Source organism: Myotis daubentonii, chromosome 1 (assembly GCF_963259705.1).
Source record: "Myotis daubentonii chromosome 1, mMyoDau2.1, whole genome shotgun sequence".
NCBI classification, from domain to species: Eukaryota; Metazoa; Chordata; class Mammalia; order Chiroptera; family Vespertilionidae; genus Myotis; species Myotis daubentonii.
The window spans coordinates 109,132,566-109,193,513 of NC_081840.1; the positions used below are offsets into that span (position 1 = coordinate 109,132,566).

The 60,948-nt window shown below is 46.4% G+C and overlaps 2 protein-coding genes and 2 pseudogenes across 3 annotated transcripts; 1 reads left to right on the plus strand and 3 right to left on the minus strand.

Annotated features, from left to right (window-relative positions):
* Positions 1–20,114: 20,114 nt before the first annotated feature.
* LOC132212044 (small ribosomal subunit protein uS2-like) lies at positions 20,115–21,137 on the minus strand (annotated as a pseudogene).
* A 149-nt stretch (positions 21,138–21,286) lies between these two features.
* On the minus strand, positions 21,287–22,699 carry LOC132212047 (replication protein A 32 kDa subunit-like; annotated as a pseudogene).
* An 11,371-nt stretch (positions 22,700–34,070) lies between these two features.
* On the minus strand, positions 34,071–38,812 carry LOC132226266 (cytochrome P450 1A2). The gene is made up of 6 exons (XM_059681054.1): positions 37,973–38,812; positions 37,345–37,465; positions 36,836–36,925; positions 36,469–36,592; positions 35,549–35,635; positions 34,071–34,402 (listed from the first exon to the last, which is right to left on the minus strand). Exons 1-6 carry the CDS (start codon positions 38,801–38,803, stop codon positions 34,105–34,107), a joined length of 1,551 nt encoding a protein of 516 aa, XP_059537037.1. The 5' UTR covers positions 38,804–38,812; the 3' UTR covers positions 34,071–34,104.
* A 15,061-nt stretch (positions 38,813–53,873) lies between these two features.
* On the plus strand, positions 53,874–60,504 carry LOC132212050 (cytochrome P450 1A1). 2 transcript variants are annotated; one of them, XM_059657106.1, is made up of 7 exons: positions 53,874–54,656; positions 56,554–57,425; positions 58,185–58,311; positions 58,399–58,488; positions 58,581–58,704; positions 58,851–58,937; positions 59,073–60,504. In XM_059657106.1, the coding sequence occupies exons 2-7, from the start codon at positions 56,589–56,591 to the stop codon at positions 59,356–59,358; spliced, it is 1,551 nt and encodes a 516-aa protein (XP_059513089.1). In that variant the 5' UTR covers positions 53,874–54,656; positions 56,554–56,588; the 3' UTR covers positions 59,359–60,504. The 2 variants fall into 2 exon arrangements, with proteins under 2 accessions (XP_059513089.1, XP_059513080.1); XM_059657097.1 differs by having other exon boundaries at positions 53,874–54,669; positions 56,561–57,425; positions 59,073–60,503.
* The last annotated feature ends 444 nt before the right edge of the window (positions 60,505–60,948 follow it).

Consider the following 60,948-nt stretch of genomic DNA (forward strand, 5'->3'; position numbering starts at 1 on the left):
CGGAAGGTCAGATAAAGAGCTTCACAGATAAGAAAAAGCTAAAGGAGTTCATCACCACCAAACCAGTATTATATGAAATGCTGAAAGGTATCCTTTAAGAAAAGGAAGAAGAAGAAAAAGGTAAAGATACAAATTATGAACAACAAACATGCATCTATCAACAAGTGAATCTAAGAATCAAGTGAATAAATAATCTGGTGATCATAATAGAATCAGGGACATAGAAAGGGAATGGACTGACTGTTCTTGGGGGGGAAAGGGGTGTGGGAGATGCGGGAAGAGACTGGACAAAAATCGTGCACCTATGGATGAGGACAGTGGGTGGGGAGTGAGGGCGGAGGGTGGGGCGGGAACTGGGAGGAGGGGAGTTATGGGGGGGAAAAAGAGGAACAAATGTAATAATCTGAACAATAAAGATTTAATTAAAAAAAAGAAAACACAAAATAAAATGATAGAAGTTATTCCAAATATGTCAGTAATAACAATAAATGTAAGTTAATTCCACACCAAAAAAAAAAGAAGAGGAAGAAGAAAAAGGTAAAGATACAAATTATGAACAACAAATACACATCTATCAACAAGTGAATCTGAAAGTCAAGTGAATAAATAATCTGATGAACAGAATAAACTGGTGAATATAATAGAATCAGGGGCATAAAAAGGGAGTGGACTGACTATTTTCGGTGGGGGGAAAGGAGTGTGGGGGGTGCGGGAAGAGACTGGACAAAAATTGTACACCTATGGATGAGGACAGTGGGGGGAGGTGGTTAAGGCAGAGGGTGGCGTGGGAACCGGGTGGAGGGGAGCTATGTGGGGAAAAAAGAGGAACAAATGTAATAATCTGAACAAGAAAGATTTAATTTAAAAAACAACAACAACAACAAAAACAACCAGCAACCTCTTGGTTCATGGGTCAATGCTCAACCACTGAGCTGCATTAGCCAGGCCATTTTTAGAACATTTTTTCTTTTTTATCATTCCACACAGGAACTTTGTACTTATTAAACAATAATTCTGCATTCTACACTCCCTCACCACTCCTGGTAACCTCTATGATGCTTTTTTTCCTCTATGAATTTGCCTATTCTAGGTACTTATACTAGTACTAGAGGCCCAGTGCACAAAAATTTGTGCACTTGGGGGGGTCCCTCAGCCTGGCCTGTGCCCTCTCACAGTCTGGGACCCCTCGGGAGATAACGACCTGCTGGCTTAGGCCCACTCCCTGGTGGCAGAGGGCAAGCCCAATCCTGAGGTGCCTGCCCTGCAGCCCCTGGTCGGGCTCAGAGCAGGGCCGATTGGGGAGTTGGGGCGCCGCCCCCTGTCGTGCACTGAGCAGGGCGGATCAGGAGGTTGCGATGCCACCCTCAGTCATGCTCAGGGTAGGGCCGATAGTGGGTTGGGGCGCAGCCCCCGTCACACTCAAGGCAGGGTCTATGGGGAGGTTGCGGCGCCAACCCCTGTCACGCACAGAGCAGAGTGGATCAGGGGGTTGTGGTGCCACTCCTGTCACATACAGAGCCGGCCAATCAGGGGGTTGGAGCGCTGCCCCCTGTCATGCACAGAGCAGGGCCCATCAAGGGGGTTGGGGCTCCGTACCCTGTCACACACAGAGCAGGGCCGATCAGGGGGTTGGGGAGCTCCCCCCTGTCATGCACAGAGCAGGGCCGATCAGGAGGTTGTGATGCCACCCTCAGTCACACTCAGGGTAGGGCCAATTGGGGGGTTGGGGCGCCGCCCCCTGTCACACTCAAGGCATGGTCGATGGGGAGGTTGGGGTGCCACCCCGTCACACACAGAGCAGAGCCAATCAGGGGGTTGGGGCACTCCCCCCTGTCACACTCAGGGCAGGGCCGATAGGGAGGTTGCGGCTCCACCTTGTCACACACAGAGCAGGGCCGATCAGGGGGTTGGGGAGCTCCCCCCTATCAGGCACAGAGCAGGGCTGATCAGGGGGTTGGGGCGCCTTCCCCTGTCATGAACAGAGCAGGGTGAATAGGGAGATTGTGGCCCCACCCCCTGTCACACACAGAGCCACAGGGCGATCAGGGGGTTTGGGCGCTGCCCCCTGTCACGCTGATCCCGGTGCTGTGAGGCTTATTACCCTTTTACTATATAGGATAGAGGCCTGGTGCACGGGTGGGGCCGGCTGGTTTGCCCTGAAGGGTGTCCTGGATCAGGGTGGGGGTCCCGCTTGGGTGCCTGGCCAGTCTGGGTGAGGGGCTGAGGGCCTTTTTCAGGCTGGCGGGTGCCTGAAACTCCCAACCGCTCCTTTTTTCCTTTTTTTTTTTTTTTTTTTTTTTTATTCTTGGATTTATGGCTGTCACTGGAGCTGAGAGCCGTCTTTAGCTGTGAGACCTCGCTGCTGAAAGCAGGTTTCTGTCTTTGTTTACTTTCTGTATCTGAAACTTTGTTGCAACTCCAGCTCTGAGATCCCAGCTGACTGAAAACAGGTTTCTGGGGTTTTGTTTAGCTTCTATATTTGTAACAATGTTTCTTAGCAGCTCAGAGCCCAACAGCAGCAGGTGGGGAACATTGGAGTCCTCAGTCACTGAAGTAAGCAAGCCTCATGTTAACTTCAAGCTGCCTGGCTGCCGGCCGCCATCTTGGCTGGCAGTTAATTTGCACATCGCCCTGATTAGCCAATGGAAGGGTAGTGGATGTATGGCTAATTACCATGTTTCTCTTTTATTAGATAGGCTAAGTGGAATCATATGATATTTACCCTTCTGCATATGACTTATCTCATTTAGTTTGTTTTTAAGGTTTTTCCTGCTGCACCATGCATCAGAATGTTTCTTTCTGATGGATGAATAATATTTCATTGTGTGCCTATAGCACATTTTGTTATCTGTTGTCGGACATTTGGGTTATTTCTACCTTTTAACTACAGAAAATAATGCTGCTATGAATTTACTGTACAAATTTTTTGTTTGAACACCTGTTTTTAATTCTTTTGGGTACATACCTAGGAGTGGAATTACTGGGTCATATGAATTCTATGTTCAACTTTTTGAGGAACCACCAAACCATGTTCCACAGTGACTGCACCATTTTATGTTCCCATTAACAATACACAAAGGTTACAATTTCTCCCACATCCTCACTAACACATGTTATTTTCCATTTTTTAGTTTAGATATAATTGACATGTAATGTCATATTAGTTTCAGGTATATTACAAATAATTCAATATCTATAATATGCTAATTAGATATGCTAATTAGACGGATGACTTTTTGGATGAGCTTCTGGACGAAGCCAAGGTGGCGGGGGACAAGCCCCTTGCACGAATTTCATGCCTCTAGTTAGTATATATTGTGAAGTGATCACAATAAAGTTAGGTAAAATCCATCATCATATATAGTTACATTTTTTTTCTTTGTGATGAGAACTTTTAGTATCTATTCTCATAGCAACTTTCAAATATACAATATGGTATTATAGTATTATACTGTATTACAGTATTATAGTATTACTAGTGGCCCAGTGCATGAAATTTGTGCGGGGGGGGGGGTGGTGGATGTCCCTCAGCCCGGCCTGCACCCTCTCCAATCTGGGACCCCTCAAAGGATGTCCTACTGCCAGTTTACAGGGATTGGGCCTAAACTGACAGTCAGACATCCCTCTCACAATCCGGGACTGCTGGCTTCTAACCACTCACCTGCCTGCCTGCCTGCCTGTCTGATTGCCCCTAACCACTCTGCCTGCCGGCCTGCTCACCCCCAACTGCCCCCTGCCGCCGGCCTGCTTGCCCCCAAATGCCCGCCTGCCAGCCTACCCCCAACTGCCCCCCTGCCGGCCTGCTCACCCCCACCTCCCCTCCCCGCTGGCCTGCTCGCCCCCAACTGCCCCCCTGCTCACTCCAAATTGCTCCCCATTGCTGTCCTGATCACCTCCTACTGACCCCCACTGATGGCCTGCTTGCCCCCAACTGGCCCCCCTGCTGGTCTGCTTACCCCCAATGGCCCTGCCCCCCATCAGCCTTATTACCCACAACTGCCCTCCCCTCTTGGCTTCTAACTGCCTCTACCTAGGCCCCACCACCATGGCTTTGTCCAGAAGAACGTCTGGAAGGTCTCCCAGTCTAATTAGCATATTACCTTTTTATTAGAATAGATAGAGACCTGGTGCACGGGTGGGGGCTGGCTGGTTTGCCCTGAAGGGTGTCCTGGATCAGGGTGGGGGTCTTGCTGGGGTGCCTGGCCAGCCTGGGTGAGGGGCTGATGGCTGTTTGCAGGCTGGCCAAGCCCCCCAGCGGGGACCTTCACACCATGGGGGTGTGGCCAGCCTGGGTGAGGGGCTGAGGGCTATTTTCAGGCTGGTCAAGCCTCCCAGTGGGAACCCTCACCCCATGGAGGTGTGGCCAGCCTGGGTGAGGGGCTGAGGGCCGTTTTCAGGCTGGCCATACCCCCTTCAGGCTGGGGGTCCCCACTGGGGTGCCTGGCCAGCCTGATGAGGGGCTGAGGGCCGTTTTCAGGCTGGCCACACCCCCTTCAGGCTGGGGGTCCCCACTGGGGTGCCTGGCCAGCCTGGGTGAGGGGCTGAGGGCCGTTTTCAGGCTGGCCACACCCCCTTCAGGCTGGGGGTCCCCACTGGGGTGCCTGGCCAGCCTGAGTGAGGGGCTGAGGCCGTTTTCAGGCTGGCAAAGCCCCCTGGTGACCCAAGCTCCCAGCCTCTCCTTTTTTTGTTTTTGCTTTTGTTTGTTTTTCAGTGCCTCCTCGAGCAGAGGCCAGGGCAGGCTGGAAGCAGGTATCTGGGATTTATTTATCTTCTATAATTGAAATTTTATAGCCTTGAGTGGAGCCCAAGGCCGGCCAGGGCAGGCGGGAAGCTTGGCTTCATCCATCGCTGGGGGCAACCCAAGCCTCCTGCTCGCTCCAGCTCTGTGGCCACCGCCATCTTAGTTGGGTTAATTTGCATACTTGCTCCCGATTGGCTGGTGGGTGTAGCAGAGTGGCAGAGTGATGGTTAATTTGCATGTTTCTCTTTTATTAGTGTAGATTACTATAGTCATTAGGCTCTATATTACATCCCTATGACTAATTTATTTTATAGTGGGACGTTTATTATTTTTAACCTCCTTCACCTATTTCTCCCTCCCCCACTTCCCACCCCCTGCCTCTGGTGATCACCAATCTGTTCTCTGTATCCATGAGCTCCTTTGTTTGAGCTTTTCTTTTTCTTCAATTCCACATATAAGTGAGATCATATGGTATTTTTCTTTCTCTTTGACTTGTTGAATTTAGCATAAAACCCTCAAGGTTCATCCATGTTGGCTCAAATGACAAAACTGCATTATTTTTAATGGCTGAATAGTATTCTATTGTAGATATACTACATTTTTTCCCCTCTTAACATTTTTAAAAAATATATTTTATTGATTTTTTACAGAGAGGAAGGGAGAGGGATAGAGAGTTAGAAACATCAATGAGAGAGAAACATCAATCAGCTGCCTCCTGCACACCCCTATTGGGGATGTGCCTCAACCAAGGTACATGCCCTTGACCGGAATAGAACCTGGGACCCTTGAGTCCACAGGCTGACGCTCTATCCACTGAGCCAAACCGGTTAGGGCTCCTCTTAACATTTTTAAAAATAAAGTTAAACAGTGAAAAAAATCTCACAAGCTGCCTCCCTGTTCATCCCTTCACCTCCTTCCCCTCCCCATAGTCTTCAGCACTGACTCCCTTTCCTTCACCCCACTCACAGACACAGGGCATCCAACTGAGCAAACTAAACTGCTCTAAGTACAAGGAGACATGACGAAAGGAGGAGGTGAATTGTGTCCACATCCAAGGTTAAACTAACAAGTCAGCATTTTATGGGTTCTAGATTGTTTCCTTTTATTAACCAAATTGAAAAAAAGAAATTCCCTGGACAGATACTTCAAAGCTGAATCCCCCAGGACCACCAAAGAATGCCTCGAAGATATTGTTTGCATCAAAATCACCCATGTTCATGCTGTCCTCCTCCTCTAGGTCCCGTCCACTGTCATAGCCAGTCTTTTTCTTGGGATCAGAGAAGATGGTAAAAGCTTCTCCTACTTCTTTGAACTTTTTCTTCTCCTCCTTCTGAACTTCCACAGTGGCTCCACTGTGCCGATGTGGACGGTGCATCAAGGCCCGTTTCCAATAAGCTTTCTTGATCTTATCCTCAGAGGCTTTCTTGTTCACTCCCAGAATCTTGTAGTAATCTTTTTATATATTTAGGGCCTATCCCTAGGGCTTCTGTGTACAGTTCATATGCTAGCTTGTCATTTCCTTTTTTAAAGGCTTTATTACCATCTTCTTTGCTTTCAGTGCTTTGGCATTTGTGCAAGCAACACAGGCCTTTTCATGGTCAGGAGCCATTCTGAGAGCCTGTACAAAAAACTGAACCACCTTCTCAATATAATCTTCATAATAAGGACAAAGACCTCATACACACAGAGCATCCGCATTCGTGGAATCCATTCATAACATGTCACTGGCCACAGATTGTGCTTCTGGATAATGCCCCAGCATTGCTAAACATTCTGCTTTGAGGATTTTTGTTGTTGTTAATTCTTACCCGAGTTCCTCCCCCCCCCCCACACACACTAATTTTTTTGTTTTGTTTTGTTTTTTGTTTTTAAAATATATTTTATTGATTTTTTACAGAGAGGAAGGGAGAGAGATAGAGAGAGTTAGAAACATTGATGAAAGAGAAACATTGATCAGCTGCCTCCTGCACATCTCCTATTGGGGATGTGCCCGCAACCCAGGTACATGCCCTTGACCAGAATCGAACCTGGGACCTTTCAGTCCGCAGGCCGAAGCTCTATCCACTGAGCCAAACCGGTTTCGGCTCCCCCCCACTGATTTTTAGAGAAAGTGGAAGGGAAGGGGGGGAGAGAGGGAGAGAGAGAGAGAGAGAGAGAGAGAAACACTGATATGAGAGAGACACATCCCCTGCATATGCCTCAATAGGGGCAGGGATTGAGCCTGCAACCGAGGTACAAGATACATGCCTTTGACCGGAATTGAACCCCAGACCCTTCAGTCCTCAGGCTGACACTCTACCCACTGAACCAAACTAGCTAAGGACTGCTTTGAGGATATTGAAGTGATGGCAAGCAAATTCTAGGGCATAATCCATGCAGAAAACCACTTTCTGAAAACCCCACTTCTCAAAATCCATTTCTACTGTTCCCTCATATTCTCTGACTGCATTAGCATTCTGGAATGCCTGTTGCGCCTCAGCATTTTTGTGATCTAATTCTAGGGCTCTCTGGAAACTGCAACATGCTGCCATGGAAGTCCCTCACGATAGGTGGCATTTGCCTTCTTGTAGATGTCTCTAGATGAAACTGTCATCCAACCTCACTGACTGCTGTGCATTTCCAAGAGTTTCCTGGAACCTTCTGAGCATTATCAAGGTAGCTGCTTGATTCCCATAATAGCTAGCATTTTTAGGACACATATCTATGGCTTTTGTATAATACTTACAAGCTTCACTGTAATCTTTCTTGGTATAGTATGCATTTCTTTGTTCCTTGAAAGACTCTGCTTCCCTGGAATGACCTCTGAGTAACTTCCACATCACTCAGCACTGGAGGAAGGGGACAAACATTAGTGGAGTAAGGGAGAAATGGGCTCTCAGAGGGACTCTGCATCAGACCACAAGGCACCTAGGCAGCCACTGACCATTGTTTTCCAATATTCTAAAATCTTTCTCGCTTTTCTTCGTCAGGCAGCTCTGGTTTGGTCGCTGCCATTACCACATCACACCCCGGGGCAGCCACCATCTTACGGCCTAGACCAGAGAGTCCACATTTTCTTTATCCATTCATCCATCTATGGACATTTAGGTTGTTTCCATATCTTAGCTATTGTAAATAATGCAATGAATACGGGAGTGTATATGTCTTTTTGAGTCAGTGTTTTCATTTTCTTTGGATAAATATCCAGAAATGGTATTGCTGGATCATATGGTATTTCTATTTTTTTAATTCATTTTTTCCTTTTTATTTTTTTCTTTATTGATTAAGGTATTACAAATGTGTCCTTATTCCCCTATTGTCCCCCACCCCCCAGTCCTGCCCTCACCCTCACCCCCTGTTGTCTGTGTCCATCGCTTATGCTTATATGCATTCATACAAGTCCTTTGGTTGATCTCTCCCCCTTAATCCTACTCTCCCCTACCTTCCCTCTGAGGTTTGAGCATCTGATCGATGTTTCTCTGTCTCTAGATCTGTTTTTGTTCATCAGTTTATGTTGTTCATTATAATCCACAAATGAATGAGGTCATGTGATATTTATCTTTCTCTGACTGACTTATTTCACTTAGCATAATGCTCTCCAGTTCCATCTATGCTGTTGCAAATGGTAGGAGTTCCTTCCTTTTTACAGCAGCATAGTATTCTATTGTGTAGATGTACCACAGTTTTTTAATCCACTCATCTGCTGATGGGCACTTAGGCTGATTCCAAATCTTAGCTATTGTAAATTGTGCTGCTATGGACATAGGGGTGCATATATCCTTTCTGATTGGTGTTTCTAGTTTCTTGGGATATATTCCTAGAAGTGGGATCACTGGGTCAAATGGAAGTTCCATTTTTAGTTTTTTGAGGAAACTCCATACTGTTCTCCACAGTGTCTGCACCAGTCTGCATTCCCACCAGCAGTGTATGAAGGTTCCTTTTTCTCCGCATCCTCCCCTGCACTTGTCATTTGTTGTTGATAGCCATTCTGACAGGTGTGAGATGGTACCGCATTGTACTTTTGATTTGCATCTCTCGGATGATGAGTGACTGTGAGCATGTTTTCATATGTCTGTTGGCCTTCCTTATGTCCTCTTTTGAAAAGTGTCTATTTAGGTCCGTTGCTCATTTTTTGATTGGGTTGTTTATCTTCCTTTTGTTAAGTTGTATGAGTTCCCTGTAAATTTTGGAGATTAAACCCTTATCGGAGATGTCATTGGCAAATATGTTCTCCCATGCAGTGGGTTTTCTTATTGTTTTGTTGATTGTTTCTTTTGCTGTGCAGAAGCTTTTTATCTTGATGTAGTTCTATTTGTTTATTTTCTCTTTAGTTTCCATTGCCCTAGGAGCTGTATTGGTGAAGATAATGCTTCGGCATATATCTGAGATTTTGCTACCTGTGGATTCCTCTAACATTTTTATGGTTTCCTGTCTTATGTTTAAGTCCTTGGTCTATTTTGAGTTTATTTTTGTGTATGGTGTAAGTTGGTGGTCTAGTTTCATTTTTTTGCATGTGTCTGACAAAATTTCCCAGCACCATTTATTGAAGAGACTGTCTTGACTCCATTGTATGTTCCTGCCTCCTTTGTCAAATATGAATTGAGCATAGTGGTTTGGGTTGATTTCTGGGTTCTCTATTCTATTCCATTGGTCTATATGTCTGTTCTTGTGCCAGTACCAGGCAGTTTTGAGAACAGTGGCTTTGTAATACATCTTGATATCTGGTATTGAGATTCTTCCTACTTTGTTCTTCTTTCTCAGGATCGCTGCAGCTATTGGGGGTCTTTTTTTATTCCAGATGAATTTTTGGAGAGTTCTTTCTAGATCTGTGAAATATGCTGCTGGTATTTTAATGGGGAGTGCATTGAATCTATAGATTGTTTTGGGTAGTATGGACATTTTAATGATGTTGATTATACCAATCCATGAACACGGTATGTTATTCCAACTGTTTATGTCCTCCTCTATCCCTTTTTTCAACATCCTGTAGTTTTTTGAATAGACGTCTTTTACCTCCTTAGTTAAGTTAATTCCTAGGTATCTTTATTTTTGCGCAATGGTAAATGGGATTATTTTTTAAATCTCTCCTTCTATAAGTTCACTATTGGTGTATAAAAAATGCCATAGATTTCTTGGCATTAATTTTGTATCCTGCTGTGTTGCCGAATTCATTTATTAAGTCTAATAATTTTTTGATGTCTTTAAGTCTAATAATTTTTCTATGTACAGTATCATGTCATCTGCGAATAATGACAATTTTACTTCTTCTTTTCCAATTTGGATGCCTTTTATTTCTTCTTCTTGTCTGATTGCTTTGGCTAGCACTTCCAGTACTATGTTGAACAGGAGGGGTGAAAGTGGGGATCCCTGTCTCTTGTTCCTGTTCTTAAGGGAAATGGTTTTAGTTTTTGTCCATTGAGTATGATGTTGGCTGTAGGTTTGTCATATAAGGCTTTTATTATGTTGAGGTATGGTCCTTCTATTCCCACTTTGCTGAGCGTTTTTATCAGAAAAGGGTGTTGGACTTTGTCAAATGCCTTTTTTGCATCAATTGATATGATTATGTGATTTTTGTCTCTCAATTTGTTTATGTGATGTATCATGTTTATTGATTTGCAGATATTGTACTAGCCTTGCATCCCCAGAATAAATTTCACTTGGTCATGGTGTATGATCTTTCTAATGTAATGCTGGATTGGTTTGCTAGAATTTTGTTGAGGATTTTAGCATCTATGTTCATCAGGGATATTGGCCTGTAATTCTCTTTCTTTGTAGTGTCTTTATCTGGTTTGGGATTAGGGTAATGCTGGCTTCGTAGAAGAGCTTGGAAGTGTGCCTTCCTCTTGAATTTTTTGGAATAGTCTGAGAGGGATTGGTTTTAGTTCTTTGAATATTCGGTAAAACTCCCCTGTGAAGCCATCTGGTCCAGGGCTTTTGTTTGCTGGAAGTTTTTTGATTACTGTTTCAATTTCATCAGTAGTTATCAGCCTATTTAGATTTTTTGATTCTTCCTGATTGAGTTTTGGAAGCTTGTATTTTTCTAAGAATGTGTCCATTTTGTCGAGGTTGTCCAGTTTGTTGGAGTTGAGTTGTTCATAGTATTTTTTTTATTACCCTTTGTATATCAGTGGGATCAGTTGTTACTTCACCTCTTTCATTTCTGATTTTGTTTATTTGGGTCCTCTCTCTTTGTTTCTTGGTAAGCCTGGCTAGAGATTCATCAATCTTGTTTATCCTTTCAAAGAACCAGCTCTTGGTTTCATTGATCTTTTGTATTGTTTTTTTGTTTGTTTGTTTTTTGTCTCTATGTTGTTTATTTCTGCTCTGATCTTTATTATTTCCTTCCTTCTGAATATTGTGGGCTTTTCTTGTTGCTCTCTTTCTAATTCTTTAAGTTGCAAGGTTAGATAATTTATTACCAGTTTTTATTGTTTTTGGAGGTAGGCCTGTAGAGCTATGAACTTCCTCTCAGGACTGCTTTCACTGTGTGACATAGATTTTGGATTGTTGTGTTTTCATTGTCATTTGTTTCCAGGATGCTTTTTATTTCTTCTTGATCTCTTTGGTAACCCAATCATTGTTTCATAGCATGTTATTTAGCCTCCAAGTGTTTGATTTTTTTTTCATTGTTTTTATTGTAGTTAATTTCTAGTCTTATGACATTGTGATCTGAGAAGATGCTTTTTATGATTTCTATCCTCTTGAATTTGAAGAGACTTTGCCTGTGTCCTAATATGTGGTCTATTTTTGAAAATGTCTCATGTGCACTGGAGGAGAATGTATATTCTGTAGGTTTGGAGTAAAATATTCTGAAAATGTCAATTAAGTCCATCTGATCTAGTGAGTCATTTAGGATTGCTGTTTCTTTGCTGATTTTTTGTTTAGAGGATTTACCCAGTGGTGTCAGTGGGATATTAAAGTCTCCTACTATGACTGTATTGCTATCGATCTCTCCCTTGATATCTTCCAGAAGTTTTTTATGTATTTGGGTGCTCCTGTATTGGATGCATATATGTTTACCTGAGTTATGTCTTCTTGTTGAATTGCTCCCTTTAGTATTATGTATAGGCCTTCTTTATCTCTTCTTATGGCCTTTACTTTGAGGTCTATTTTGTTAGCTATGAGTATTGCAACCCCAGCTTTTTTCTCATTTCCATTTGCCTGAAAAAATTTTTTCCATCCCTTCACTCTCAGTCTGTGTGAATCCTTTGTTCTGAGGCGGGTCTCTTGCAGACAGAAATATATGTGTCATGTTTTCTTATCCATTAAGCTTGATTTCTTATCCATTCATCTATGTCTTTTTTAATTTTTTTTTAAATTAAATCTTTATTGTTCAGATTATTACATTTGTTCCTCTGTTTTCCCCCCATAACTCCCCTCCTCCCAGTTCCCGCCCCACCCTCCGCCCTCACTCCCCACCCACTGTCCTCTTCCATAGGTGCACGATTTTTGTCCAGTCTCTTTCCGCATCTCCCACACCCCTTTCCCCCACAAGAATAGTCAATCCATTCCCTTTCTATGTCCCTGATTCTATTATGTTCACCAGATTATTTATTCACTTGATTCTTAGATTCACTTGTTGATAGATGCATATTTGTTGTTCATAATTTGTATCTTTACCTTTTTCTTCTTCTTCCTCTTCTTAAAGAATACCTTTCAGCATTTCATATAATACTGGTTTGGTGGTGATGAACTCCTTTAGCTTTTCCTTATCTGTGAAGCTCTTTATCTGACCTTCCGTTCTGAATGATAGCTTTGCTGGATAAAGTAATCTTGGTTGTAGGTTCTTGGTATTCAGCACTTTGAATATTTCTTGCCATTCCTGTCTGGCCTGCAAAGTTTCTGTTGAGAAATCAGCTGACAGTCGTATGGGTACTCCCTTGTAGGTCACTGACTGTCTTTCTGTTGCTGCTTTTAAGATTCTCTCTTTGTCTTTTGCTCTTGGCATTTTAATGATGATAAGTCTTGGTGTGGTCCTCTTTGGATTCCTTTTGTTTGGGGTTCTCTGTGCTTCCTGGACCTGTAAGTCTATTTCTTTCACCAGGTGGGGGAAGTTTTCTGTCATTATTTCTTCAAATAGGTTTTCAATATCTTGCTCTCTCTCATCTTCTGGCACCCCTATAATTCTGATGTTGGTACGCTTGAAGCTGTCCCAGAGGCTCCTTACACTATCTTCGTATTTTCGGATTCTTTTTTTCATTTTGCTTTTCTGGTTGGGTGTTTTTTGCTTCTTCGCGTTTTGAATCTTTGACTTGATTCTTGTGCTCCTCTGGTCTGCTGTTGGGTGTCTGTATAATATTCTTTATTTCAGTCAGTGTATGCTTAATTTCTAGTTGGTTCTTTATCACAACATCGAGGGTCTCATTAGATTTCTTGAGGATCTCACTACATTTATCGGCAGTCTCACCAGTCTTTTCGAGGGCCTTACTAAGTTTATCGGCAGCTTCTAGACAGTACTTGAGAGACCTTAAAAGTGTGGTTTTGAGCTCTATATCTTCCATTTCTGACATTTGCGTCCTGTTTCTTTGTCTCCGCATTTTTTTTATCTTTTCTTGGTGCACCCCCTAGTGGTCTTTGTGCGCAGTCTTGTAGTTAAGCCTTGATTGTTGTCGGTAATACCAGGGGTGATTTGACCTCCAGGCTAACTGGCTATGAGAGTCAGCTGTGTCTGCAGTGGGAGAGCTTCTGTGCTGGATCTCTAGGGCGGTGCTAATCTAGCCTTTGCCTGAGGCTATCCGGCAAATGGTTCTGCACAGGGCTTGGGCGGGGCGGGTCCCCGGGGATCTACAGGGCAGGCGGAGCGAGCAGTTATGGCTGCTCTCAGTTCCGTCCCTAGGGGCTCTGCCTCTCAGAGTCCCAGCAACTGCTGCAAACCTCGGAGAGAAAGCTGCCTTCGAGTTCCGACCAATGCCAGACAGTCCCGCTTCTCCCGTTTGAGTCTGGGTCCCCAGAGACTCGCCTGGATCTGGAGCTCAGAGTCTGAAACTCCCTCCCGATTGAAAACAACAACTGCGCCCTCCGCCGCCGGCCCGCTCCGCGTGCACACTCCGCACCTGAGTATTTCACTTCAGCACTGCGCCTCCTCTGAGTCTGGGTATGATATTCTCTTTCCTCCTACTTGTAGAATTTCCACTCAGCCAGCCTTCCTGTGGTTCTGGATGATGTCTGTTCTGTCCTTTAGTTATATCTCTGAAGTGGTCGTTCGAGGCAGCAATCTCCAGCGTTAACCTATGCCGCCATCTTGGTTTCTCCCATCTATGTCTTTTGATTGGAGCATTTAACCTATTTACATTTAATGTTATTATTGATAAGTACTTGTTTGTCATCATTTTTATTCTTAATATTTGTGTTTCTTCTTACCTTTCAGTTTGTTCTTTTTACAGCAGTCCCTTTAGCATTTCTTGCATTGCTGGCTTGGTGGTAATAAACTCTCTTAGCCCTTTTTTTGTCTGTGAAGCTATTGATTCCACCTTAAAATTTGAATGATAGCCTTGCTGGGTAAAGTATTCTTGGATTCAGTCCCTTCTTTGCATCATTTTGTATATTTCATTCCATTCCCTTCTGGCTTGGTGTGTTTCTGTTGAGAAATCAGTTGATATTCTAATAGGAGATCCCTTGTAGGTATCAACTTTCTGTCTCTCTCTGGCAGCTTTTAAAATTCTTACTTTGGTCCAGCTGGTGTGGCTCAACAGTTGAGCATCGACCCAGGAACCAGGAAGTCGCTGGTTCGATTCCTGGTCAGGGCACATGCCTAGGTTGCAGGCTTGATCCCCAGTGTGGGTCCGTGAAGAAAGCAGCCAATCAATGACTTTCTCTCTCATCAATGTTTCTATCTCTCTCTCCCTTTCACTTCTTCTCTAAAAATCACTAAAGATTTTTTTTTAAAAAAAATTCTTACTTTGTCGTTGGTGTTTGCCAATTTAATTATGATGTGTCTTGGTGTCAGTCTTTTGTGGTTCATCTTGTTTGGGACTCTATGTGCTTCTTGGACTTGCGCAGTTTTTTTCTTGCCAATATCAGGAAAGTTTTCTGTCATTATTTCTTCAAAACAGGCTTTCTATACCTTGCGTCTCTTCCTCTCCTTCTGGTACCCCTATTATGCAAATGTTGTTTTGTTTTGTATTGTCCCAAAGCTCCCTTAGGCTCTCCTCTTGCTTTTTAAATTTTCTTTCCAGTTGCTGCTGTGTTTGTGTGTTTTTTCCTACCTTGTCTTCTAATACGCTGATGCAGTCCTCAGCCTCTTCTAGTCTTTTGTTTAAGCCTTCCATCATGTTCTTTATTGCAGCTATGTCGTTCTTCATTTCCTCTTGGTTCCTTTTCATGTTGGTGACATTCTCATTCAGCTCCTTATAATTCTTGTTGAGTTGTGTGTATTTGTCATTGAGTTGTGTGTATTTGTCCTCCAGCTGTTTGAGCATCCTTATAACCATTACTATGAATTCTTTCTCTGACATGTTACTAGTCTCAATTTCATTTAACTCCCTTTCTAATGATTCCTCTTTTTCTTTCCTTTGGGGATTGCTTTTTTGTCTTCCCATGTTTTGCTGTAATGTTTTAATTGTAGATCCGATTGCTTTGTTACCCAGGTTCTTTTGGGGATGGTGCTACTGGTGTGATCTCTCAGGTCTCCTGGGCTTGGTAACCTAGCATAGCTCCCTACTTGAGCTATTTGGGTTCTCTTGATGTAAGCCTGCGAGCTGGAAAGGCACAACTGCAGTGTCTAGAAGTCAGCAGCCATGGAGGGCGGTGTCCCAAGTTTTGCTGCCTTGCACCCTTGGTTGAAATCTTGCATGCCCAGCGGGGACTCACAGTGGCACCCAGAAGCTATCTGTTGGGGTGGTGGAGCTCAGGTGGCCTGCGCTCTAGAGAGGCGTGACTGTGGTGTCCAGAGTTCTGTAACTGTGGGGTGGGGAGACTCAGCTTTTGCTGTTGCTGCTTCCGTGGTTGGATACACGTGCCCCCAGTGGCAGCTCACAGGGGCACCGTGGTGCGTTTGCCATCAGGGTGTACTGATGCACGCTGAAGGGCCCTGGCACAGAAGCCACGTGATCAAGGTGTCTGTGAGCAGGTATCCCGGAAGAGGGTATTCAGAGTTTCTACAGCCCAGTATTGCACCCCTGTTTGTCCAAGATTGCACCTAGCCAGGGGTCACAGAGGCTCCCAAGTGCGACCTGTGGATTGATGGGCACAGGGGGCCTCGGTAGTTCTATAATTAATTTTTTGAGGGGTCTCCATACTGTTTTCCATAGTGGCAGCACCAATTTACATTCCTGCCAACAGTGTGAACAAGAATTCCCTGCTCTTTCCAACACTAGCTATTTCTTATGTTTTTGACAATAGCCATTCTAACAGGTGTAAGGTGATATCTTACTGTGGTTTTGGTTTACATTTTGTTGATGGTTAGTGATGTTGAGCACCATTTCATGTACTTGTTGGCCATGTGTATGTCTTCTTGGGAAAAATGTCTCTACAGATAGTCTGCCCATTTTAAAAATTGGATATTTTTCCTCTTAAGTTGTATAAATTTTATACAACTTAGTAAATTGCTTTTCATTTTGTTGATTAGTTTTCTTTGTTGTGCAGAAGTGTTTCAGTTTAATGTAGTCCCACTTGTTTATTTTTGCTTTTGTTGCTCTTACTTGTGGTGTCAAATACAAAAAATCATTGCCAAGACTGATATCAACAAGCTAACTGCCCATGTTTTCTTGTAGGAATTTTATGGTTGTGGGTCTTATGTTCAAGCCTTTGATCTATTTTGAGTTAACTTTTGTGTATGGTGTAAGAGAGTGGGCCAGATTTATTCTTTTGAATTATTGCTGTTCAGGTTTTCCAACATCATTTATTAAAGAGAATGTCCTTTTCCTATTGTATATTATAAATGAGTTGACCATTTATGTGTGCCTTTAATTCTGTTACATTGATCTATGTGTCTGTTTTTATGCCAATACCATAATGTTTAGATTACTACACCTTTGTGATATAGCTTGAAATCAGAAAGCATGATGTCTCCAGGTTTGTTCTTTTTTTCTCAATATTGCTATGCCTATTCAGGGTCTTTTTTTGATTCTATACAAATTTAGGATTGTTTGTTCTATTTCTGTAAAAAATGGCATTGAAATTTTTATAAGGATTGCATCAAATCTGTAGTTTGTTTTGGGTAGCTAGTATGGACATTTTAACAATATCAATTCTTCCAATCCATGAGCATGCAATACCTTTTATTTATTTGTGCCTTTTTCAATTTCTTTAATCATTGAATAGGATATTAGCTGTGGGCTTGTCATATATGGCTATTATTCAGTTGAGGTATGTTCCTTCTATATACACTTAAGTGTCCATCATATATGAATGCATAAGGATTATATATATATATATATATATATATATATATATATATATATATATATATATAATATCCTAATATATAAAAATCTAGGGTCCATAACGACCAACTGAAGGCTCCACCGAACACCAGAAGTCAATCCTGAAGTCAGTGCTGGGTTGCCGTGGCGACCCAGCACTGACTGCGCTGGTGCAGGTGTGGCAACCCAGCACTGAGTGCTGAGGGGGCTGCGGATCAGGCTCAGAGAGAGGCTCAGAGAGAGAGGCAGGGTCTGATCCGCAGCCTCCATGGCAGCTGTTGATCAGCTGTTGCTTCTCTCTTTCTCCCCGGACTTTTCCAGCAGCTGTGCCTCTGTTTCTCTGGGCCTCTGTCAGGGCTGCTGATCAGCCCCACCTCTCTGATCAGGCCCGGAGATAGGACTAGAGATAATGACTGGCATAGAAACTGACCAATCAGAACCAAATCTGGGTGTATTGTGAGGAGCCAATGGCTGCCTAGGAGGTGGAGCTTTTGACGCTGACTGGCATAGAAACTGACCAATCAGAACTGACTGGCAGGGGAGGGTGGTTGGGGCAAGATCAGGCCTGCAGGGGAGGGCAGTTAGGGGTGATCAGGTAGGCAGAGGCAGTTAGGGGTGATCAGGCAGGCAGGCAGGTGAGCGGTTAGGAGCCAGTGGTCCCAGATTGTGAGAGGGATGTCCGACTGCTGGTTTAGGTCGGGTCCCATCCCCAAGGGGTCCCCAATTGGAGAGGGTGCAGGCTGGGCTGAGGGAACACCTCCATGCACGAATTTTGTGCACCAGGCCACTAGTACTTATATATAAAACTAAGCCATAAAAAAATAATGAAATCTTGCCATTTGTGATAACATGAATGACCTAGAGGATATTATGCTAAGTGAAATAAGTGAGAGAAAGATAAACTTATATGATGCAGCAGAAGCAATTCTAAGATGGAAGTTCATAGCAATAAATGCTCACATCAAGAAACAAGAAAATCTCAAATAAATAACCTAATTTTACAAATACTGTATTATTTCATTTATAGTAGAATTTGAAAAACTAAACAGATGAAAGAACAAAACAAATAGACTCATAGACAAAAACAAACTAATTGTTGCCAGAGGGTTAAGTGGTGAGAGGATGGGTGAAGGGGATTAATAAGTACAAACTCAACAAAATAACAAAGCAACCAACTGAATGGGAGAGGATATTTGCAAACAACAGCTCCCAGATATGTTATTTATTTATTTTTATAAATCTTCATTGTTGAAAGTATTACATATGTCTCCCTTATCCCCCATTCACCCCCTCATGCCCCTCCATCCCCCTAGGCCAGCGGTCGGCAAACTCATTAGTCAACAGAGCCAAATATCAACAGTACAACGATTGAAATTTCTTTTGAGAGCCAAATTTTTTAAACTTAAACTATATAGGTAGGTACATTGTTATTAACTTAATTAGGGTACTCCTAAGCTGGCCTTTGCTAAAAACGTCCTCAATCTGATTGAGGTACGTTCGCTGAGGTCGACCCCTTCCAACTCTCCCATCCACACTTGTCTTGTATACTTGTTTCAGATAGATGAGTGTGGATGGGAGAGTTGGAAGGGGTCGACCTCAGCGAACATACCTCAAAACAATGTACCTCCCTCGGGCTGCATATACCGTGGCCCGCCTGTGCCGTGTCTCCCGTCGCCCGAACGACCGACACACCCCACTTCTTCTAATGCCACTTCTTCAAAATAGACTCGTCCAGGCCGAAAACCGACTTCTGCGCATGGGCCACTAAGTTTCAATCACACTGTACGTGTGCGCCGCACATGGTATTTTGTGGAAGAGCCACTCTCAAGGGGCCAAAGAGCCGCATGTGGCTCTCGAGCCGTGGTTTGCCGACCACTGCCCTTGGCCTTTACCACACTATAGTCTTTGTCCATGGGCCATGCATACATGCATACAAGGTCTTTGGTTGATTAACTCCCACCCACCCACCCTCCCCTGCTTTCCCTCTGAGATTCTCCACTTGTTCCATGCTTCCATTTCTCTGGATACACTTCGTTCATCAGTTTATTTTGTTACATAGATTCTACATATGAATGAGATCATGTGATACTTGTCTTTCTCTGACTGGCTTATTTCACTTAGCATGATACTCTTCAGGTCCCTCAAAGAAGGACTGTCTCAAAGAAGGATCTCTTTTTTACAGCTGCATAGTATTCCACGGAATAAATGTACCACAGTTTTTTTATCCACTCATCTACTGATGGGCACTTGGGCTGTTTCTAGATCATAGCTATTGTAAATTGTGCTGCCATGAACATAGGGGTGCATACATTCTTTCTGATTGGTGTTTTGGTTTTTTAGGATATATTCCTAGAACTGGGATCAGTGGGTCAAATGGCAGTTTCATATTTAATTTTTTGAGGAAACTCCATACTGTTTTCTTTCTTTTTAAAAAAATATTTTTTATTGACTTCAGAGAGGAAGGAGAGGGAGAGATAAAAACATCAATGATGAGAGAGAAGCATTGATTGGCTGCCTCCTGCAAACGCCCTACTGGGGATTGAGCTGCAACCCAAGCATGTGCCCTTGACTGGAATTGAACCTGGGACCCTTTAGTCCACAGGTCAATGCTCTATCCACTGAGCCAAACCAGCTAGGGCCATACTGTTTTTTTGGTTTTAAAAAATATATATTTTATTGATTTTTTACAGAGAGGAAGGGAGAGGGATAGAGAGTTAGAAACATCGATGAGGAAGAAACATCGATCAGCTGCCTCCTGCACACCTCCCTACTGGGGATGTGCCCGCAACCAAGGTACATGCCCTTGACAAGAATCGAACCTGGGACCTTTCAGTCCGCAGGCCGACGCTCTATCCACTGAGCCAAACCGGTTAGGGTGGCCATACTGTTTTTCACATTGGCTGCACCAGTCTGCATTCCCACCAACAGTGTACTGAAGGTTTCCTTTTCTCCACATCCTCACCAGCACTTGTCATTTGTTGATTTGTTGATGGTGGCCATTCTGACGGGTATGAAGTGATACCTCATTGTCATTTTTATTTTTTAGAAACTGTTTATTTTCCATCAACCTTATTTCCGTTCTGTTAAGAATTTGTGGAAGAACAGCTTAGGACCACTCAGTGGTTGTTCCTACCCATTCAGTAGCCTGAGCAGTGGGGGCTGCAGACCAGTCTTCAGTGGCAGGCTGAGCCCTCCAGTCTTCAGTAGGAAACTGCTGAATGGGTACAGAGGGCACCTGCATGCCTTCAGACCAGTCTCTTACCTCAGGCTGAGCAGCAGTGAACTCAGGAGCAGGAGCAGTCCATTCACCCTGAAATTCCTCCTTGGTCACAGCCTTTTCAGCAGCGGCCTGCTCTTCCTTTTCAATCTCTTCAGGATCTCTGTAGAAGTAAAGATCAGGCATGGCTTCCCACGGGTGTTCACGGGAGATAGTGCCACGCATGCGGAGTACTTCCCGGGCCAGCATCCACCACATCAGACCCACTGAGTGAGCCCCCTTGTTGTTGCAAGGGATGGCGATGTCCACATAGCGCAGCGGAGTGTCTGTGTTACACAGAGCAATGGTGGGCAGGTTAACGTAAGACGCCTCTGTGAGAGGCTGTTGGTCAGCCCTGGGGTCAGTAACCACCAGAAGTCTTGGCTCCCGGAAGGCTGCCTGCATCTGGTTGGTGAAGGTTCCAGGAGTGAAGCGGCCGGCAATAGGAGTGGCTCCAGTGGCAGCAGCAAACGTCAGCACAGCTCGCTGGCCAGTATTCCTGGACGATATGACAGACGTCAGCTGGGTTTTCGACGGCAACAATGGCACAAGCCGCCAGCAGAAGCTTCTCCCAGGTTCTCTTCAGATTGATGATGTAGATGCCATCACTTTTCCTTTTGTAGATGTACTGTTCCATTTGGAAGTCAAGGTTGGTGCCACCTAAGTGGGTTCCTCCTGCAAGGAACTTGAGGACATCCTCCTCCTTCATTTGCAGGACATCAAGGGCTCCGGACATTGTGAAAAGTTTCCCTTTAAGTTACGTGGGAACCGAGAACAACGCCGCCGTATGGAGCCCTCCCTGGGTAGTGCGGAAAGCTCATTGTCATTTTAATTTGCATCTCTCTGATGATGAGTGACTTTGAGCATTTTTTCATATGTCTCTTGGCCTTCTGTATGTCCACTTTGAGAAGTGTCTATTTAGGTCCTTTGCCCATTTCTTTTTCTTTCTTTTTTTTTTTTTTTACAATAATAGAACTATTTTATTAAACATATGAATGTACTTATTTTGTACAAAACACGGTGACATTTCTTTCTCTCCTCTGCCACACGAGGCTACCACTCTAGAACTTCCTATTTACCAAAACACTTGGCAGCAGTCATGACGAGTTGAAGAAAAGTGCAATTCTGAAAGTAACACCACATAACCAAAATGGGGAACAAAACCAGGCAGAAGTTAGCAGGTTTCTTGGCTAGCTCTCTGCTGACAGACCCTAATCGTACTCAACAGGTAATATTTTAGGAATAGAGACTCCTGAGTATTTAAGTAATACTGCCCAACTCTATTGGCAGCATCCCTCTTCTACTTCCATCTATCCAGATGGTATTATAACTAATAATTTGTAACTTCTTTTAAGAAATTCCAGTTTGGCTCACACCCCTATGAGTTGCCTATCTCACTTTGAATTTCAAAATAACGGAAGAGCAGTAAGTTTCAAAATGATGTCAATTGAGACATTTTATGGATGAAACCTACTTTCTAGAAGTCAACTGTTCAAAACATGCACAGCTGGACACAACAGACTGAGAAACTAGGTCCTGCTGGAAAATATGTTGGGTACCAATTTGATCCAGTTATTCTGCATCTGTGGATTTAAAATGATCATCATCCACAGTGGAATAGATGTGTCCCTCATTGCTTAAAAAATCCACAGCTTGCTTGATTGAGGCTATAGGCATGTGTTGAAGCTGATTCTTGAGATCGTGAAAGTTCAACCCTTCAGGTCTTGGGCAAGCCTTAATCAAATTCAGCACCTGGTTTTGGGCCACAGTGAGGCCGTTTGCCGGTATGAGGCTATTCCCACCAAAGCTCCCTGCTTCACCCATTCCTGGATTGCTGATAGGCGCTCTCCCGGCTGAGGGCTAGCTGTTAGCTTTGGTCAGCATCATGTGTGCATTCACTACTTCCAGAATATGTGCGGTGAACTCATTCATATCCTCCAGGGGCATGATCTTAAAGGCCACCAGGCTTTTTTTGTTCTGAAAAGATCTCAGATGGCCAGTCACTTTCACATACGTTTCTGGAGGAACCCCAGTGTTTTCACCACTGGCATCATCTGTGTCAACCCACTGGCGAACATCCATGGGTGCAGCTGTCATGTCATCTATTTTGTAAACAATGTTGGTTGGAGCCTCCTCAGCATGTCTGATTATCCCCACAATAGTGACCTGTGATATCTCAACACTCCCAATTCTGAACACTTCATCAACCAGAGTGGCAGAAAGCAGCTGAGATATGGTACAGGGTACAATGTGCTGGGCTCGGGTTCTTGTTCCACATCTTGGTCACGACTCCCTCAGGAAAGACGCCCAGAAGGCTCCGGTCCATTGGGTTCACCGGACGCCGCAGAACCCTCTTGCGGCCGCAGCCCCTTTGCCCATTTCTTAGCTGGATTGTTTGTCTTCCTTTTGTCAAGTTGTATGAGTTCCTTATATATTTTGGATATAAACCCTGTATCAGATGTATCATTGCCAAATATGTTCTCCCATACAGTGGGCTCCCTTTTTGTTTTGTTGATGAATTCTTTTGCTGTGCAGAAGCTTTTTATTTTGATGTAGTCCTATTTGTTTATTTTCTCTTTCGTTTCCTTTGCCCTAGGAGATGTATTAGTAAACATATTGCTATGAGATATGTTTGATTTTTTTCTGCCTAATTCTTGTAGGATTTTTATGATTTCCTGACTTATATTTAAGTCTAGTTTAATTTTTTTGGCATGTATCTTTCCAATTTTCCCAGCACCATTTATTGAGGAGACTGTCTCTGCTCCATTGTATGCTCTTGCCTCCTATTTCAAATATTGAGTATAATAGCTTTGGTCGATTCCTGCATTCTCTGTTCAGTTCCATTGATCTATATGCCTGTTCTTGTGCCAGTTCCAGGCTGTTTTGAGTACAATGGCTTTGTAGTATAACTTGATACAGTGGGACCTTGACTTACGAGTTTAATTCGTTCCGTGATGGAGCTCGTAACTCAAATTACTTGTATGTCAAATCAAAAGTGAACGAGTGAGACACGTGATGCTGGGCTGAAGTTGTGGCATTCACTGTGACATTCGCTGCGCCAACTAGCGGTGGGGTATCTGAAGCTGGCTCGTAACCGAATTTTAGCTCGCAACTCAAAGGAAAAAAATTGGCCGAGAGACGGCTCGTATCTCGAAAAACTCGTTAGTTGGGACACTTGTAAATCAAGGCCCCACTGTATCTGGTATTGTAATTCCTCCAACTTTGTCCTTCTTTCTCAGAATTACAGCAGCTATTTGGGGTCTTTATTTGTTTCCTATAAATTTTTGGAGTGTTTGTTCTAGTTCTGTGATATATGCCATTGGTATTTTAATAGGGATTGCATTGAATCAATAGATTTCTTTGGGTAGTATGGACATTTTAATGATGTTGATTCTACTAATCCATGAACATGGTATATTCTTCCACTTGTTTATATCTTCTTCTACCTCTTTTTCAATGTCCTGTTGTTTTCAGAGTACAGATCTTTTACGTTCTTGGTTAGGTTTATTCCTAAGTATCTTAATTTTTTGTTGCAATGGTAAATGGGATTTTTTAAAAAAATTTCTCTTTCTGAGAGTTCACAATTGGTGCATAAAAATGCTATGGATTATTTGGTGTTAATTTTGTATCCTGCTGCGTTTCCAAATTCATTTATTAAGCCTTGTAGTTTCTTTATGGAGTCTTTAGGGTTTTTTTATGTACAGTATCATATCATCTGTGAATAATCCATTTACATTTAAGGTTATTATTGACTAGAGGCCCAGTGCACAAGGTGTTTTCCAATAGAGTGGGTCAACTGGTCTCCCATCTCCCCCCCCCCACCCCCCACCAAGGCAAAACTGCCTAGATAGCAATTGTCTGCATGAGAAAGATGACCTCCACAGCGTGAGGGAATGACTTAGCTTGGGAAACTGAGGTGTCTGCCTTCTGAGCTCTAACCCCAGTGCCCCTGATGCTGACTTTTGCTCACACAGCTCCAGTCCACTCTGCCCTCCCTCTGCTGGAGCACAAGGTGAGTGGTTCCACAGGGAATTTTGTGCATTGGCCCTTTAAGAGGATGCCTGCATTTCCAGTTGTCTCTCCCTGGCAGACAGCAACCCTGCTGCTTTTCATAGCCAGATGTTCTGTGGGTACCCTTCTCAGTTCTGGTGCCTTCTGCTGAGGGGCCCAGCTTAGAGATTAGACCCCAGAGTTCTCAGTGACAACTCCCCACATCTGAGATATCTATCTGGAACTTCAGTTGCTGTCTGTGGGAGCCTGGCCAGCCCTTTCATGCCTCCACTCCTCCTAACAGTCTGTGCAGTCTCTACTTTCCATCCATGATTATCAGGGTTCTCTCCAGTGAGTCTTCAGTTGATTATTCAGGAAGTTTTTCTGTATTTTAGTTGTAATTCCAGTTTGGTCCAGGGAGCGTGTCTGTGCAGCATACACTTACTTTGTCGCCATTTTTAATCTCCAAATGGTAAAGTTTTCATTCTTTTTTTAAGGCCGAGTCATATTCCATTATATACATCCATATCCATATATAGCACAGCATTTTTATCTACTTGTCTATTCATGGGCACTTGGGTTGCTTCCATATCTTGGCTATTGTAAATAATGCTGCAGTGAACATAGGGGTGCCTATATTCTTTTGAATTAGTGTTTTGGATTTATTCAGATATATACACAAAAGTGGAATCACTGGGTCTTAAGGCAGTTTCATTTTGAATTTTTTGCAGAACCTCCATGCTCTTTTCCATAGTGGCTGTGCCAATCTGCATTCCCACCAGCAGTGAATGAGGGTTCCCTTTTCTCCACTTCCTCACCAACACTTGCCATTTGTGGACTTGTTGATAATAGCCATTCTGACAGGTGTGAGGTGATATCTCATTGTGGTTTTAAAATATTTATTATTTTATTTTATTTTTTTCAATAACATTTATCTCCCCTATACCCTACTCCACCTCCACCCACACATCTCCCCTCCCCACAACCACCACACTGTTGTCCATGTCCATTAGTCCTTTCTCTCCCTTTTTTCCTTTTTTTTTTCAATCATAGCCTCCCACCAAGCTGTCAGCCTGTTCTCTATATATGAATCTGTCTCTATTTTTCTTGTTAGTTCAGTTTGTTCACTAGATTCCACATATGAGTGAAATCATATGATACTTGTGTTTCTCTGACTGGCTTATTTCACTTAGCATAATATTCTGCAGGCCCATCCATGCAGTTGCAAAAAGTAAAATTTTCTTCTTTTTTATGGCTGAGTAGTATGTAGAAAATTTGCTCTGCTAGTCTTCCGGTCATTCTCAGAGATATCTGTTATATATGTAGTTGTTAGTTTTGGTGTCAATGAGAGGAAGTGAGCTCAGGATCTTCCTACTTCACCATCTTGAACCCAAAGCCAGGAGCTTTGCTTTTCAATGCCAATTTAACTTCATAGTGATATGTTGTTTCTTGTGATTGGTACATTGCCTATGCAACAAATTTGTCTTCGGATCACTCAATCACTGCCCCCACTCCTCTTATTACAATCTTTACTTTAAAGTCTGTTTTGTCTGATATAAATATAGCCACCCCAGCGTTCTTTTGGTTTTCATTTGCATGAAATATCTTTTTTTAAATATATTTTTTATTGAGTTAAAAGAAGAAGGAAGAGGGAGAGAGAGATAGAAATATCAATGATGAGAGAGAATCATAGGTCGACTGTCTCCTGCATGATGGTTCGAGCCTGCAACCCAGGCATGTGCTCTAGGAATTGAACCATGACCTCCTAGTTCATAGATTGATGCTCAACCACTGAGCTACACCAGCCTGGCTGAAATATCTTTTTATAACTTTCACTTTCAGTATCCTCATGTCCTTATATCTGAAGTTAGTCTCTTGTAGGCAGTTTATGGACGGGTCTTGTTGTTGTTGTTGTTTAAATCTCATCATCTACTCTATGCCGTTTTTTGTTTTTTTTTTAAAAAGAGGTCTTTTTATTTATTTGTAACATTTACAAGTAACATGTTCAGTAACATTAACATTGCATAAAAACAGAGATTAAGTGAGTATTCCCCTTGGCCCTTCCTCCAAGCCCATGTCCCTCTCCAGAGGTATTCACCCAACTTGGCTTGAAATGTGTTCTTTTTTTAAAAAATATATTTTTTATTGATTAAGTTATCACATATATGTCCTTATCCCCATGTTATCCCCTACCCCACCCCCGCTCATGCCCTCACCCCCCCCCCGTTGTCCATGTCCATTGGTTAGGCCTATATGCTTGCATGTAAGTCCTTTGGTTGATCTCTCCCCCTTACCCCCACCCTCCCCTACCTTCCCTCCAAGGCCCGACAGTCCAATCAATGCCTCTCCGTCTCTGGATCAGTCCTTGTTCATCAGTTTATGTTGCTCATTAAATTCCACAAATGAGTGAGGTCATGTGGTATTTATCCCTCAAAGGATATCCTTCAGCATTTCATATAATCCTGGTTTGGTGGTGATGAACTCCTTTAACTTTTTCTTATCTGTGAAGCTCTTTATCTGACCTTTAATTCTGAATGATAGCTTTGCTGGATAAAGTAGTCTTGGTTGTCGGTTCTTGGTATTCATCACTTTGAATATTTCTTGCCACTCCCTTCTGGCCTGCATGGTTTCTGTTGAGAAATCAGCTGACAGTCGTATGGGTACGCCCTTGTAGGTAACTGACTGTTTTTCTCTTGCTGCTTTTAAGGTTCTCTCTTTGTCTTTTGCTCTTGGCATTTTAATTATGATGTGTCTTGGTGTGGTCCTCTTTGGATTCCTTTTGTTTGGGGTTCTCTGTGCTTCCTGGACTTGTAAGTCTATTTCTTTCATCAGGTAGGGGAAGTTTTCTGTCATGATTTCTTCAAATAAGCTTTCAGTATCTTGCTCTCTCTCTTCTTCTGGCACCCCTATAATTCGGATGTTGGTATGTTTGAAGTTGTCCCAGAGGCTCCTTACACTATCTTCATATTTTTGGATTCTTTTTTCGTTTTGCTTTGCCGGATAGGTGTTTTTTGCTTCTTCGTATTTCAGATCTTTGACATGATTCTTGGGATCCTCTCGTCTGCTGTTGGATCTCTGTATATTATTCTTTATTTCAGTCAGTGTATGTTTAATTTCTGACTGGTCCTTTTCTATTTTTTTGGCATTCTCATTAAGATCCTTGAAGGTCTCACTAAGTTTCTCGGAGGTTCGTAGAAGATTCTTGAGTAACCTTATAACTGTGATTTTGAACTCTATGTCCTCCATTAGTTTGCTTTCCTCCATTTCTTTCATTTGTGACATGTTTCTTTGTCTTCGCATTTTGGGCTGACTGTGAGGACCCGCTGTGTCTATAAGAAGAACTGCTGTGCTGGAGACACCCTTATGGGGCAGGACTTGTTTCAGTGGGGCTTTGGTGCTCACTGAGTCTGTTTCTTGAGTGTGTCCCTTGTGGATGTGAGGAGTTGAAATCTAGTATCTGACCTGGAGTACCCTGGCTCCTGGATCTCCAAGTCAACCACTGTGTGAATCCACCCAGCAGGGGCTACAGCAATATCAATAGATTTCTCCTCTTTGTTTGGCGTTTGGAAGTTTTGGAGCTCTCTGATTCACTGCAGTTTGTTAGGCTGCAAAAGCGCAGGTGCCTCCTTTGTGCCACCGAGCACAGCTTGGGAGGGGATGTAAATTGAGTGGGGCAGGGTCTCAGAGAGTCCTCAGGGCGGAGCAAACAGCAATGGTGTTGTCAGCAAGCCCGTGACTCCAACTCTGCGACTCCCTGAGTGCCACGCGCCCCCACAGCAACAATGATCCCTGCGAGCAGCTCTGTGAGAAAGTCACCCTCGCTTTCCGACCCGCTTCTCCCCGTAGGAGCCTGGGACCTCAGGGTCTCACTGTAAATGAGTTCAGTGCGTTCGAGAGCTTGTCTCACCTTCCAATTGAAAAAAACCGCGCACCAATGTGCAGCAGCCTCGCACGCGCCTCCGTACCTCTGTTCTTGGCGCCTCTCCCCTCCTACTTGGTCTTAATGTGCTTTTTTCTTTCCTTCTAGTTGTAGAACTTCCACTCGGTCAGCTTTCCCATGGTTCTGGATGATGGCTGTTTTGTCTTATAGTTGTGGTTTTAATGTTGTTGTGGGGGGCAGCACGTACAGGTTTGTACCTTATGCCGCCATCTTGGTTCTCTCCACTCTATGCCTTTTGATTGAAGAATCTAGTTCATTTACATCTAAAGTAATTATTGATAGGTATGTATTTATTGCTTTTAAATATATGTACACACATATATATACATATATATGTGTGCATATACACATTTATTGATTTCAGAGAGGAAGAGATGGAGAGACAGAAAGATCAATGATGAAAGATCATTGATTGACTGCCTCCTGAACACCCCCTACTGGGGACTGAGCCCACAACCCGGGCATGTGCCCTGACCAGGAATCAAACCATGACCTCCTGGTTCATAGGTTGATGCTCAACCACTGAGTAACACTGGCTGGACTATATGATAAGACATATCACCCGAGGATATTTTTTTTATTGATGACAGAAGAGAGACAGACAGAAACATCGATGTCAGAGAGAAACATTGATCGGTTGCCTCCTGTATGTGCCCCAACCAGGGATTAAACCCCCAACCTGGGTATGTGCCCCGACAAGGAATTGAACCTACCCTTTTGGTGCATGAGACTATGCTCCAACCAACTAAGCCACACTGGCCAGGGCACTAATTTGTTCATTGTTTTGTAGTTTTCTGTTTCTTCCTTCTTCTCTTGCTCTCTTCCTTTGTGATTTGATGATTTTTTTTTTGTAGTTGTATGTTTAGGTTCCTTTGTCATTATTTTGTGTGCATCTATCTTATAATTTTTACATTGTGGTTAACATGAGGCTTACATATAACAGCTTACATTTATAATCATCCAGTTTTGGGGTTTTTTTTCTATTATGAAATAGTTATTCTCCTAGCTTCCAAAACCTTTCCTCTTGGCCTGACTCTGCCTTTTCAAAGACCTGGTCATATCACTCCTCTGCTTAATCAGTTTAATGGAGACTCATTGACTTTAGGATTGAGTAAACACTCTGTAGAGTGGCACTTAGGAGCAAACCCCCACTAACCTCCCCACTTTCCCCCCCGCCCCCCCCCCCACACACTCAGATGTCACCTTGCTCTTTAGTAATCTGTCCTCTACTCTAATCACACAGAATTCATGCAGAATTCTCCCAAATGGTTTGGGGGGAAAAACACCTAAATGGATCATCAGGTGGGTAAGATGGAGTTGATTAAGAAGATAAGGGCAGAACTTAAAGGACAGCAAGGACCTGGACATTCTTTAGGTGGAGGGCCACAAATAGAAAGATAATCAATTTGGCCAGACTGAAAAGAGAGCAGAGAAGACTGAAATTCTCCGTTGGAAGATAATTCTTTGGTGAGCTCCACCCTCTAGAACAGGGGTGGGGAACATCGGGCCCACAGGCTGTATCAGGCCTGAAAAATCATTTGGTCTGGCCCTGCCAAGGCAGCTGCAGGTGGGACTCAGAATTCAATAAATCTGGGAGCTTTTTTCATAGTAACATAAAGTTATATTAAGTGAATTATATAAGCAAACAATGTTATAAACATCCAAATGGCCCTTGGCAGAAAAAAGGTGCCCCACCCCTGCTCTAGAATGACAATAGTAGTTGAGAATAGTCCAATTTGATATTGAGGAACTCTCACAGCAGTGAAGCCATGAGTTATATGCAGGAGGCCATGAACTATAGGGTCATTTCTGACTTTTCTTTTCTTCTTTTTTATTGCTTAAAGTATTACAAAGAGTATTACATATGTCTCCTGTTTTCCCACCTTGACATTCCCCCAGCCTCCCCTACCCCGCAGTGTCTTGTGTCCATTGGTTATGCTTATATGCATGCATACAAGTCCTTCAGTTGATCTCTTACCGCCCCCCCTCCGGCCCCCCAACCCTCCCCGGCCTTCCCGCTGTAGTTTGACAGTCTGTTCAATGCTGCTCTGCCTCTGTATCTATTTTTGTTCATCATATCTAATAAAAGAGAAACATGGTAATTGGCGTACGACTGCTACCCTTCCCATTGGCTAATCAGGGCGATATGCAAATTAACTGCCAGCCAAGATGGTGGCCGGCAGCCAGGCAGCTTGAAACTAACATGAGGCTTGCTTGCTTCAGTGACGGAGGACTCCAACGTTCCCCGCCTGCTGCTGCAGGCCTCTGAGCTGCAACTCTAAGCAACTATGTAACAAATATAGAAGCTAAACAAAACCCCAGAAACCTGCTTTAGTCCGCCGGGCTTCAGCCAGCAGGATTGCAACATTGTAAGCAAAGACCAGAAACCTACTTTCAGCAGCAGAGGCCTAAGAGCTGGAGCCAAGCCTCAAAGCTAAAGCTGGCCCAGAATAAAAAAAGAAAAAGAAAAAAAGGAGCGGTTGGGAGCTTCAGTCACCCCCAGCCTGAAAACAGCCTTCAGACCCTCACCCAGACTGGCCAGGCACCCCAGTGGGGACCCCCACCCTGAAGGATGTGTGACCAGCTGCAAACAGCCATCATCCCCTCACCCAGGCTGGCCAGGCACCCCAGTGGGGACCCTCACCCTGATCCAGGACACCCTTCAGGGCAAACCAGCCTGCCCCCACCCGTGCACCAGGCCTCTACCCTATATAGTAAAAGGGTAATATGCCTCCCAGCACCAGGATCAGCATGACAGGGGGCAATGCCCAAACCTCCTGATCACCCTGCGGCTCTGTGTGTGACGGGGCAGGGCCACAACCTCCCTATCCACCCTGCTCTGTTTGTGACAGGGGAAGGCGCCCCAACCTCCTGATCGGCCCTGCTCTGTGCCTGATAGGGGGGAGCTCCTCAACCCCTTGATCGCCCTGCGGCTCTGTGTGTGACAGGGTGCGGCACCCCAACCCCCCAACACCCCCCCACGGGCCCTGCTCTGTGTGTGACGGGGTAGAGCCATAACCTCCCCATCGGCCCTGCCCTGAGTGTGAGAGTGGTGGTGCCCCAACCCCCTGATGGGCCCTGCTCTATGCGTGAGAAGGGGCAGCACCCCAACCCCCTGATGGGCCCTGCTCTGTGCGTAACAGGGTACAGAGCCCCAACCCCCCTGATGGGCCCTGCTCTGTGAGTGACAGGGTGCAGTGCCCCAGCCCCCTGATTGGCCCTGCTCTGGCATGACAGGGGGTGGTGCTGCAACCTCCCCATCGACCCTGCCTTGAGTGTGACAGGGGGCGGTGCCCCAACCCCCCTAGTCGGCCCTACCCTGAGCGTGACTGAGGGTGGCATCACAACCTCCCAATCGCCCTGCTCTGTGCATGACAGGGGGTGGTGCCCCAACTCCCCAATTGGCCCTGCTCTGAGCCCGACTAGAGGCTGCACCTAGGGATTGGGCCTGCCCTCTGCCACCCGGGAACAGGCCTAAGCCAGCAGGTCGTTATCTCCTGAGGGATCCCAGACTGCTAGAGGGCACAGGCCGGGCTGAGGGACTCCCCTCCCCCCGAGTGCACAAATTTTTGTGCACCTGGCCTCTAGTCAGTTTATAATGGTCTTTATTATCCATAAATGAGTAAGATCATGTGGTATTTTTCTTTCATTGACTGGCTTATTTCACTTAGCAAAATGCTCTCTAGTTCCATCCATGCTGTTGCAAATGGTAAGAATTCCTTCTTTTTTTACAGCAGCATTGTATTCCATTGTGTAGATGTACCACAGTTTTCTAACCCATTCATCTGCTGATGGGCACTTAGGCTGTTTCCAGATCTTCGCTATGGTGAATTGTGCTGCTATGAACTTAGGGATGCATATATCCTTTCTGATTGGTGTTTCTGGTTTCTTGGGATATATTCCTAGAAGTGGGATCACTGGGTCAAATGGGAGTTCCATTTGTAGTTTTTTGAGGAAACTCCATACTGTCTTCCATAGTGGCTGCACCAGTCTGCATTCCCACCAGCAGTGCACAAGTGTTCCCTTTTCTCCGCATCCTCTCCAGCACTTGTCATTTGTTGATTTGTTGATGATAGCTATTCTGACAGGTGTGAGATGATACCTCATTGTTGTTTTGATTTGCATCTCTCGGATGATTAGTGACTTTGAGCATGTTTTCATATGTCTCTTGGCTTTCTGAATGTCCTCTTTTGAAAAGTGTCTATTTAGGTCCTTTGCCCATTTTTTTGATTGGATTGTTTATCTTCCTTTGGTTAAGTTGTATGAGTTCCCTATAAATGTTGGGGATTAAATATAATCATCCAGTTTTTAAAAATAGCTATTCTAGTAGGTGAAATGGTATCTCATTGTGGTTTTGATTGGCATTTCCCTAATAACTAATGTACTTATCCATTTGTATATCTACTTTAGAGAACTGTTCATTCAGTCTTTTGCTCCCTTTTAATTGGGTTTTGGGGTTTTTGTTGTTGTTGTTGAGTTGTAGGAGTTCCTGATTATATTCTTGATATTAATCTCTTATTAGATATATTAATTGCAAATATTTTCTCCCATCCTGTGCCTTATTTTTTCATAGTTTTGATAGTGTCTTTGATGAGACCTGGAACTTTTGCACGTAACCCAAGCATTTCTGGGGAGTTTATCCTCCCCTAGCTGTGGATGAACAAATCAGGACTGTGTGAGAAGTAAGATGTTCTATTTTTTGAAGATGGGACATGAGGGATCCCCATTCATCCATCTGGGTTTGGCCCACAAGACTGGGTCCTTTCCTCCCTGTTTCCTTTAAGTGTTCAAAGACTTGGATCATACAGGAAAAAAGATAAGAGAGAGTAGGGAAAGATTTACTCTTAAATGACTGAGGAAACAAACATGAGCCCAGTCTCAGTACTCAAGAAACCATGCATGCTACAACATGGATGAAACTTAAAACCATGCTAAGTAAAGAAGCCAGTCACAAAGACCACTTTCTGTGTAATTTCATCTATATGAAATGTCCAGAGTAGCCAAATCTATAGAGACAGGAAGAAAAGTAGTAATTTCCTGGGGTTGATAGGGCAGGGAAGGTGGGTTAGGGGGGTATAGGGAGTGACTGTTAATGGGTATGCGCCGCCCCCCCCCTCCCCCCCGTGATGAGAAGGTTCTAAAACTGAGGGTGGCTGGTAGCACAGCTCTGCAAATATACTGAGCACCACGGACTGTACATTTTAGGGAGTGAATTCTATGGCATGTGAATGATGGGGAGCAAAATAAGCCACCCTAAAACATTCCATTTTGGCACATTGATTATTTTGAGTTAAAGATATTTAAGAAACAGCTAATAAAAAGGGACTCTCTGCCCCTCCTTTGTCCCCCTGAAAGCAGGAAATGAATCTTCTATGTGAAGATACACTCCCTATATCAGGAGGGTAGGAGCCATCCTCATTACCAGAGATAGGGAATTCAAGGCCAAGAAGGCTTTATAAACAAACGTTGTTAATTCTTTATTAATTTGCTACCCCAAACTCAAACTCCTTTGTTTTGTCAAATCTGTACAAATAACTCTTCATTTGCTTTAAAGGTATAAAAGCTGCTTGCATTGGTGACTTCTTTGAGTCTCATATTTCTATGGGCTACTGTATGTACAAAATTAAATTTGTTTTTCTCCTCTTAATTCGTCTTATGTCAATTTAATTTTTAGACCAGCCAAGGAGCCTAGAAGAGAAGAAGGGGGAAATTCTCTTCTCCCGCATGAATTATATGTCAATAAAGCTGTTATTGAAAAAGAGAAGGAAAGGAAAAAGGGCCGAGGCCCATGGGTGACTGCCATCCTTCCTTCTGCCTCAGCGTGCTGGTGTCTTCTTCACTTGATGGAGAAGCGTAGCTTTGCCTGGACATGCTCACAGTGGGCATGCTTCATGGTCAGCCCGTAGATGGGGGTTAGGCCCACTTTCACTCCCGGCAGCACACTGAACTCCAGCCGCTGCAGCAAAATGGCCAGAAAAAGGAAGACCTCCCACTTGGCCAGGACCTCCCCTATGCACCGGCGCTTGCCCATGCCAAAGAGCATCACCTTCTCACTCAAGGTCTTGTTGATGGCAGTGCCATCAGCAGTGAGGAATCTCTCTGGCCGGAACTCACACGGGTCCCCCCACAGCTTCCTGCAAGAGAACCAGAGGAGCTGAGATCTTTGGACTGGGAAACCCGGGGAGGGCAGTCCTGGGTGGAGATGTCTGAACAGACTTCTGTTGATACCACCAGTGTTAGAATAGATAGCAATAAGAGGAGAGTGGGGGAAAGGGGCCAAACTGTACTTTAATGCTTATTTCTTTTACATAGCTCTTTCTAAAATGATTAGCCTTGAAAACAGTGCTTTTTAATATTAAATTATCTTCATTCTAATTAATATAAAAGGGGAACCCATATTATATCCTGATTTGTGCTTATTGTTTTGGAGTAATTTTTTTAAAAATTAATTAACTCTAAAGAGAGAGAGAGGAAGGGAGAGAGAAAGAGAGAAAAACATTGACTTTTGTTGTTCCACCCATTCATGCACCCACTGTCAATTCCTGTTTGTGCCCTGACCAGGGATCAACCCACAACCTCAGTGGATGGGATGATGCTCCAAACATCTGAGCCACCTGGCCAAGGTGGAGTAATTACTGATAGCCTCCCACACTCAGAAGTATCCCTGTTTGGATGGTAAATTATGTGGTCCACCTACCTATAGACTAAAGTGTGATTTTCCATACAGAGGTTCCTAAGCCACTCACATCAGAATCACCTCAGTATTCCACCTTAGCTACCAAAGTGGAATCTTGGGGGATGGCATGCCATAATCTGTAACTGACATCCTGGTTAATTCTTTTTTTTATTAATCCTCACCTGAGAATATTTTTCCCACTGATTTTTAGAGAGAGTGGAAGTGAGGGAGAGAAGGAGAGAGAGAGAGAAAGAGAGAGAGAAACATTGATGTGTTTCACATCAATTGGTTGCCTCCTGCATGCACCCAACCAGGAACAGGGATCAGCCCTGAAACCCAGGTACATGCCCTTGACCAGGAATCAAACTGGCTGCCCTTTGGTGTAAAGGCTGATGCCCTAACCACTGAGCACACCTATCCAGGGCCCTGGTTAATTCTTATTGCACTGAAGTTTGAAAAACATAGACCTAAACTTTGTCACCTAGAGAAAACTATACAGCAATTGAGGCACCATTCCTTTATTATATAACCATTTCCTAGAGGGACAAACAGCCTTCCTGACTGCTGAGCTGCATACATATTTTAGTGGGGGATGTGTACTCACTGATCATGATTGACATGCCATTGGTTTATGAAGACATAACGTTCCTTGGGGATATAGAAGCCATTCAGTGTTGTGTCCCTTGTTGTGCTGAAGAGGAAAGAGGGCTCTGTCACGCTCAGGAGCCGGAAAACCGGGGTACATCTCTGGGTGCTTCTTGCTTTTACCTCTACTGCACCCCAAGAGCCTGCCCACCACTGGAAGGAAATGTCAGAAGGAGGGAAGAGGGGAAATTATCCTTCCCCTTCCTTGGCTCCTGTTTTTCCACTTCAACAAGTGTGTACTATACTTCTGTTTGTGCCCAGTTAATGCACTTGGCCATTCTCTGGAGTACTGGGGAGTTCCCAGCCTGGCTGAGGAGTCAGGACTCTCACTCTGGGAATAAATAGACCAATATGAAGGCAGAGGAAGTGTTCACTATCTCTCTTAACATTGTTAAAATCCCAGGACACAATCAAGGACAAATGGCTGTAAGTCCTACAAGATTTCAGAAATGAAGCTGTTTCAGCTAGATGAGTCAAGAAAGGTTCTAGAGGAGAGGAAGTTTTGTCAGGATTGACCTTGGGCAGGGATAGGATTCTGGTAGCCAGAGAAGAGATTACAAGGCATTTCAAGCAGAAGGCCCAGCATAAGCAAAATTGGAGGCTAGCTAAATCATGCTTGTAAAGGGCCAGACTGGTTACATTGAGAGTACTTGTAGGGAGAGAATGCAGCAGAGGTGAATGAGCGCTGAGGTCAGGAGTGTGATTTTCTCCTGAGAGCTGGGTAGTTTTATTGTGTTTGGACAGAATAGGGGTAGACTAGAGGCCAAGAGCCTGTGAGGAGCCTGTGTCATGGTCAGGAAGGAGAGGCTGAGGTCTGAGCCAGGGCCAGAGCTGAGAAACTAGGAAGAGAGGTGGGAGGGCAGAATAGGCAGGCCTCACCTGTGGGGGATGGTGAAGGGGACGAAGGAGGAGTGTCGGAACGTCTCCAGGATGAAGGCCTCCATATAAGGCAGCTGGGGTCTGTCAGAGAGCCGGGGACACCGTGCCCTGCCAACCACTGTGTCTGCAGGGGACAGTGGACAGACAGGGCTTAGAGGTTGCCCTGACTGCTCCATGGTGTCCCTTATTATACCAACTGCCACTCAATGTGGCCTCACTCTATATCTATTTACATGTTGAGACCCACTAAACCTCCCTCAGCACCTCCTAGACAAGGGTGGACAACATTGTATGCACAAGGTTTGCATGTAACAGCTATTATAGATTGAACAAATGATCTGGGATCCCAAGGCTTCTCTATGCATACCCAGTTCCTCCTGGATCTTCAGCTGTATCTCAGGATTTGTCACAAGGTACATAAGGCACCAGGAGATGGCTGTTGTGACCGAGTCAAATCCTGGGCAGTGAGGGGCAAGGTGAGGAAGGAACAAGAAACCAATATTTACCAAGCACCCACCATGTATGTAATAAGCATTATCTTCCTCTGTCTCCCTCTCCTGACCTCCTGCCCCCAACCTTGAGTCACTAGTTTCATAATTAGTTGCTGGAATTATAGGGACTGAGACTCATAGGCCAGAGAGCCATTTATTGTTCAAATGGGGAAACTGAGATCCAGAGAAGGAGAAGGACTTAGCTGAGTTTCCCCTGGGAGTTGGTGGCACAGCCTGGGCTCAAACCCTGAACATGGGCCAGATCTCTATGTCCTGCACCATCTGGCATGTGGTTCAATAATTATTTGATGGACTTGGGTACTGGGAAGTGCTGTGGGTGAACAGCAAACACTGATGGATGGAGGGGCAGGGGCCTGGCTCTTACCAGCCCCAAAAATGTCGTTGATAAGGCTGACAATCTTCTCCTCAGGGATGAAGCCACCACTGGGTCTGGAGTCCTTCTTGCCGTGCTTGAACAGGGCATCTGTGATATCCTGAACACTGTCCTGAGGGATCACAAGTTTAGAGGCACTCCCTCACTTCCAGGGCCAAAGGCTGGACCTTGCTCCCAACCCATCTGGCACTCGCTCCCTCCCCCCAAACCTCCAGTCATTGGGTTAGGCTCACAGCAGGAGGGCTTAAGGTATCATTTCATGCCCCATTGACCATCTCAATAACCCTAGGGCTCCAATTTCAAAGGAGGAGGTTAGTGTGAGTAAGGGAAGCAAAGTGACAGCAGAGCTGAGTGTCAAGGTTCAGGTTCCTGCAGAACAAAAGCCTTCTCTCTCTGCCATTTGAGCTGCTCTGAGAAGGAGGCTATTGTTATGAGGAACCTGAGACCAGAGTGGGAGAAGGAATAATTACCTTCAGTTCACATAGCTGATTCCCAGGAGTCCCAGAGCCTTCCTAGGCCTTGGCTACACATCAGCTGTGTGGGTACTTTGGAGCTGGGTGAGAGAGGGCACACCCAGGCTCTGCAGGGTGCCTTCTCACTACCTGTGTGCTGGGCTCACCTTGTCGAAGTTCTGATAGTGCTTCTGGATCATTATCTGCAGGAACTGCACGAACCTCTGGTTGAAGGCCTTGAACCTCTGCAGGGTGGGGTTGGGCAGGTATTTAAGGATAGGGAAGAAGTCCACGGGGTTCCCAGTGGAGGCAGACTCCACAAACTCATGGCTGTTCTTCACAAGGCTGAGCATCTCCTCACTGCTCTGGGGGAAGTGCTGCCCGAAACACATGACACCAATGACTTTGGCCACTGACACCACCACTTGATTATAGGGATCAAAGCGGCCAGCCCCTGACATCAGCTCCTGGAACTTGCTGATGAGGGCCTCAGCCTCCTTGCTCACATGTTCCTCCAGGTAGCAGGAAAATGAGGAAGCTGGGTCTGAGGCAATGGAGAAGCTGTTGAGGGCATTCTGGGCCAGGCGCCGGCGGGCAGCCCACACCGGTCCAGAGTCCGGGTTGAAGGCCATGCTCTGGCCATCAGTGATCAGGGTGAAGCTGTAGAGGTCAGGCCGGCCCTTGAAATCATTGCCCTGCCGCACCAGGGCCTGCCGGATGGTGTCCAGGCCACTGAGCACCAGCACAGGTGTGCAGCCAATGCGGATCTCTAGCACGTCCCCATAATGCTGGCTCAGTCGTGACAGCGCCAGGTGTGGGTTCTTCCCCAAGGTCAGCATGTGTCCAAGCAGGGGCCAGCCCCAGGGCCCTGGAGGACTCTTCAAGCCTTTGGGGACCCGAGGCTGCCAGGCCCTGAACACCCAGAATACTAGGCAGAAGGTGGTGGAAGCCAGGAGAAGCTCCATGGCCCAAAGGGAATTGAACCAGGACAATGCCATCTGTACCAACTGCAGGAGAAGAAAGAGGAACCAGACAGGATCAAGATCGAGCCCTTCTTTCCTTCCTTCACTCAGTCAATAAACACTGGCACATGTTCTGTGTGTGGCTCTCAGCTAGACACCAGAAAGACTAAGTTACATGTACCATGGATTCTGCATGCCAGGAGCTCACCCTTAGTGCATCATAGAATCTAAAGTCTAGAAAGTGTCTGAATTCCCAGCCATAGCTTTCCCTTCTCCTGTCACCTCAATTTCCAATTCTGAGGCTGGGGTAGAAGCAAGTGGCCACTTCACAATGGGGAAGCACCCCCTGCGAGTCCCCAGCATAGGGTGTATGCTGAGCATTGTGTCAAAGGGGCCCCACCAGTGCTGGCTTCCTGCTGATACTGCCTCATACCCAGGAAATAGAGAGGTGTTCCTATTCAGCAAAACATAGGGGCCAAGGTCCCAGGATTGATGCAAATGGCTTATAATTCTCCTCTCTCGAAGTAGTCTTTATCAAGAACAAGAAGTTTACCTCCTCCTAAGATGCCCCACCCATCTTGGAGGCTGAAGTTGGACTGCAGCCAGAGGGAACTTCCCCATCTCTTCACATCAATCACACTAAGGGTCCTTAGAAATGGCTTACTTAAAAATGGAGAAACTGAGGTCTGGAGCTAGGCAGCAAGGACTAGAACTCAGGCCTCCTATACCTCACCGAGGTTCCCCCCAACCCCTCCACTTCCACTGTTCCCAAGATATATGGTTGGGGTGGGGGTCCCAGAGACTGGGAATGAGCCCAAGAATGGTACCTGTAGAGGCAGGTGCTTGAGATCCGTAGGGTTGTGGGGACTGGTGCAGAGCTTCTGGCTCCAGGTGTTGGTGCCTTTTATAAACACCTATATTGACCCAGCTGTCCTGGTCACCTGATAGCAAAGTCACTGAATAAAGTTGGAAGGATCTCTTGGCTCCACCTACTACCCAGGCCCAGGGGCAGCTCTTCAGGATAGATGCTGTGTCTCTGGGGAGGAATGCCCAGCTCCTTTCAGGGTCCCAGGTTGGGGGAGATTATTTCTCTCAAGGACAAGGCAGGGTGCTGGAAGTGAGAGGCCTCTGGACTAGTCCATCCTTCTTTCCACTGTGCCCATAGTGAAGGACCCTGTTGGGCACTGAGTCCGGGCCAGTCAGAAGGCTCACTGTTCCTCTTCAGAAGGGTGTTCTGTAGTACTCTTCCAGCAACCTGCAAAATCCGATAAGGAATAAGAGTGTTCCAGCCACCTCTGAATTTCAGCCCAAGTCCTTATTCTGAAACCAAGAGATGACAAGAGAGGCATTCTAAAGAGAGGCTCCTCACCCTCCTCCCTCCCAGTAAGAGATGGTAAAACTGAATTAAGAAAATCCATGCTGTGGGCTGTTCCTCGTGGCAATTGTCTTACACTCTTCAAAATGGTCAATGTCATTAAAAAAAGACAAGGGCCTTTTTCTAAGCAAAGAGACTAGAGACATAACCACATGCAATATGTGAACCTCGACTGGGTCCTGAATTAAAAAATATTTTTAAGCTACAAAAGACATTTTTGGGACAATTTAAGACACACAAACAAGAACTGGAGATGACATATTATGGAATTAATGTTCTTCAGTCTGAACATAGTATCATGATTATGTGGGAGAATATTTTAGAACTTCTTAGTAGATTAATGAATACTATGGTGTTTGAAGATAAAATGCCATGATTTCTGAAACATAGTTTTAAAGAATTCTGTTTTAAAATGTATATCTACCTGTATATCTATAGAAAGGAGAAAGAGAGTAGACATCACAAATGCCAGCTCTCCATGAACATCTGTGAAAGTATGTGGGTGTTCATTGTATTTAGGTGAAAGGCTGTGGCTTGGTAAGGAGTCCCACAGCAGTTCTCTCCTCCCCCTGGGGAAGGAAGGAGGCACCTCCCCATCTCACAAAGCCAAGTGAAGGGAATCCCAGGAGGCCCAAACTTTAAGAGTGGAATGCCTGCTGGAAGGGGACTCCCCGGCCCTGAGTCCAAGTGGGTGGCATGCGGGTGAGGGACACTGTGGCCTATGTGTACTTAGCACACACTTTATAGCACTGGATACTTATGGGCCCAGCATTGTTCTAAGAGCTTAATATGTATTAACAAAACATATTCTCAGTAATCCTATGGGATAGAAATTAATACTATTATCATATTAAGTGAGGTAATGGAGGCACAAGGAAGTTACATTAACAGCATTAGAGTTGGGAAGTCAACCTTTAAAACAGCAGTTCTCAACCTGTGGGTTGCGACCATCAGAAAACACATATAGCATATCAGATATTTACATTACGATTCATAACAGTAGCAAAATTACAGTTATGAAGTAGCAACAAAAATAACTTTATGGTTGGGGGTCACCACAACATGAGGAACTGTATTAAAGGGTCGCGGCATTAGAAAGGTTGAGAAGCACTGCTTTAGAAGAATGTGCTCTGGATGATACACTGTGCTCCAGCTTGACACATATCCCTGGAATTGGGGGAAATATGTGAACATAGAGACTGCATGGAACAACATGTGAAGGTGAGGGTAGCGGAAGGCAGCCTACATGGCCAGAACTGGGTAGCTTATCAGGATGTGAGTCTCCTGATGGGAGACTCATGCCAAAGGGAACTGGACTTCAGGTGCATGAATGAGACTTCACTGCAGAAGGGGTCACCAGCAGTGACAGACTATAGGGCAGGCCCTGTGGGAATGAGCTGAGGGCAAGCAAGAGGTGAGCACAGTTTGCATCACTGACGGCGCCAGCCCCACTCACATCCACTGCTGGAGCCGGCCCCAATCATTTCACGCTGTCAGTGGGTGTGAGCAGGGCCGGCACCATCAGCATGTGGGAGTGGAGGCAGCAGGAGTGGGGCTGCCAACAGACAGGTGACCAGGGGCTGTGGCAGGAGGGGCAGGTGCAGGCACGGAGGATGGGCCAAGACCCAGCCCATTGCCTACCGTAGCCTTGCAGCCCACAGTTCCTTTCAAGGTGCACGAATCCGCGCACTGGGCCCCTAGTATGTATATAAAACCCTAATATGCAAATAGACTGAATGGCGGAACAACCCAACAACCAAACAATTGGATGATATGACATGCACTGACCACCAGGAGGCACACGCAGAACATGGTGGGTGTCGGCCGCAGCGGGATGGTGGAGCAGGTGAATCGGGGTGCCAGACCAGGTGGGGCGCTGGTTGCTGTCATCGGGGCGAGCCTCTGGTGGTTACTGAAAATTCTTTGCTCCTGTGTGCCACAGTCCTGCCCAGCACTCGCACCTGCTACCAGTGCCGGAGCCACTGCTCCCACCTGCTGCTGGCCCCAATTGCCCCTGAGGGCTTCTACACCTCCCCCTTCTTCTGAGGGGTGATCAGGGCAGCAGCCGCAGCTTGCACCACTGACAGTGCCGGCCCCACTCACACCCACTGCTGGTGCCAGCCCCAATCGCTTCATGCTGTCAGTGGGTGTGAGTGGGGCCCACGCCATCAGTGTGTGGGAGCAGCGGCGGCAGCGGGAGCAGAGCTGCTGGCAGACAGGGGACCATGGGCTGCAGTGGGAGGGGCCAGGTGGGGGCACAGAGGATGGGCTGAGACCCGCCCCTGTGCCCAACGCAGCCTTGTGGCCCACAATTCCTTTCAAGGTGCACAAATTTGTGCAGTGGGCCCCTAGTAATCCTATCTAATAAAAGTGTAATATGCAAATTAACCATCAATCCATGACAAAGATGGCAGTGCCCATAGCAGCGGGGGTGGGAGGGAGGGAGGGGTGTGTGAGGGGGGGACACTGGCGGCAGCGCCCTGGTGACGCGAGCCCAGCGTCCCGCACCCCTGGCCGCGTGGAGGGAGGGGCCTCTGGTCAGAAGCCAGGGCACAGGATGCTGGGCTCATAATCGCCACTAGCGACGCGAGCCCAGCATCCTGCGTCCTAGTTGCATGGAGGGAGGGGTCGGGGGCACAGCATCCCATGCCCTGGCTGTGTGGAGGGAGGGGCCTCTGGCCACAGGCCTGGTGTGGGACACTGGCATCATTGCAGGCCGGGCTGAGGGACCCCCACCCTCCCGTGCACGAATTTCATGCACCAGGCCTCTAGTATTATAATAACTACTAGTGGCCTGGGGCACAAAAATTTGTGCACTCAGGGGGTCCCTCAGCCCGACCTGTGCCCTCTCGCAGTCTGGGACCCCTCAGGGGATGTCTACCTGCTGGCTTAGGCCTGCTCCCCGGGGGATTGGGCCTAAGCTGGCAGTCAGACCTCCCTCTGGCAGCCTGGGAGCCCTCGGGGGATGTCCACTTGCCAGCGGGGAGCAGGCCTAAGCTGCAGTCAGACATCCTTAGCGCTGCTGAGGAGGCAGGAGAGGCTCCCGCCACCACCACTGTGCTGGCAGCCGTCAGCCTGGCTTGTGGCTGAGCAGAGCTCCCCCTGTGGGAACACACTGACCACCAGGGAGCAGCTCCTGTATTGAGCATCTGCCCCCTGGTGGTCAGTGTGTGTCATAGTTACCAGTCATTCCCAGTCATTCTGCTGTTAGGGCCAATTTGCATATTACCCTTTTATTATATAGGATGTATGGTATCAGGTGTATTTTAGACTTATTAGGTTTATCACCTGGTAAGTTATATAATGTCTAATCACTATATTGTACACCTGAAGCTAATGTAATAGTGTATGTCAATGGTAATTGAAAAAAAAAAACTTTAAAAAATTTACTTTCTCTCCCTCACCTCTCTCTCTCTCATTTTAACTAACTAAATTCATTGTTTATTCATATTTCCTTAGTTTTTACCTAATGACCTTTTCTGTTCCAGGATCCCACCAAGAAGATAGCACATTACATTAAATTATCATGTTGCTTTAGCCCCCCCTCCTCACTCCCGGCCCCCCCCCGCCCCCAGCCCCTAGGTTTTGATGTTTCTCAGACAATCCTTTTTTGATGACCTGGACAGTTTTCAGGAGTACTGGTTGGGTATTTTGTGGGATGTCCCACTGTTGCAATTTGTCTGTTGTTTCTCTCATGGTAAGGCTGAAGTTATGGGTTATTGGTAGGAAGACCACAGAAGTAAAGTGTCATTTTCATCACATCATGTCTAGGGTACATACTGTCAACCTAACTTAGGACGATTGATATTGGCCTTGATCAGGTGGTGGAAGTAGTGTTTACCAGGCTTCTCCACAATGAGGTGACTCCTTTCTCCCCTTTCCATTCTGTGCTCTTTGGAAGGAAGTCACTATGCATAGCCCACACCTAAGGAGTGGGAGTTCTACTCCCCTCCCTGGAGGACGGAGTCATTTGGATTTCTATGTGAGAGACTATCTCATTATTTTTAAGATTTTCTAAAAACTTTTTATTAAATTACAAGGTATAAAAAATGCAGATATGTGCACAGTTTGATGAATTTTGACAGTTTTAACAAAGCCATGTAACCAGCTTCAGATCAAGATTCAGAACATTGTCAGCACCCTCCAGGGTAACCATGACCCCAACTTCTAAGAGCTTACACTAGTTTTGTTCTTTATATAAATGAAATCATGCTGTGTTTACTTTTTTTGGCATGGATTTTAAAACATTAATAGATTTTGTTTTTACAGCAGTTTTAGGGTTATAGGAAAACTAAGTGGAAACTCCAGAGAGCTTCCATATGCCTCCATCCCCATCATGGTTTCCCCTAATATTAACATCTTGTATTAGGGTAATGCATTTGTTACAATTGGTGAATAAATATTCACACATTATTACTAACTAAAGTCTCTAGTTTACATTAAGGTACTCTTTGTGTTCTAAGATGTTTTTTCACTTTTTTATCATGGTAAAATATAAAACAAAATGAACCATTTCAACCATTTTTAAAAATCCTCACCCAGAGACATGCTTATTGATTTAGAGAGAGGGGAAGGAAGAGAGAAAAACATCGATGTGAGAGAGAAACATCAATCAGCTGCCTCCCATAGGCGCCCTGACCAACAACCTAGGTATGTGCCCTGACCAGGAACTGAACCTGAAACCTTTCAGTGGCCAACACTCCAACCGAACCACACCGGCCAGAGCCCATTTCAACCGTTTAAATGTATGATCCAGCGGGCAGCATGCACTCCTGTATCTGGTTTCTGTCACCTATTCTTTTTTATGAGATTCATTGATAATGGTGGGTGTAGTTGCAGTTGTTGTATGGTGTTTTGTTATAATATGAATACACAACAGTTTATCCATTCAACGGTTGGTTGACATTTGGGTTGTTTTCCATGTTGAGCTGTGTTGAGCCTGGCTGCTCTGAGCATTCTTGCACGTGTTTCGTGTGTGTTTCTGCTGTATATAGACTCAGGAATTGAAATGCTGGGTCATAGGCAGGGCCTAACTCGGCAACAGTAGATTCTACCAAACAATTTCTCAAAGTTGTTTAGCCAATTTTATTCCCAGCAGCTGTGTATGAGGGTGTCAGTTGCTTTTCATTCTCACCACCACTGGATTATTTTCAACTGTTTTCATTTCAGCTGTTCTGGAGTATTATGTATTGACCATTTCCCTTTTAAAAGTTCCTAGGGTTCCCCAAAATTTCAGGATAAAAACCAAACTCCTTTGCTTAGCACTTGAAAGCATCAACAGCTCTTGCTCGTCTATCTGTCCCTGTGTGTCACCATGTCCTCCTTGTGCCCACCTCCACTGTCCTTCTCCATATGTTGATGCCTTTGCTTGAAACCCTACCCTGTATTCTCCAGCCAACTCCTGCTCATTTTAAACCCTGCTTAGCTGTCACCACATTGACTGGGTCAAAATCCCTCCTGTGAGTTCGTTCAGGCCCCTCACTGCCCTCCTCAACAGTACCCAGCATACTGTCTCCCTTTGGACTGTGAGCTCCCTGAAGGTTGAGGTAACTTCTGCTTTCCTTCATAACTCTAGTCTCTAGCACAAGGATGACACACAGCTTGTACTCAGAAAAAGACTGTTAAGTCAATTGCTGTTCATAAGTAAGAATGCTAACCTACACAGAAGCTTTGCAAAAACTCTGCTTCAGGCATTTCCTGCATTAGTTTTATGGAAATTGCAAATAATAATTCTTATAATTAAAATTTATTGAGCATCTGCATTGGGCATCTCTGTTTTAGCTTCATAGTAACCCTATGAGGTTAAGTACTGCCATTAGCCTCATATTGTAGTTGATGAAATGGAGTCCTGGAGATATTAAGTAATTTTCTTCAGAGCCAGAATGTGAGGGAAAGCAATTCAGTGGGCATGGTGCAGGGGAGAGGCACATTCAGAATTCACTATTCAGAGGCAAGGAGCCCAGGGAAAGGCAGGGTGTGACTAAGGTTAAGGGGAGAGGAAGGGTAAAGGGCACCCCTAGGTCACTCAATATATTTATTCAGTGTACATTCATCAGCCAAGCCAGGTGGCCAGATTGCAGCAATTGGCAGCTCCTTCTTCTTCTTAGTGGGGCGGGTCCTCCCTTGTGCCCTTCACCATTCTCACCATTCCATTCTTACCTCTGTCGCAGCTAGTTTTGGGCTAGCCAATCCCTAACCCAAACTCTAATTCAGATGGAGGGCCCCTTGAGGGCAGAGGCTGAGATGCATTCATCTCAGCCCAGACCTGATACAGAGGAAGGACTTTGTGGACATTCTTGCTGTGGGAAGCGTAGGTGAATAATTAGAGCTGGGAGTCTCACAATCTATTGGGTAGGGACCTGGAACTTCCGTCCTGGACTTCCAGTTCACTCACTGCCTGTGTCAATCAGAGGCCCCCATCCTCAATATGACCAAATGGTTCATTTCATTTTCTTGCTCAAACATCTTCCCTCTGGGTCACCGCCCCAGCCAGAAACCTGGGAATCTTTGAAGATTGCTTCTCTGTCACCTCCCACCAAATTCTCAAGATTCTGCCTCCTAAGTACTTCTTGAGTCTGACCCTTTCTCTCCATTACTGTGGCACTCGGCTTCTCAATTCTCACTTCCCACCTGGACTTTTGCAGGAACCGCCTACTTGGCCTCACTGCCTCTAGACCAGTGCTGTCCAATAGGACTTTCTGTAATGGTGGAAATGTTCTCTGTTTGTGCTACCTGTGGTTGTTGAATGAAATGTGGCAAGTATAAGTGACATACTGAATTTTAAATTCTATTTCATTTTAAATTTAAGTAGTTTCTTGTGGCTACTGGCTACTGTATTGGCCAGCATAGCTCCAGGAGCCCTTCCCACCTCATCCCTCTCTAAACCATGCTCCACGCTACCACCCAAGTGAACTTTCTGAAATTGCATTTAAAACCAACTTCAAACATCTAAGCTCAGCATGTGAGCCATTTCCTACTCTTCTCGCCTCATTTCCTATCCTACTCCTCCCTCCCTTTCATGCATCTTTCCACCCATCAGAGGGAACATCTTATAATTCTTTTAGTTTTCTGCCTTTGTGCATTCATACATGCTGTTCCCTCCCAACCACTTCTTCCCCATCCAACAGACACCCTGAAGGAAATACATTGCTTCCAGGTTAGAAATGCTAATTCATACTGCAGTACAATGATGCATTAATGACAAAACATTCTCATCTGTCCATTAAAATAGATCATCCAAAAGTCAGCTCCAAGCCCATCTCCTCTGGAGTGTCCTGACCCCTACTCTGGTTCAGATCCTCTTCCTTTGGGCATAGCTCTCTCATGGCACTTACACCACAGGGCCATATTGCTTTGGTTTTATTTCCACTGTTCTCAGAGGAAACTTACAGCAGTGAGTAAGACAGGCCTTGCTTTCAGGGAGGACACTTACAACTAGCAGGCAGGCAGAGGGATGAGGTAATTGCAGACCCAGGTTGTGCTGAAAATCCTCTACTCCCCCTGCTTCTCTGCCCTGCTGTGTGCACTGAGAGGCTGACCTCTGCAAACTGTGTCAAGGGGCTCCCCCATATTTTGGTTTCTTGTTGCATTCAGTCAATGGAAGGCATTGGCATGAGATGGAAGTAGGGGAGGAGAGTGAGAGTGGGATATTTTTTCTTTAGACCCTCCCTGCAAAGTCACCATGGTAAGCCACAGCTCCTGCAAGGCAGCTCTTCTCTTCTTACAGTTTCTCTCTCTCTGGGTTCCGGAACAGTTTCTTCTTCTTACCCCTTCAAGCCCAAGACGATGAGGGCTCCTTTCTGTTACTAATCATATGGTACCACACTATCCTGTCTTGGTTTCTCTATACCTTGCCCACACCTTTGTAAATAGCCCCCTCATTAAACTCTCCTCAATGACCAGCTTGAATGGGACCTGTTTCTTGCAAGGGCACTGAATAAAATAAAATGGTTCTTTGCAAATTTCTGCTCCACCATCGTTGGAAGGTCAGCCTTTCTCCCAGGCTGGCTCTCTTATGGCTACTGAGTTTCAGCCATCACATCCAGACATGACAAAGGCCAGAGGGGCAAGAGTGCATCTCTTGCCATGTATCCTTTGTAAGAGTGAGAAAACCTTTCCTAAAAGCTATCCCACCAGATTTCTCCTACATGGTCAGAATCATGTCACAGATCCAAGTTTAATCCAAACACCAACAAGGCAACTGAGGCCACGATGACTGGTTCAGACCAGCCAGGAACCACTGCCTGAGTCTGGGAGTTTGAGGACAACCTCTGCACAAAGCACATAGCTCTGGAAAGGAATATGGAGGATACCTGGATAAAATGGAAGCGGGGAGAGAGTTGGGAAGAAGGAAAAATCAAGGTGGGGAGATGGCTACTAGATGTCTACAGGTGGTGGAACAGTTGGGAGAGGGTCCCCAAGTTGGTTGAGTGGCCTGTCACTGGTTGGGGGGACAGCCAGGCTGTGCCCTGATAGGTCTAAATGACACCATCTTCTTGGCAGAGACTGGGGAAGCACATCCAGAAGCATTTGGCTGACAAAGTAGGTTCCTCAGAGACCCTGATTTGATGAGAGTTCAAGAACAGTCACTAACAGCAAACCTTTGTGTTTAATATACAAAAGGGCGTCTTTAACTTGGAACATTAGCATGGCCTTGAGCATGCCCTTCAGGAAGTCAGCATGTCCTCAGACCTGCTTTCACAACACACTGGCCTGGAAAACATTTCCCCAGCAATAAGGTATTGCCAACCTGACCACAATTAATCAACTTCTGATATATAATATGGGTCTAAGCAATCAAATTGATAGTATTGAAGGAAGAAGAGAAAAAAGGAAAAAGAAGGTCTACCTTCATCTCTACTACCCTCCATCTAGAGCCAGCCCAGAACCTCTGGGCCTCTCCTCTCCCTTCTCTGAGAAGTGTTCCAGGGTCTGTATCTTTGCAGCCCTTCCCACCCACCAACCCATGGAGGTCTCCTGTCTCAATCCTGCAGAGCCCTCTCTGCTGAGAGCATTTATAAAACCTGCTGTTTACTGATTATTGTTGTGGGGCCAGATTGTGGGAGAGAGGAGCTGTAGTCTGTTGAGAGAAACCAGGAGGCTTTGAAATTGAAAGAGGTTGTGAATTTCTGGTGATTGTGACCATGTGTTCAGCAGTGAGGCCTAGCTCTGATGCTGATCCTGGGTAGCAGTGAAGGTGGTATAAGGTAGGATGCCTAAGCTGGGCCAGGTTGTGATGAGCTTCCTAAGACAGGACTATGTCTGTCTTCCGGCAGCAAAATGACACTCACCTAGCAGGTGCTGAAGAAAATATCTGGGCTGACCCAATTTGGACCCAGAATTTCACCAAGCCTCTGCTATGTCAAACCTGGTGTATTTTCCTATTTGGGAGTTTGACATGTTTCCATTCATTTATTTACCAAATATTCATTTAGCATCCACAATGTGCCAGCTTGCTATTGATAAAGGATTGATAAAAACAGGCAAAAGCCCCTGCTCTGCTGGAGCTTACATTCTAGTTGAGGGATATAGACCATACACAATATGAAAGAGTAAAATACATAGTATGTCTGAAATTTCTAAGTGCTACAAATAAAAATCAAGTTAAGGAAAGGGAGAGAGACTATGACTCAGGGTAACAGTTTTACATAGAATGGTTAAGGAAGGCATATGGAAAAGGTAATATCTGAGGAAGCAAGACGTGAGGGTTTGGGGATAGTTTTCATGTGGAGGGAACAGCAAGTGCAAATGCCCTGAGGCAGAGTGCTAGATGACTTCTACTTGGCTCTCCTGCTTCCCAAGGTAAGAGGGAGAAGGCGCTTGGGGTTCAGAGGTCAAGTGGGATAGAGGGTGGCTGGTGTGTGTGTGTGAAAACACATTGGGAAGCAAGTCCTAATTCTATACAACCACTCACACTGTATTCTTCTCAAACAGCTTCACCCAGCCTCCCACGCCCATGTTTTGCTCTTGTTATGTCCTGTCTTCTTGCCAGAAATGTCTTTCCTGTACTCTTCATATTCCATAATGCTTCTCCAGTCCCCCACTCTCCCAGAGTCCCTTTACCTGCTCCCTCCATCCCAGCTTCTCACAGCTCCTGAAGTATTTCTAGATTCAACATAGGTTGTATGTCCTGCCTCCACCATGCAGTAGAGCTTTGTTGTGGGTTTTGCTTTCTCCCCATCCCCCTGCCACATAGCCCTCAATGGTGCTGACTGCAGATTCTAAGCTGGACCAGTCTGCTGGGTCAAGACCTTCAGCAGTCTCTATCCCCCCCAGCCCAGAGCCGTCTCTGCTCCCTACTTTGTTTTCCTGGTATTGATCGTCAGGGAATCAGCCAAAGAGCTTCTCACGCAAAGGCATGCAAACTTTGACCCAGAATTGTCTATTCAGCTCCTGGCCAAGGTTCTCTAACCTCCTGCCTGTCTCCCTCTTTCTTTGCCCCGTGCTCCTGAGCACCCCCACCATCTGGGAGCTGTTCTGTGGAGATAGGACTGGGTGAGAAGTGCAATGCTTTCCTTAACCCTCATTGCACCAGACTTATGTCCAGGAGTATGGGGAGATGGGAGCCCTGATCCAGGGGCTAAGGCTGTACCCCTTTGGCCTCCCAGTGTTTTGCTGGTACTCTGGGACAATAAATCATGGTGGGAAGAGCCCTGGCCTGGAAGCAAAGGCTAGAGCTCTGGACTCTGCTTTGATTTGCCATATATCCTTGGGCCTTCTCCTTCTAGTATCAGTTTCTCCAGCTGAAAAGTGGGAAAGGAATTGGCTTAATTAGCTAATGAATTTATTTGGGATCAAGAGTCCCTTAGATGCCCTAGTCAGTTTGGCTCCGTGGATAGAACATCCGCCTGTGGACTGAAGGGTCCCAGGTTCGATTCCAGTCAAGGGCACATGCCCAGGTGTGCAGGAGGCAGCCGATCAGTGATTCTCTCTCATCATTGATGTTTCTATCTCTCTCTCCCTCTCCCTTCCCCTCTGAAATCAAGAAAAAAATATATATATTTTTACAAAGAGTCCCTTAGAGAATGTGAGCAAAACAATGCCTCTTCTATCAAACAAAGAGGTTTTCTGGCTCCTTGGTCAGGAGCCTCAGCAGGTGGTCCCCTCATCCTGATGGGCAAGTTGTGATTCTCTAAAGCTTGGGAATTGGTGCGGACTCTTCGGAGCCAAAGGACAGACTGGGCTACAGAGCAGGCTAAGGAATCTGGGAGCGCCTTCCTCCCCACTTCCTTGTCACAGCTTCCATGCAGGTTCTTTCTCCTCTGTGGCTCTTGCTCCAACTGGGATTGAAGGGCAGAGCTTTCTTGGGTATCATCATGTTTTGTGGGCTCTGCCATAGATGTAGAGGAGGGGATGACTGGAACAATGCTGGATGAACTGGGAGCCCAGCAATAGTTCCCTTGTCTCCCGTCTGTTCTGTTGCCTAAATTCCACCATTATAGCATCAGTACTTCGGGCTCAGCATCACCCTGGTCATAATACAGTTGGATTTTTTGTTGTTAACCCTCAACCAAGGATATTTTTTCCATTGATTTTTTTTTTAGAGAGAGTGGAAGGGGGAGAGAGAGAGAGAGAAACACCAATGTGAAAGAGATATCAATTGGTTGCCTCCTGAATGTACCTCGATAGGGGCCAGAGATGGAACCTGCAGCCAGGTACATGTCCTTCACTGGGAATCAAACCCATGACCCTTCAGTGCAAGGGCAATGCTCTAACTACTGAGCAGCACTGGCCAGGGCATAATACAGCTAGATTTAACTCCTTTACCAGTTATTAATATCTTGCAAGAAATTGGCTTATCAGATCAATTTCCCACAGGTTTGCTTTCTGTGCTTGGGCATAGAGGAAGGAATGACAGGTTGGGTCGGAGTCATAGCAAGGGTCAAGTGTTCTGAGAATTACCATGGAGAAGTGCTGGAAACAGACCAGGGGACACCTAACTTGTTGTGGAGAGGATTCAGGGGGGCTTCCCAGAGGAAGTGGTGGTTGAGACTTAAACAAGGGGAAATTAGAAGTAGAGGTTGATAGGCCTGATAGGTTCTGCTAAAGATTCTGTTTGTACCCAGATGGGAGCTGATGAAGGGGCAAGGTGGTGATGGAATGAAATTTTGCATTTTTGGAAAGACCACTTTGGATTTGACAGGGTGGAAAAAGAATTGAGGGGAGTAAAAGGCAAATGGGAACTAGGTTTGGAGGCTGTTACCACTCTGGGGAGCGATGATGAGGACCTACAGGACAATGTGGCAGCGGGGCTGGACAGATGTAGAGAAATGTGTCCTTGCCTATTCTCAGCACAGAAGCCAGAGTGACCTGCATTGACTCAGACTCTACAATGTCTCTGTCTCACACAGGAAGTTCCACTTTCTCAACAGCGTGCTCCCTGCACCTGGGGCAGGGATGTCCCATGAGCATCCCATCCCCTTGGGGGCACTAAATTTCAGCAGAACTTCCCAGTCACAAAACACTGTACATTTCCAGTGCCCATGGTACTGCCCCTCCCTCAAGAACCACTGTGCAGGGCCTTTGAACGTGCTGTTCCCTCTCCAAGGTGCGCTCTTCCTCCTGGTATCTGTGCACCTTGATTCTTGAGTCCACATTTCTATCTCTGCCCAGTGTCATTTTCCCTGTGAGGATTTCTCTGACCACCCTATTTTCAACTGCATTCTGCCCCCATGTGATTCCTACCCCTTCTCTGCTTTTTCTCTGTAGCATTTGTCACCCTCTGATATTCTCTGTGCTTATCTGCCCCCCTCCCACCACCAAAATAGAATTTAAGTTCCATGTGAGCAGGAAGTTGTCAGTTTGTTCACTTGCACATCAATCGCCAGCACCCAGAACAGTACCTGGCTCACAGTAGGCGGTTGGTGAAATGTTTGTGCAATGCATTAAGTGGCATCTGGCAGAGTGGGAGGTCAGGGGCCAGGATGCGGCTGTTTTCTGGCCTGGGCCAGCACAGGGATGGTGGTGCCATTCGATGGGTAGGGGAGCATGGCTGGGCGAGGGGAGGGGGGGCGGTATTGTGGTTAGTTGGGGACAGGTTGTGCCTGGACATTCCACATGGGAAGGATTTGGCAGGGGCCAAGGACAGCTTCGGAGGCAGCCAGACAGGCGAGCCGGGCAACGCTGGGGCTGCGTGTCCTGCCACAGGCGTGGGCCAAAAATACGGATACACGCAGGCGCCCGCCTGCAGGCAAAGGCCCAGCTCCGCACGCAAACCTGGGCCCTTTGCACCGCCCCACCTCCACATCCAATAGCACATCTGCCAGGCTCCGCCACTCCTCTCCCTCCACCCTGTAAGAGCCCGCCCCGGTTCCCCTTTCCCCCCTCGCGTGACTGTGCCGGGACCCCACCAGGGCAGCGACGATGAGCAGCTGGATGGCTGCGCGGGACTCCCAGGCTTTCTCACGCAACCGCCGGGCACCTCACCCCGGGCCAAGTGGAGCGGGAGGGGACGGGAGGGGGGGGGGGATGGGCCACGTGACCTCTGCCCCCTGGAGGGAGGTTCCAGACACACGCACGCTAGCCTGGGGAGGTGTCTGTGCCCGGCGCCCCGTCCTCAGTCTCTTGGCCCATTCCCCTGCCCGGCCCCAGGGCCTCTGTCTACCCCTTCCTCACCCACCGGGAGCTAGCCAAGCAGCCCCCCTCGCCGCCTGATTTTTCTGCCCGGCCAAAGCGCTAGCAACCTGGGAGCTGGGGGGAACTTCGAGGGCGGGTGGGACCCGGCGGGAGGGTCCCGGCGGGAGGTGGCCCCTAGAGGCGGTACTGAGTAACGTGTGAGCGCTCGGAGAGAACGCACGTTCTCCGTTCCCGCTCCCGGGGCAGGGAGCGCGGACCTTTTTGCTAGGTGCCGGGGCTCTGGGGACGCTGCGTGGGGGAAAGGGCAGCCCATCGGCGCCGCTGGCCTTCCGGCCCCGGTGACCTGGGAGCAGGGTCGCCGCGCTTCTCACGCGAGCCCGGACTCAGTAAACCGGGAAAAGGAGGGCACCACCCGGCAGCCCCGCCCCTACTGGTTGGCCTCGGTCCGCTAGTAGTGAGGGGAGGCACTTACAGGTCCAGTGGGTACAAAAATGAGGGTGAGGCGTCCCCATGCCCGGGAAAGAGGGTCCCCATACCCTCTTTTCGGGCTGTGCTGGGACTTCTCCCCAAACCCTCGCCTCGCCTGGGCTCTGCGCTGTCCAAGGGGTACCTTGGAACTGGAGACCCCAGGTGTCCCCAGCCCTCACCCTTTTACGTGCCGGCACTTGGAAGAGGCGTCCCCATAGTGGGTTCTTACCGGTCCCTGTGCCTCCGCTCCCCCACTTCCCATCCACCCTAGAGCGACTATTCCCCCTCAGGCCGCCCCTCCCTGAGTTGCATCCCTGAGCCAAGGGGCGTGGCCACGCGCAAGCTGCCTATAAAGTTGGTTGTGCCTTCACCCTCACCCTGAAGGTGACAGACAGTTGCTTGGAGCCTTCCTTGATCTTCTTTGGGGTCCTGGCTTCTGAGGCAACTCTTCCCAGCTCAGTTCAGCACCTCCTCACAGCCACAGGTGAGTGCTGGGACTTCTGGCCTGCCCCTCCCTCCCAATAGAAGGAACATTTTAATGCCTCCAGGTCTTCCCAGGTAGTCACTGATCTAGCGCCTCAAAAAAGAAGGCTAGGAGTGGCCTTAGTGTCTAAGCAGTCCAGCTCCCTAAAGGGGCAACTGAGGCCAAGGGAAGGGCAGGACTTGCTGAATGTCCCACAGCTAGTATCAGAACTCTAGATCCAGATGGACCCCTTTCAGGCTCCAGGACCCAGACTCCAGCTTTATCCCCCAGTGGCTCTCTAAATGCCTGGGCCTTCCCCATCAGAGTCACCTGGTTATGTGGAATAAGAACACAGTTTACCTAAACTGGGTGCATATATAGCCTCTCCTCAGGTTGTGTGATGAGGAGGGCTTCTCCCTGGGTGGTCAGGGTGAATGGAGGGGGCAGGTTGTGTTCTTACCAGCTGTACCTGCCTTATCTAAAAGCTACCCCTGGCTGGCTCTACCCTCCTGAGGCATGGCTTGTCAGAGCCAAGATGTACTGACTTGGACAAGAGATCTGAGCAAGAGTCCCGGGCACTGCCCAGAGGCCTTCCCTATCCCGTTGACTGTCTTCTCTGGCGTCTGTTGGGGAGCAGTGTGAGAGACTGTCAGCTTCAGGGAGCTTGACCACCAGTCCTTGGTAACTCACCCGTCACATATCTCTTGGGCTCCTACCATCTTACTAAGTATGGCTAGAGGTCCTTGGGGCACCCAATGTGTGCAAGGGGACACCATGGCATACCAAGGCCTAGCAGTGTTCCCAGTTCACTTAGGGAGCCAAGACTTTTGTATGTGTGCTTTGGGATCCAGCTCCTCCAGGAAGCCTCCCTACACAGACACCTATAGTACTTGAGGTAGGAACCATACAGCCAACCTCCCCATCTTGAATGGCTCTCCAGTGAGAATTGAGCCCAACAAAGACTCTGGCCTAGATTTCTGTGACTGGGACCTTAATCTAACTGGTCTCCACCTGCTTTTAAATAGAGACCTGGGGCTGAGAGCCATGTGGCTTAGGCAGTGGTCTTCTTATCCCCTGTTCCCTTCCCACTCTATTCCAGGGTCTGGCAGGATACCCTAGACCCTGGAGTTGAGCAGGAGAGAACTGAGCGTTCTGGGAACACTCTTCAAAGGGCGGTAGCTATGACAGGAGCTGAAAATCTCCCAGGGAACTTTGCTAAGAGGTCTGAATCCTAGCTCAGTCACTGGTTGCTGGGTAACTTTAGCCAAATCAGTGCACCCTCTGAAGATCAATTTCCCCAAAGGAGTGGATGATGCCTAGTTCTCCCAATAGCAGTGTTTCCCTAAGTGTGGTGAGCATTACTCAAGGGCATTTAGGTGATGCATATCAATTATGTGTTTATTTTAACATATATTAGGGGAAAAATCAAACCTGTACTTTTACACAGATATGATTGTTTGGGATGATGGTAAGTGGGTAGATTTAAAGTTGATTTTAAAAAAATGTGAAGAAAATAATAGTGCAGGTGTATATGGAAATCACGAAGTGACGTTGGAAAGCGCTATTTTAAACTGGTGCACAAATAAGAGAGGGTGTTCTGGAATTAAATAATTTGGGTTGGACATGTGGATCCAAAACTTCCTGGCTATGTAACCTTGAGCAAGTTACTTACCTTCTCTGAGCCTTACCTCAGCCTACCTCATAGGCTGTGGCCAGGACTGAATGAAGAATATGGAAATTCTTGGCACACAGTGGCAGCTCAATAGCTTCTCCCACCTCCTCCTCCCCTTCATGCTCAGTGAGCAGTTCTAGATAAAGTTTTCTCTTAATCAGCATGCTGATACTTTAAGACATGGGTTCCTCCTATGCCCCTATATGATGTCTTGATCTTTCCCTCCTGCCTACCTTTCAGTGGCCACCTTGCCATCTCTACGCTGATCATGCTTTCTGTATTTGGACTCTCCATCCCCATCTCGGCCACAGAACTTCTCCTGGCCTCCACCACCTTCTGCCTAGTATTCTGGATGTTCAGAGCCTGGAGGCCTGGGGTCCCCAAAGGCTTGAAGAGTCCTCCAGGGCCCTGGGGCTGGCCCCTGCTTGGACACATGCTGACCTTGGGGAAGAACCCACACCTGGCACTGTCACGACTGAGCCAGCGTTATGGGGACGTGCTAGAGATCCGCATTGGCTGCACACCTGTGCTGGTGCTCAGTGGCCTGGACACCATCCGGCAGGCTCTGGTGCGGCAGGGCGACGATTTCAAGGGCCGGCCTGACCTCTACAGCTTCACCTTCATCTCTGGTGGACAGAGCATGACCTTTAACCCAGACTCTGGACCGGTGTGGGCTGCCCGCCGGCGTCTGGCCCAAAATGCCCTGAAGAGTTTCTCTATTGCTTCAGACCCGACTTCCTCATCTTCTTGCTACTTGGAGGAGCATGTGAGCAAAGAGGCTGAGGTCCTCATCAGCAAGTTCCTGGAGCTAATGGCAAGGGTTGGACACTTTGACCCCTACAGGTATGTAGTGGTGTCAGTGGCCAACGTCATATGTGCCATGTGCTTTGGTCAGCGCTATGACCATGATGATCAAGAGCTACTTAGTATAGTCAACCTGAGTAATGAGTTCGGGGAGGTGGCTGCTTCCGGAAACCCAGCTGACTTCCTCCCTATCCTCCGTTACCTGCCCAACTCTGCCCTGAGTATCTTCAAGGACGTGAATAAGAAGTTCTACGTCTTCATGCAAAAGATGGTTAAGGAACACTATAAAACGTTTGAGAAGGTACAGACTGGGGAGAGGCAGGTGGGTGGTGAGGAGCAGGTAGGGTCAGGGGTCAGGTGGTCAGTGATAACTGGAGCAGCATGGGGTTTGGCAGACTCTCAGGGGCCTTCACCCTGGGATTTTGAAGTTAGTAATGGACAGGACTCCATCCATGGAGGGGAATAGAATGTTTTCTTGACTAGTCCTTTTATCCTTCTAACAGACAGCAATATTTACTGAATAGCCAGTCCATGCTGTACCCTAGGCCAGTTATAGGGACTAGGAAGAATTAAAAAGTTAGTCTCCTGGCCTCATGGGAGAGAAAAGGGTTAAGAGGCCTGGCTGGTGTAGTTCAGTGGTTGACAGTTGACCTATGAACCAGGAAGTCATTGTTCGATTCCCGGTGAAGGCACATGACCAAGTTGTGGGTTTGATCCCCTGTGGGGGGGTGTACAGGAGGCAGCCAATCAATGGTTCTCTCTCATCATTGATGTTTCTATCTCTCCCTTTCCCTTCCTCTCTGAAATCAATAGATACATACAAGGGTAAAGAGCATGTCCAGATGATAATGGTATCAGACTCTGTCTGTCAGGTTTCTCTTGAGTTGGGGCAGGAGAGAGCCTTGGTCAGGCAGAGAGAAGCTGGGATGGCAGCATTGGGTGTGTGAGTGGGGGTGTCATCTCTTGAACAAAGATACTAGGGATGGTAAGAGACCAGATCTGGATGGAGAGGTAGGTCTGGGTTTGGGATCTTGCTCACCCGTGGGCCTTCTGTACTCAGGGCCACATCCGAGACATCACAGACAGCCTGATCAAACATTGTCAGGACAAGAAGCTGGATGAGAACGCCAATATCCAGCTGTCAGATGAGAAGATCGTTAGTGTCGTCTTGGACCTCTTTGGAGCTGGTATGAGCTACCCCATTTGCCTTTCCTGTACTCAACTGCCCCACCCCATCAACCACCAGGCTTCTCCCTCTGTTTTTTTCTGGCCAGGGTTTGACACAGTCACAACTGCCATCTCTTGGAGCCTCATGTACCTGGTGACAAGCCCCGGTGTGCAGAAAAAGATCCAGGAGGAGCTCGGTAGGTGGTGACCTCCTTCAAAGTGCTCAATGCAGGGGACCCAGCCGTGGTATGGGAGGCACCTTCATCTGTCTGTCCGCTGTGCCCCGCAGACACAGTGGTTGGCAGGGCACGGCAGCCACGGCTCTCTGACAGGCCCCAGCTGCCCTATCTGGAAGCCTTCATCCTGGAGACCTTCCGACACTCCTCCTTCGTCCCCTTCACCATCCCCCACAGGTGAGGCCCCATGGAACTACTTCTACCTGATACTGGGCCTTACTTCAGTCCATGCACTTGATCAGGGCTGGTGGGAGGGACATGGTATGGGGGGTAGAGGGATCTCATTGTGGCCCTGAGCTTAACTGAGCTTCTTCCCTCCCCAGTACTACCAGAGACACAAATTTGAGTGGCTTTTACATCCCCAAGGGGCGTTGTGTCTTTGTGAACCAGTGGCAGATCAACCATGACCAGTAAGTTGAAACTCCACCCTCTTCTGAGTTTCAGACCCTGCTGTCCCTGGCCATTTGCCTATCCCCTACTCTTGTGGGCTGGGGTGCAACCTCCTGCCTCTGAGCTGCTTCTTCAGTTACTCGCTCTGATTACAGGAAACTGTGGGAGGACCCATCTGAGTTCCGACCAGAACGTTTTCTCACCCCCAATGGCACTATCAACAAGGCACTGAGTGAGCAGGTGATTCTCTTTGGCCTCGGCAAGCGGAAGTGCATTGGTGAAAACATTGCCCGCTTCGAGGTCTTTCTCTTCCTGGCCATCATGCTGCAGCAGGTAGAATTCAGCATGCCACCAGGCGTGAAGGTGGACATGACCCCCATCTATGGGCTGACCATGAAGCATGCCCACTGCGAGCACTTCCAGGTGCAGGTTCGCTCTTAGGTGGCTGAGAGCCCTGCAGAGCCTTGTACCTGTAAAAGCTACTCAGGCTTGTGTCTCTGGTGGTACTGGGAATGGAGGTAAAGTCAAGCACAGGGCCACAATGAGACCCCCTACCTTCCATATCGTGTCCCTCCCACGAGTCCTGATCAGGTATACCAACTGAAGTAAGGCCCATAACTGTCTCCTTGGCCTGGCTGCCCAGACAGGCCAGAGGGATGGCCCAGGGAGGTCTAAGCTTTGGCTTAAAAACCACAAATATTGGACTGGCTGATATTCTGCTGTGTAGCTGCAGGCAATCCTGAAGGATCATGCCTGTACCCCACCCTGGACTTTCCCCCTCTGCATACTAAATGCAGACAGTGGACACTGTAGGAGCTAATGGAACCTTCTGACACAGTGCTTGAGCTAGGAAGTCTGGTAAGGTTAGGAGGTTCTCAACCCTCTGGAGCTCTTTGGAAGTCCCTGGGCCCAGCATCTAGCTGACTTTATGTGGGGGCTGACTGGCTTGAGAAACATTTAGAATAAGCCACACCAGGGCCTGTCCAATCACTTTGACAATTGGAAATCATCAAAAGTGAAAGGAAGAGGCAGCCCAGGATACTGGCACAGAGATGGGCTCCCCACTTGAACAAGGCTGAAGAATCTGACCACATGAGTCTGGGACCACATGTGCCTGGGAGGATTCCCTTCCTTTCTGCAGACAGGAACAGTGCTGCCTCCGGCCTTAGGCAGCCTCTGTTCCTATCCAGGAGGAGCTAGGGACTTGGGTCTTAGAAGAGCAAAGAGCAGAGAGAGTCCTATATCGAGGAACCAGGATCACATCTGGAACTAGGGGGTGGTAATTCAATCACCTTCTATTGGTCTCCTTTCTCTATACCCTGTATTAATATGTCTTTTTAAAATGTTTGTATACAAGGAACTTTTCATTTTAGCCTGCATTGTACTTGCTTGTTTGCATTTATTATACAGTATGTAAAAGCTTAAAAACAACTAACTTAATGTGATAGAAAAATTCATATCCACATATCTAGAAATGTGTAGGAAACATCTTCCTGAGCTAAATAAAGATATTATGCAGAAGTGGAGATTTTTGAATCTTGAATTAAACCATTGCTCATCTACATTCCCACCCTGCTCTCAATCTTGTGTCTAGTTTTACTGTAGGAGAAGAAAAGTAGGTGGATAGGAGGTAAAGCCACTCTTCCCAGGCAGCTCACAATCTGGTTGGGGACAGAACACACATTAATTAACAGCATTCTCTGGACCAGGCACTGGGGGAGTATAAAGTGAGTAAAACATGGCCCCTGCCTTCGAGCGCCTCCCAAGTTGCTGACTCATAAACACATTATCCTACTCATTGTGATCAGGCAGATACATATAGGAGGGTGAGGTCCAGAGCCTTGGGGTGAGGGATGGTGGGAAAGATTACTGGGTCTTGGGGACAACTGTGAATAGTCTTCCTTGAAGGTAGTTTCCCTTGGGTAGGTTCTGGTCAGTGTAGAGAGAGAGAGAGGTTCAAAAGTTGTGGTCTATTCCTCACTAGTCATATCTGGCTCAGGTCCTGCAGCCATATTAGAACCCAAGGCTAAT

Coding starts and splice junctions, on each gene's coding strand:
- LOC132226266 (XM_059681054.1), bottom strand. CDS start 38,803: ATGGCATTGTCCTGGTTCAATTCCCTTTGGGCCATGGAGCTTCTCCTG. Junction 36,926..37,344: donor CAACGACATTTTTGGGGCTG/GTAAGAGCCAGG, acceptor CTCACTGCCCAG/GATTTGACTCGGTCACAACA. Junction 35,636..36,468: donor CCCTTCACCATCCCCCACAG/GTGAGGCCTGCC, acceptor TTTCCTCTTCAG/CACAACAAGGGACACAACAC.
- LOC132212050 (XM_059657106.1), top strand. CDS start 56,589: ATGCTTTCTGTATTTGGACTCTCCATCCCCATCTCGGCCACAGAACTT. Junction 58,312..58,398: donor CTTGGACCTCTTTGGAGCTG/GTATGAGCTACC, acceptor TTTTCTGGCCAG/GGTTTGACACAGTCACAACT. Junction 58,938..59,072: donor TGGCAGATCAACCATGACCA/GTAAGTTGAAAC, acceptor CTCTGATTACAG/GAAACTGTGGGAGGACCCAT.